The following is a 72,089-nucleotide window of genomic DNA, read 5'->3' as shown; positions in this document are numbered from 1 at the left end:
TGTTTCTGTCCGTCAAGATTCACAGACTCACAGCCGCAGCTTGTTTTCGCCCAAAATAATAATGAAAAAGAATGATGAAAAAGTTTGTCTTTTCTTATCAACACAACTAATTTTTATTGACCTATTAATTGTACAGTTGCAGCTAATTATTATTTATACTTTTCTTGATTAATTAATACAATTTAATAGTCAATTAACTGTGTGTATTTGGTATATTTTTTATTTGGTCTTTAAAATGTCAGAATTTCAACAAATGTTGATTGTCACATAAATTACAATGTTGAAAATTCAGTTTACTGTCAAAACAGGAACAAAGATAGAGGGAAATATTCACAATCAAACAAACAAACAAAAAACAACTACTGATCAATCAAACTGATTGTTGTCTCCAAGTAATAAAATGACAGCTCTCTCAAATGTCTTGCTTTGTCCACGAAACAAAGATATTCAGTTTACTGTCAGAGTCTGAGAGGAGCCAAGAAACCAGAAAATATTCACATTTAAGAAGCTGGCATCAAACAACTTTTCATTTGAATTAAAACTATCGATTTAGTTGTGAAAAAAGTTGGCAGTTAATTTCGTAGTCATTTGCTAAACTATTAAGTGTGGTCATTTGATTTAGGAGTAATCTGGTTTGTAAAATGCCAGAAAATTGTGGCAAATTGTCACTTAAATGACAATGTTCTAGAAATGTCTTTTGTCCAGGAATTAAAAATATATTCAGTTTACTGCCAGAACAGGAACAAAGACGGAGGGAAATATTCACAATCATTCTTTTTTACTGAAAAATACGATCGATCAACTGTCCCGAGAGAGGGAAAGTGGAGTAGAGGACAACTCCAATATATTTGACTAAAGTAATAGAGCAGAGTTTCTCCTCTTAACACATTATATATGTTATAAAACTGTGGCATTCATTTAAAATTCCTTAAAGTGGACCTGGAACGGAAGTTCCAATTAACGCTGTTTTTTAGTGTTTATCTGCGTCCTTACCTAGTTCAAGAAGCCCTGGTGGGTTCTAAACAAACATTTCAGCCATTGCTCAGAACGCTGTGTTTTATTGTAATCTCGGGCTCAAAAAAAAAAAAACCCGGTCCGGTTACGTAAACACCAGTTCTCCGGAGCAGCAGATCGTCCTGGTCTGGGCACTGGTCCGGGCACATCCGGTTGCGAACATTTAACCGCAGAAGAAGAATGTGGAGGTGTTTCACGAGCGACAGTGCCTTCTGACTCTGGGTCTGACTCTGAGTCTGACTCTGAGTCAAAGTCATAAAAGGGACTGCGGTGGGGAGTCCTGAACGAAGCTATTTTTAAACATTGTTAAACAATGTTTAGATAATGAGTAGCAGTGCATCCACCGTTCCGGAGGGGAGAGCTGTGCTTCTGAGAGCGGGTGTGCTGAATATACTGGCCAATCACAAGACTGTCTTCTGGGTGAGAGATTTGAGTCTCAAGTCTTGCGGCTGGGAAACACCGTCAGAAAAGAGGATTTCTATCGGCTTGTTTACAGCAACTAGGAGGTTTTTGACCATAAAAACAAGTTAATGTATGTAAGTAGACCTCCATAACTAACATATATGTGCAACAGGACCACTCTATGTGAGCTTTAAGATGAGGAAATGGAGTAGAGAAGTGAAACAGAAAGACGATCTCTGCACTGCAGAAACAGCCCTATTTGTAAAACTAGCCTGTAAATCTGCAGCCACTTTCAGACTGTAATGTGTATAAAAACAAGGAAAAACAGACCAGAAACGAGACAGAAAGTTGAACTTATCACAAGCAAATTTGTAATTGTGTCATGTTAGAAATGTCTAAGTAAACTTGTTTCTTTACGCCATAAGCATTTTAAGAAATGTGTCCCTGAGTTTTCATATAGTTGCTATTTGTGATAGTGAATGTTACTTCTTTAATAAAAACTACTTTAATCACAGGTTTAAATAATATTAAAAAACGATCTTGCCTCCTTTGGTGCTTCAATGCTACAGTACATAATGAACCATTCATCAGAACAAAAGAAACTAACATTGACACAACATGAAAAATCTATTTAACTTGATGAAGGCATTAATAAATGTGAGCTCGAGGTGGGGAGTGGGACTTTGTTCCATGTCGCAACACAAGTTTGGTTAATTACCTGTTCCACTGTGATTGAAATGGGAATGAAATATTCTTATAATTAATTGACGGGTATTTAAACCCTGGTCAGAGGAAATGTCAATCAAATTAATGGAGACACACACGTACACAAAGACACAAAACTATAATCATCAGCATTATCCCTGATTTGCGTGGTTATGATGCAGATCTCCTCTTTGGCAGCAAATGTGTTGATTCAATCCAAGTCAAATTATTTTATATTTAAATCCTCTGAGCTTTGTTTAACCCTTAAATGTCTCTTGGCAGATGCTAAAAACCACTGCGACACCAATCTCCCTCCGTCATTCAGGTTTCCGATACAGCAGATTGGTATGTGAAATACGTTTAACCCTGAACCTCAGACTTTTTAATCATCGCAGCAGGAATCCTCTGAAGTGCATTGATTGGACAGTCTGCAATTCATCTCCATGGTAACTGGAGCAAATTGTTTAGTATAATGCCGGTGAGGACCAATGGTTGGCAGAGTGTACCTTCTATGAAGAGAACATTTGGATTCATGCAATCAGTTTAAGGCTACAAGATCCTGCTCCATGACATGTTGAACGAGACTCTTCCTATTTATGCCTATTATAATAAAATCTAGATTATCTTGAATGTACGCTGTTTTAACAAAATCTGAAGTCTCTGTCACTTTGTCAACTACTAATTTCCCTGGAATAGAGAGCATTCATAAAGCAGCAGTTTAACTTAACACAGAATGAAGGAGTTCCACTGCTGCCTCCTTGAGTAAGTTTAACTGTTCATTTGTCAGTTTTCTGCCTCAATGGCTTTGTTTGGAGTAACACTCATTTACTGATGGAACCAACCAAACCTTCAGTTCCATGAGCTAAAATTGTAGTAAGTGGAGTCTTGTTTAGGGGATGAATGGCAAACAAAGCAACATTTCCTGTCAGAAAAAGCTGCACATCTATTTCCTTCCACTTTGTCATCACTGTCTTTTCCTTCAGCTGCCAACAGTTTCTCTGCTCCTTTTTTGTCGGCTCTGCCATGATGATTTGTCTAAAATAATGCTATCGCTGCCTTGATCTTGATGAGAATCCTTTGATATCGGACCATTGTCTGATCTCATTCGAGGTTGTACTTACTAATGTTACTGATCCTAAACAGCAGCATTATTACAGTCGCTGTTTATCCGACAGTTCAGTTGAAAAATTCACTGAACAGCTCTCGTCTGCCCTCCAGCCATGTTTTATCACAGAGGATGACTATAGAAACATCACTCCCACGGAACTTAATGGAATAGTGGATAACACAAATTTAACCTTGCAAACAGTTCTAAACACTGTTGCTCCTCTTAAGAGAAAGGTTATCACCCGGGACAAGTCTGCCCCATGGTACACAGCCCAAACTCGAGCGTTAAAGCTCAGTACACGGAAGTTAGAAAGAACGTGGCGTTCCACACATAATGACAGTCACTATGTCTTGTGGAAGAACAGTTTTGATATATATAAAAAAGCTCTTAGACATGCAAGAACTTCTTATTACTCAGAGTTAATAGAGAAAAATAAGAGCAACCCCAGGTTCCTTTTCAGCACTGTAGCCAGGCTGATGGAGAGCCATGATACAACGAATCCATCGATCCCTCGATCGCTGAGTAGTAATGACTTTATAACATTTTTTAACGATAAGATAGAAACGATCAGAGATAGAATTACCAACCAGTTTAGTACAGCGAGCCTAGACTTAATTGCGGCTCCAGCTTTACATGTATTGAATCATTTTATTCCTATAAGCCTCCGGGAGCTGACCTCACTGGTCTCCTCCTCTAAACTAACTACATGTCAGTTGGACCCTATACCAGCTAGACTCCTTAGAGAGGCTCTACCACAAGTTGGAAATACTTTACTAGATCAAATAAATATGTCTTTACTGAGCGGCTGTGTCCCAAAGGCCTTTAAGATGGCAGTAATTAAGCCATTACTTAAAAAGCCTTCTCTCGACAGTAGCATTCTGAGTAACTATAGACCGATCTCAAACCTTCCTTTTATTTCAAAGATTTTAGAAAAAGCTGCAGCCACACAGTTGTGTAATCACCTGTGTAGCAATAATGTATTTGAAAAGTTCCAGTCTGGGTTTAGAACCCACCACAGTACAGAGACTGCACTACTTAGAGTAAAAGATGATATTCTTATGGCCTCTGAAAAAGGACTGGCTTCTATACTGGTTCTGTTGGATCTCAGTGCAGCATTTGATACTATAGATCATGAGATCCTGCTACATAGACTAGAACAAGACGTTGGGATTAGAGGATCGGCACTTGTCTGGTTCAAGTCCTATTTATCGGACAGATTTCAGTTTGTTAGTGTAAACGAGGAATCCTCCATACTCACTAAGGTCAACTACGGAGTTCCTCAGGGTTCTGTGCTTGGACCTATTCTTTTTACCCTGTACATGCTGCCATTAGGCAACATTATCAGGAAACACAACATAGATTTTCATTGTTATGCAGATGACACTCAGCTATATGTATCTGCACGACCGGACGACCCAAACCCATCTATTAAACTCCAGGATTGTCTCATAGACATACAGACGTGGATGACTCGTAATTTTCTGATGCTTAACACAGAAAAAACTGAGGTCATGGTCCTTGTGCCAAAAGATATAAGAGCAGCACTTGGAGCTCTAAACCTAGGCAGTAACACTCCAGTCCCTTGCACTACAGTAAGGAACCTAGGAGTCCTGTTTGACCAGGATTTATCGCTGGATGAACATATTAAGCATATATGTAGAACAGCCTTCTTCCACCTTCGCAACATCAAGACAATTAGAAATATTATATCAAGACAAGACTCTGAGAAACTTATCCACGCCTTTATAACCTCTAGGCTGGATTACTGTAACTCCTTACTGTCTGGATGTCCTAGTAAGTCCCTGAGAAGCCTTCAACTGGTCCAGAACGCAGCAGCACGGATACTGACTCGAACCAGACGACGTGACCATGTAACTCCTGTCCTGGCTTCTCTTCACTGGCTCCCAGTGAAAAGTAGAATCGATTTTAAAATACTTCTACTTACATACAAGGCCCTGAACAATCAGGCACCTTCTTACATTTGTGACTTAATCACTTTATATCAGCCGAATAGACCGATGCGCTCCTTGAACTCAGGTCTACTGGTTATTCCTAAAATAACTAGAAGTAGAATCGGTGGTAGAACATTTAGCTACCAGGCTCCTCTCCTGTGGAACCAACTTCCGCTTTCAGTCAGACAGTCTGACTCGGTCTCTGCCTTTAAGGTGAGACTGAAAACCTACCTTTTTAACATAGCCTATAGTCGAAGCTAGATCAGGTATGTCCTGATTAGAATAGTCTATCTTATGCTGCCATAGGCTTAGACTGCTGGGGGAATTTCCCATCATGCACTTAGAATGAGCACACAGACTTTGCACGAGCCGCACTTTCTCTACCCCGTCCTCGATTTTTCATCCCTCACCACTTACCCGATGTACCCCCATGAGATGTAGCACATAAATCTACATATAGCACATCTCTAACTGATTTTAATCTCTTACAGGTCTGCTGACACCAGTGAACGACATGAGGTCAGGACAGGAAAGAAGACTCCGTCATCCTCAAGTCTCTGACCACAACAGTCTTCACTACAGGCTGTGATAAACCCAGTGATCCAGATGATCCTGGCATTTAAAGACTTTTTTTTTTTTTCACTTTTTATTCTTGTCATTGTGTATTGTATGTTTTGGATAACATCTACTGCACGTCTGTCCGTCCAGGGAGTGGATCCCTCACCTGTGGTTCTCCCTAAGGTTTCTACCCTTTTTCCCTTTTACAAGGGTTTTTTTTTTCCCTGGTAGTTTTTCCTTACCCTGGTTGAAGGTCTAAGGACAGAGGATGTTACCAACCCTGTGAAGTCCCGTGAGACAAACTATGTTTTGTAAACTGTGGGCTATATAAATAAAGATTGATTGATTGATTGATCTGGTACCTGGCTAAGACTTCGACAACCGTGATCGTGTAAGGCTGGTTTTCCCGAAGTGGAGACAGCCACCAATCTCCCCACAACAAGACATTTAACCATCACAATGACTCTAAAGCTGTTAAAGTTTGGGGCTTTTGTTAAGTGGCTAACATTTGTTTCCTGTTGTCCCCGCATATACGATCATGTTTTTACTGAGCTTGCAGCTGACCCTTCCAGGAGGGAGTAGTGTGCGGTCTGTAACAAGCTGACTATTTTTTAAGTAACCCCTTAACCCCCCCAAAAAGTAAAGTAAAGTAGTCCAACAGCAGTTAGCATTTAGAAAAGCCATAATTTTCCGACTCTAGCCGGCACATTGCCGTCATATATAAAATTAATCCACAGGACACGTAAATCCTCTGAGGCTGGAAGTTTGTGTAGAACTCTGTGCTGCACTGTGCTGCCAAGAATAGAACACTTCACGGACTTCCGCTCTTCAGGATACTATTGCCCTCGCCTGCACTCTTGCGTTTTTTAGGGACAAAATGGAGCTCCGTGAGACAACAATTCCAGGAATGTCTCATTGTGACGTAGCAATGAGCATACAAATCACCATTGCGTGTTTTAGGGCCTCCAGAGTCCCAAATATTTATTAAGTATTATAATGATTAAAAAGTTGATTTTTCATAATATGTCCCATTTAAATATTAACTTGTTAAATTAACGAGATTTACTTTTGCCAATTTTTAAATGTCCTCAGTGCTTGTATTAAATGTACATATGGCTGCAGTATTTTATTAATGCTGAGCTACTACTGCTGGTGTGGAACAAGACAATTGCCACATTTTATCTATCACTGTCCCTATTGTCACTGTGATTAAGTGAACAATGGGGTAATAAAGTGAGAAGTGAGAAATTGCATGAACTGTTTTTTTTGCTCAGATATTTACCAGGACATGTGCTCCAGGAGATAAGACATAATTTTCTTTCAGGGTTAAAGAACAAACTGAGACATAGATGACAACTCATTTTTTTTCCCCTTCACCACTGGGAGGAAAACAAATAACGTCCACATTTCCGGGAGAAAAAGGCTATGATATCATTGAGTTATATATTTTTTTATGGGTCGTGACCAAGAGAGATATGTAGGAGATCACCATAGACGTTGGAGAGTGTGGTCTACAGAGCCAGGTCACCACACAACAATTGTTCCAAACCTTGTTAGTCTTGAGTTGGACTACTTTAATTGTTAGTTTAATGAAAAAACAATTCCCAGTCTTAAAATTCTACTTTACGCAACTATCTATAGACCGCCAGATATTTCTGGTCTTGACCCTGGAGGTTAAACCAAATGAATTCAGTTAACAGTCACAATTACTTTGAATTATCTCTGTTGTGGGACCATGCATTCATTCACTCATTCATCCAGGAATGCTGTGTTCTCAGTCTGTTTCCTGAAAAACCAAAGAACAACTTGTTGCAACGCGGCGTTGAAATCTCATACAACTGCAGTATCGTTTCTCTTCACCCGCTGAGAAACCTGGACCCTCCGGCGATCCTGCAGGCTATTGAGCTATTGACTACAAGGGTCATGACCCAGACTTCACGACCAAGGCTCACTCTATCACACTCTCTCTGAATGTGTGTATACACAAATGTAAGAGAGTCAAAATGGGTCTTGACCTCGCTTGACCCCCATTACATTCAACACTCGTTGCTGACCACAGTCCTGGACAGAGAAGGATTTCGATTGACAAAGGGGGGGGTAAAAGTCTGTGTGATGTAGAAGTCAATAATGTGAGCTTGTGCACAGACGTCATCCTCACTGCATTTAAATTTAAAGGTGTACTCAGAGAATCAGTTCGAAGTATACATTTTACAGCATTCATTTGTGGTAATTCAGCTGGACTTCAAACACTCTTTCTCAAAGGTTTCATTTGTGTCTGTGTAACGCCTAAATATTTCAATACGTGTACATTATGTAAGAAATAAACAGCAATAAGTCAGAAATTGACATTAAAATATCACCAGAGACTAAGGAAATGTGTTAAATTGAAATACTGACTATACTGCCAACTGGAACAGCCACTTAATTTACAATTTAAAATTTCAAGTGCAGCCTGCAGACTTCACGTACGAGTTTGTGCCTTGACCTGTTGTGCCACCCCAGCAACCCACATCGTGCACTTTGACTCCATGAGTTAGTCAGACACAGCGAGCTGTAGATATGGGTCTGAAATCCAGAATGTTACCAAATATTAAAAAGGACTTAAGCTGCTCTTAAAAACATCTTTTTAACAGGAGAAAAAAAGCAAGGGTCTGCAAATGGCTGAAAGTGGAGTGTAGACCTGGATATACAGTAAGTGTGATTCCATCTCTCTGTCTTACAGAAACAGCCTTGAGTCTGAAGACGAGGGATCGACATTCATTCATTTCCTACTGCTTTTTCCTCCACATGAGGGTCATGGGGGCAGCTGGAGCGAATCCCAGCTGACGTAGGGCGAAAGGCAGGGTCACACCCTGGACAGATCGCCAGTCCATCACAGGGTCAACATACATAGACAAGCATTCACACACAACTACAGTCAATGATGTGACATGACGTCAGGTTTACGCGCAGTGACACAGGAGTCCAGGCTCCGTTTACTAGTTAGCTCTGTTAGCTGCATCAGCTCCTTTTAGCGCCGGTTAGCGCAGCTACTGTCGAACTGGAGCGGTCTGTTTATTAAACGAAAAGAGCAGCGCTACAAATAACCAGTGTACCTGTGTACTGCGTATGTGTGCCTCTGTTTTTAAAGTGTAGCGTTACTTTAGAGACCCATTTTAGCAATCCGGAGTCACGTAAACATGACGTCACGCATGTCTTTTTCCGGTCAGTCGTCATGGAAACGCGTTGTGTGTTAACGTTGACACCAGCACTAATTTAAAATGTCCAATTAGCATAATCTGTAAATTTAAGAGGTAGTCATCTGTACTATAGTTTTCTACAATGCAACGACAACTATTCTATATTAATGTGTTTCCCTCTAAGACAGAATGTAGCATAACAAACTGACATGAATGAAATGACGGCCATTAAATAATGCAGGGACATTTCACAAAGGGTTAAAAAATAGGTCATTAACATCAGAAAAGTACCTCGCTCTGTATTTTGAAGGCATAAATAAGGCATAAACAAATGAGACGGGCTGATGTTTAATGTCGCTACACTGGGACTTTTTCCTGTGATAAATGGGGTCTGAATAATGCATGCAGGTACAACGGAAGGGCTACAACCTTCAGGTTTACCATCTGCTGTCCTGATACTGAGTGAGGAAACACGAGAGAAGAAATCACTGCCGAATATGTCAGATAGTAAAAGTATGAGAATGAACTATGTGCAATGCAGGATGAATGAAAGAGCCAAGGGAAGCAGGCGCGGGGAGTTGACTTTTTTAGTCCGACTCTGAAGGAGTGCAAAAAAGAAACTCAAAAGGAAGATCCTGTTCCAAACTGATATTAATGAATAATATACCCTGAATATCAATCATAAGTGGACAGCTCTGTGTTTAGGTGTGAATTAGATACAATCACTACAAACTCTTTTGGAGATTCTCTTGACGTCTTCTGACTTGTGCTTGTTTCAAATGAAATCGAAAAGTACTTTCCAGCTCCTTACCTTCTGGTTAGTTGTCGCTCGGTGGAAATTTGGACTTTGTAAGGTAAGGTTAGTGATTAAAACCTAATATCAATCGAAAAAATTATATTGTCTTTTAGCAGTTAGCCCATAGCAAGAATTCAACATTACAATGAAAAAAGGTTTTCACATTGCATTGTTCTATCCCTCTGTGTACAGCTTCTGCTAAATTCTATAATTCGACAATAAGATTTGACACACTTCATATCAGAAGACGTCATTAAGACAGTGGAGACTGACTGGCTTATATTATTTTAACTGGAGTTATAAGTGACGCTCTGTGACTACAGTAAATTGTCAGTGTTTGATTATTCACACACTAGGAACTGATTGAACAAGTAGTATCAAGCTGTTGACATAATTTTGCATGCTGGTATGATTACCCCTGACATAATTTAATGCTTAAAAAAATTACATTATCTGAGAGATATGTCAAGCACTGTTGAGGACCTGAGTCGCCTCTTATAGTTCACAAATGTGATGGACAAAAATGCGCTCGATTCTTGAAATGATTCAAATATGATTGGATCACTCTGAGTTTTGAGGTCGAGTTATCAACCTGCTTGTGATTTAAGTTAATTAGCAGTCTGACCCTCATAATGGCAATTTGGACATGAATGAGGGTAATATGGAAATAGCCAAAGAATAATTCTGGTGGATAATGGTGGTCTGTAGTGTAAAAAGGAAAAAAATCCATAAACAAAATCCCGCATTTTAGGTTTTTATGAGTATTCTGTCAGATACCTTGAGGGATCATTGTATGATTGTCTTGCAATACACCCCTACTAATCCATGTTGTCATATAATATGAGCCAATAACATGGGATCTACTCTAAACCAACAGCTGTAGAAAAAAAAGGAAAGACAACTTACAGATGATTGTCATCTTGTCCATCACCACATCAGTGACCCTTCAACCTCCCTCCTCAGCTATAGAAAATGGACAGGATGTATCCAATAAAAATCCAGGTATGAGCTCTCTATCTTACACCATAGACAGGGAACCATCTACTCCAACAACACCCCCAACCTGACATTTCTAATCTCTGAGGTTGCACTAGGACAATGAAAGACCCATTTTGGATGTGCACATGTTCAGTAAAGATCATTGAGTGCCTGCTTTTCCTTTTCGCACAAAGCCCAAAACATGTTTCTGTGTGTGCATGAAAAAACCTGCACAGGTTCTCAACCCATCAGCTCCACGTGGCACTGATGGTGAGGTAATGGCAGGACCTCTTTTTTTTGCTCTCAAAATACAGAGGAAAATGGCTTTGCACAAAAAGGGGTCAAGCCTCCGCCGACAGATATATAAATGCTTTATGGTGGCTCAACAGTGTTGTCTGCCTTGTTCTAAACAAGGTTGTATAAAGCACTTTCCATACCTCGATACATGCATGGATCGCATTGCACAACATGCTATTGAAAGCAGAGTAGGGGAAAATAATGGGACAGGAAACCAGAGGAGAGGAAAAAAAGGTGAGATGTGAGCCTATAATCAAAGAAGGAAAGGTGAGGATAAAAGCGGGGGATGATTAAAGGGAAAGGAAAAAAAAGAAGAGATCTGAGTACAGGACAGGAAGGATAAAGGCTATAATAGGACCATAAAAAGCCAGAAAAATTGTGTTGTGCGCAGATTCTGATCAGAGGATAGCAGAGAGGAACAGAAGAGTATGATAAGGAGAGCTTGTGAGTGGAGTTTCCATGTTGCTAAGAAAAGGTTCTCTCTTAAAAAAAAGCACTGTTACATACCTTGTTCTCACTTTTACAGACATGTTGTTGCCATCCATTCTCTAAATTGCACCAAGCACATCTGATTAACTAGCTTTATTTTATTTTATTTTTTGAAATGTCATTAATGCATGACCCATTTCTAATGGAATCATGGTGAATAGAGGTATGGTTAGAGGCTGCAGATGATTCCATCTTACTGAGTGAACGAGGATTAGGGCGAGAAACGATGGGATTTTCAATGTCGAAAAAAACCACAACTGAGAAGCGACGCAGCATGAGACCATGAAGCATGGCGGGGGAGAGGAGGCGCGGGCTGGGTTTCAACGTCTCAAACAGACAATGTGATGTCTCCTACGCCAAAGAGCAGTATTGATTGGTGGAGATTATGGACCTCAGAACATTGTTTGGATCTCCCTCGCCAAATAATACACCTGGTTAATCAACAGTTTTATGTCCACATTTTCTTTGAGATGCCATCATTTGCAGAGGTTGTTTTACTTCCTCTGCTGTCATTCCTTAACAAATACAAAGACTGTCAGGTCATCCTTGCGTCCATAGAATGTTTGTGTCAGATGTGATCACATTTTGTCCTTGACCTATATGTTTGAGAGCAGGTGAATGAGCTTGCAACATTTTAGCACATATCCTCAGAATGTTCCTAAAACACTAGATTCATACAGATAATTTACATCTTCATAAGACAACAATGACCTTGGCTTTAAACATCCAACCACCAACATGAATTCAGTTCATACACTCTTAGAAATAAAAGTGCCAAGTAGAACCATATAAGGTTCTTAGGCTTGTCCTCATCGGAGAACCCTTTTTGGCTCCAGGTAGAACCTTTTTACAAAGCTTCCACCAAGAACCCTTTTAAAACCCTTTATTCAGGAAAGGAATTTTAAAGGGTTCTCAGGATCAAAATGGTTCTTACTGGAACCATTAGTGTTACAGAGAACCCCTCAGAAGCAGATCGTTCCAGGTATAACCTCAGCCCTTGTAGAAGGACCCTTTTGCAGTGTATTTGAGTCCACGTGCATCTTAACTCATTACCAAAACAAACTAACCAAGTGTTCTTGAGATATTTAGTTCACAAAAACGGGAGGTAAATCCCATAAAATTTGCATTTGAACACGGTGAATACAGAAAGAATCAATGTCCAGCAATAATTATGAAATACAAGTACGGCAAAAACGTTTCCATCGTCATGATTGATTGTCCCCTCAGACATATGACGTGCACAGAAACCTACGCACAAACTCACAACCTGCTGTGTTCACACACAAGGTGAGGTGTTGATGCTGGGGTTGAGTGGTTTACATAATATAACTGTGGTTAGTTCTGCTTCACTCCGTGCGCTTCCTGCCATTAATGTAATGTAATGAGAGGCTGCTGCAGATGGTGGAGCTGTGTGCTATTATAAGTCACTCAGCTGATAAGGCCGCACACCATCACCATCGTTGCCTAACCGTTCCCTTTTGTGGCTGCTGTTGTCACTGCAAAGAAAAGCTTAAATAATACAGTTGCTAAAAATAACAAATCCCTACGATTGATGATTTTCAACTTTTATCCTTATTGTTAGTTCTCTTTGCCAATGTTCACCAACAAAACAGGGCCCCACACAATAAGAGCATAAATAATCTACTGTAACTTCAAACCCCAATGGCGTGCTATAAAGACTCTGATGTGTCTTAATATGATTGAATTATTCTTCAAGACTGTGTTGATGGGGAACGGCAGGGGAACCCGCTATCACAAAGCCATGCATGAAATCTACAAGGAATGGAAAGCCTGTTTTTGGCCTTATTACAAGCAACAGCATGGTTATTGATTTACTTTGAATTGGTTTCAGTGGCGATATGCGTGTTTTATCCAAGTAATGCACTGCTTAAATCATCTACTGTAAATGAAAACATGGATGATGGATGAATGAATTGGTGAATAAGGGAATTTGTGTCATAAAATAAAAGACATTTATGGAGAATGGGGTTTTTTAAAAGTTTGAATAATTGACGTAATCTGCACAAGCCCCTGGGTCTTTGTTTGCTTTTATGTTTATGTGTCAGATCTGCTCTGCAAGCATATGGTGCTCGCCTGGCTTGCCCATTAGCAACTCATGCATTAGTTTTAGAAGATGCACATGTGTTTACATATGGAACAAATGCAATTATGTCTTTTTTTTTTCCTTCACGTGTACCTTATCAGTTTAAGATGGATAATGTGCAGGACATGTACTGAAATGCTATAATAGTGTTTTTATTTACATTGCATATGTACAGACCAGGCAAATAACACACACCACCCAGCTAGTCTCAAGACTTCCCTCACAAAATCCTTTCAGACAGTTCCTCCAATCATCATGTCTGAAGCCCAACGTCCAGTTCCATACACTACTCCATTGACGCCAGAGAAGCTGAGCTTCCATGGAAGTCACGTTTTTGTCGCATGTGTGCAGTCACTGTCGAGCTGACGGCAGCGGAAAAAAACCTTTGAGTTGTTGCCATGTGTTTGGCTGATTAGTTATTTGCACATAGAAGCAGCTGAACAGGTGGTGTACCTAATAAAGTGGGCGGTGAATCTTAAACATACCTGTACAGTTGAAGAAAGTTTCATTATCTGTTATCATCTGTAAATGTCATGTAAATGTTTCAGTCTGGGAATTTGTAATAGGTAAATATCCAACAGAAAATGCTGTAGTTCCTTGTGAAAAAAGAAATCTACAACTTACTGAGCTGCCTGGTGGTGTTCCTCAGCTAATAATGTGAGTATTAGACACTGAGCCTGGCGGCCTCAAGTGTATGATGAGTAAAGAGTGGTCCAGAGGAGCCAAAACCTGCAGCAAATCCTCTGTCTAATTCACTGCCCAGCATAAATCCTATTCCCTCCAGCTTTCCTCTGGCCCTCTGGGAGGATCTGGATCAGCATCTAATGAACCGCCTTCAATTAGCCCTTCCTCCACTATTTGCCCTCTATAGCTAACTGGAGCACACCATCAAGTGCCTCTGCCTTTCGATTTTTCTGCAGACCCATTGGACGATTTCACTGAGGTAACCGTGAGCACGCAAAGCCCAGCAACAATTCTCCAAATAAAGACTAGATTATGAATCCCCTTCTCTCCTCAGACTTTACGCTTAGAAATAATGTCTAGTGTGAAAAAACTCTGACAAGAGCATGACTTCTAAAAATGTTAATCATAATACTTAAAGCACAAAGAGTAAGAAATTGCAATTTTTCTCCCATGGAAGGATTAGGTCAAGGAGACGTGAGCAGCAACAAGCGTCAGTTTGACATTGAAAAAGCTCCAGTCATCAGTTTACTATTAATGTCATAAAGTTTGGTTTGTGGATTTAGCTTTAGATTTACTTTAATTCCAGACCTCTGTAACCATAAGGATTAAGAATTTTGTGGGGGGAAATTAAAAGATTATGAGGTTGATGAAAATATATATACCGTATGTATTATTAATGATTTTATAAAGACTAATACAACACCATGAAACATTCTCAATTGCATTTCTGAAACAAACCTGGGTTACAGTTATAGGCATGGATATTATCAACAGGAGAGCTTGTATCCAGGTTATCTGGTTAGATTTAGAAACAATAGGCAACTGTTTATGACTCAGGAACAGATCATGGATTTTCATCAGCCTCCAATATCCAGACAGTGGCTTTTCTTTTTTTTTTTTTCTTTTTTTTTTAAACATCCACAACGAGGACAATGTTTGGTATCAACTGGGTCTTGAACTGTAAGTCTGTTGCTTTGCCGGAAATCTTGCCGTGACTCATATGTCACCACTGCCTCTTCCGCCTCCAGAGTAAGAATTATAGCAGTCTGCTATGTAGCAGTGTGCTGTGTGGGAACACACTTTTTGTCAGACAAGGTTTGTTAAATACAGGAATCGTAGCCCTTTTGTGCTGCTTTTATATATTTATATATACATATATATATGGTCTATTCCTTTTCCCAAGTGTGTCAGGGAACTACGGTGGCCTCCACTTATCAAAAAGAGCTGCCAGTCTAATTTGTAAGTGCAAGCTTCTGCTTCAAGACACACTGAACCTTCAAGGTATTTCCATTTGTCAATTAATGAATGAACTTATTTATTGTTTGTTTAGTATTGCTGACAATTATTGCTGACTTTTTTCTCCTTCACATGCTGACAGACTCTGAGTCTCGTCCTTCCTCAGATCCATTTTGTTCTCATGGAATGAAATTATGGCTGCAGCTCCCAAATCAATTCTCCTTACCTTAGAGTTAGATATGTCACACTCTGACTACAATTACATGCCACCACAAAAATGCTTGCTAATTTTAGTGTAGCTGCTAACTTAATAACTTGTTATTAAATAAATTCAAATTGCAGATGTTTTGGTTTTTTTGAAGACAAACACATATTTTTATGGTAGCTTAATCATATTTTGAATGTTTTTTTTTTTTTAACAAATTGGATCTATTTTGCTCTTTTTGAAATGTTTTATTTAACACCTCTTTCAGAGAGTACACCACTGTCACAATGTCAGATTTACACTTTGCAACTAAACCCAGAAATTGAATTCCCAGACAAATCATGTCTATGAATATTTGACTATTAATACACATATTTAGCTTTGCTCTACGACTGCAGTTCATCTCTCCAGCCTCCAACCAATATAAGTTTTAATTATTTTTTTTCAATTGTCAGAGCCAGGGGAAATTAAACATCTCATTTTTGTTGGAGGGTTAATTAATGGAATTAATGTTTGAGGAATATCTGGTTATTAAAGTGCTAATTTAATCCCGTTAGTTATGTGGGCTTTTTCTGTGAGTGACTGTACTCTCAGGGAGAGACAGAGAGAGGGGTATCAGAGTGGTAAATGCAGTGTCAGCCTTGCGTTCGTCGTTCAGTCAGTGGATCTGAGCTCCTGCATGCCGAACAGATAGCCTGACAATAAACTAATTATGATACAGTCAGATGTGTCAACAGCTGCGCGCTTCACACCTGTGTGCTTGACATTCCATGATGTCATCTTTCACAAGACAGATCCAAGGAGGCAGACGGCTCTGATAGGGCTTTGATTCATGGTAACGCATTCTTTCATTCCAGTCTATAATGCATTATGACACATCTAGGGTGCTGTGCAATCAACCTTAAAAGCATTCATAGCCATTTGTACTGCTTTATGTAAAAATCAAGTCATTATGATGATGATTTGTATTAACCCCACCTATGGTTTGGAATGGTAAACCCTGATTTGTTGCACTTTAATCTCGGGGTGCCTCAATGGGATGGGGATAGCTGCATCAGCCTGCCAATAAATTGAATAAATTAGATGAAGACAGTAAAAAAAGGGGGGCAACAATGCAGGACATAGAGCTACACTAAGGCCTGGACCATACTTTCAGCAGTGTGTGGGGACTTTTTTTTTTACAGACAAACACGAGGACCTTCACATTTTTCAGGAGATGGTTTGGCTTAGGAAGGGACAACAAAGAAAATGCATGGTACCCAGGGATGCTTGCTTGAAATGATTAAAGTGCAGAAACATCTGCAACTCAGTGGTCAAATAGTACAAGGACATACATATTGAGGTGAAGATTTGCCGTTATTGGTATGGAATGGGAAGCATGCTTCACTGACTATGACATGTCTCTTATGGCCCATGACACGTAAAAGTATGACCTGGCCCTGATGGCTTTGAATCCTCTCTGTGTTGTAACGTGTGATTCATTAAAAAATTTCCTCCTGTCACATGATGACGACAATTCCCTGTTGACCAAAAAAACAAACTGCAGATTGTGTACCGCTCAACCGCTGTGTGAGGTACCTCAACAGAGGGGTAGCCCTAAAAGTGGTACAATTGGCTATTGTGGTACCACTAACAACTTCTGAAACACAACCAATTGTGTGACATGGAACCAAACTCTATCAGTTGGTGAAAACTGTTGTTTTTTATGTGTGTTGTGTATGAAGAACACGTTTGCCTGTGCTCATCAGGAAGGAAGCGACTCGCGATAAAGAGTCGCCTAGAGCTTTAACGCCATGCAGCACTCCACTGATAAACAGCTTAACACTCTTTTTATTGATCATAATCTAACCACATATTGACAGCAAGCAGTTTTGATCATGTGGACTGAAGAGCTGTTGCGGTGATATACAGCATGAAAATCAGCAGGTCAATAGATTAGTGGGTTTTGGTTGATGTCCTTCTACGGTACGGTCGGTGTGATTAGTGGTTAAGGCTCAGATCTCTCCAAGCAAATTCACTGTAATTAGAGAAGGTTGTAGAGAGCGTAGACAAGATTAATGGAACCTCTGCCACAGCAATATGTGCATGCCTCTCCCTCTTTTATTATCCCACCATGCTGTATCCATCTTTCACCGCTGCATTCATAGACGCTGTCTTTAAGTAACCTTCGTTTTAACCTTTGCAAAAACGTGAACCCCTTTTACACAGAGGAGCATTGAGATGACCCTGTGTTATACTATACTCAACATAAAAGCAGGAGAGGCTTTCTGAAACTGGGGCATATTCTGGTAACATCTACGCGTCTCATCATTCAGGCTCATCCCTTTATTACAGACCTCAGTAAGCTTTACAGACGACGTCTGCTTTCAACATGGAGGTGGGACAACAAGGATGAATAAAGTTGAATAAAGTCTAAAGACTGTCACCTTGAAAAGGCTGTTTAAAGGAAAAGGTATTGCTTTGACTCATTAAAGTTACAGTTGTTGAGATGTTTTGGAGTGGGGTTGTATGAGATATTGGCAGTATTAAAAACACTGTACCCCTCTGAGAGCGGGAAAATCTCTCTTACACAAAACAGTCCGATTGTCTAATTTGCGTGAAGTTTAACCTACAGTTAAACCCTGAGCAGAGCAATACAAACATCAACAATGTTAGCAAACAAACGTAGCTTCAAATGACTGCTGTCCGCTGCTACGAGTCATAAACAGCTAACACGTATGAAATCGTGAACTCAGTGGCACTGGTCAAACTACGTGTACTTATCCGTTCAGGCTGGGACCGATTAAACGAGCCTATCCTCCGTGTATTTTTTTAAAACGGTGAGCTTCGCTTCGCTGAGAACGCCGCAAGCAGAGACGAACAACTTATCGAGAGACGTGAAGTGAAGTGAAGAGAAGTTATCCCCTCCTCTCTTTGCTCAATTTACATATGACGTAAGCACGTTAGTGCATGCACATAAATCCTCATTAAAAATGCATTGGAGGGTATGTTTTTCGAAAAAAAAGTTTTTAACATGAGAGTCAATCGGAGAATTTTTGGGCGATTCTTCACGTCAGTCAAATCACCCCAGAAGAGGCGGAACCATAAAACGTGACTTGAATCTGACGATTCTGATTGGACAATGACAGACAATATGTCTGGAACACTGATAATAACTACATTTGCTGGCAGAGACGGCTGAAAGGAATATTAGTACTAAAGATCTTTGGAATTGCTGAGGAAAAAAAATTATCTTTCTCCTCCTAGTTGGGAGGGCGTCGCCCAAATCGTCCCTATACACCGGCCGCCCCTGCATAAAATGCTGATTTTCTTTGGTGTGAGTGAGTGAGCAGTTTCCAACCAAAAAGAGCAGTCAAATCGCAGGAAAAAAATGTTTTTTTAGGTGGAGAAACTTGTTGCTGCAGCTGGAATCTCACTATGCCTGGAAGACTTCTCGTCACCACTGAGCTTGTCTGAATCCTGTGGATCCCTATATAACAGCAATAAGGCACCTCTCTGCAGTGGCCGGGATCCTATGTAAGCTGAACTGTTTTCCCCACAGGGCCGCTCAGCAGAGCTCATTTAGCAGCTTGATGTTTTGTAATTAAGAATAGAGCTGTATAGTATCACCGGTGCCCGGTTTAGTTTCTTCATTCCCCTTTTTTCGACTGGAGAATGAGCTAATGAGTCTATTAGTCTCCTGTGAGGGATGGGGGGTGCATTGGGGGTGCATTGGGGATGGGGAGTAAAGACTTAGCAGATGTTTGTTGAGCTGCAGTGAAGAGGGTGTTAACATGCATGTGTGTCACAGGATACAGTTTTGAGCGTCTTATGATGCTTTGAATCAGAAAATGAACTCTGGTAGCGTCTAAAGAGGACCTGACATTATTTTTCATTTTTTTAGCATTTTGTGAAAAATGTAAAGCTTTTTTTTTTTATATCTGACATGATGAATATCAAAGCTGGGTTAAGCACCATACAGTATATAATACTAATCATATAAGCATAATCTAAATCAGGTGATCTAGGAGAGGCTTTGACAAATCCTGGTGCAGTTTAGAGAGTCTCCTATACTGGCAGGAAAAGGTCACTATTTCAGTCTTGGTAACTACTGCCTGTGCTGCAGAGCAACCTAAAAAAGAAAATACAACTATGCATCAGTCTGGATGGAGAATGATTTTTACTGTAAAGACAACATTTTTGAGCAACTCACTCTCCTGCTCCATAGAGCATATGGAGAATCACTGATTTGTAGCTTGCAGGAAGACAAGAGCCAGTCTCTCTACTGCTGCCTGATTTGGTATGATAGTGTCACTGCAGACAATTAGACTGAAGGGTTTCAAACATTGAGTAGCATTACTGCCTCACGGTAAGAAGGTCATCAGTTCGGATCCCAGTTGGACAAACAGCCCAATTGCACCACTTGCAAAAGTGAAACACACTTTAGCAAACCTGAACTGAATAATTTTAAAGAGGCTAAATCTCTCAGACTGAAGAGAACTTTAGAGCTGGATGATGGTTATAGACACCTTGGTTCCTCAGTATGAGTGACACCTACACACCACAATTAAATAAGTGATTTGTTTTGTTTAGTGATGACCAGAAAACCTGAATCCAGATAACAACCAGCGTTTTTCTCAGTCACCAAACTTGAGGCGGCTCATTCCTCCGTTATTTAGCCTCGAGCTGAACGAACACAATATCATTCCATTCCACGTGACTGCATTCATCTCCCAATCTCATTTCACACTTGCATATCAACGCAGATGCGGAGAATAATCCTAAAATCTATTCACCCTGTGATTTTTCCCAATTAATGTCTACGTTCATAACATCCAGGCATAAACCGGCAAACCTCCAGCTGCTATTGTGAAACAAAGCACTGGAAAAGGCATTTATAGCATTATGGGATGTATCCTGCATTGTGAAAGCACGCTGTCAGCCCATTGTTGGGATGTGCATTGATTGAAGTGAAAAGCCAGAGCCATTATTCAAAGCCATCCAGCACTCAATTAACACTCCATTTGCATTATGGCAGAGCTGCGCGGCCGCCGCTTGATTAATATGTCTCCTTCTCCCTTGCCAGTCAATCATGAATCATCCTTTCTGCCACAGTGCAACGCTACACTTCCCTGCCCACGAGAGAGGGGGGGACAGGAGGAAGGAAAGGATAAGGGAATAGAAAGCAAAGGTGTAGGGAGGATGGTAGGAAGACTGTGAAGAGAAGAGAATGGACAAAAAGGAGGAAGAAAAGGTGACAAGGATGACAGGAAAAAGAGGAAATGATGGAAAAAAAGACAGGATATGGAGGCTGAGGGAGTCTTATATGAGTGTGAGGTGGGGAAGGGAAAATGAATGGAGTCCATGAAGGATGGACGCCAGAGAATTGAAGAGAACAGGCTAAAGGGAGATGGATGGGGAGGACGGCTGATGCGAAGATGTGGTTATAGATTGGGTTAACGGATAATAATAAAACAAAGGAACAACACAGTGAGGAAAGGAGAGCGAAGAGAAGGAGGTGGGGTCATATACACACTGATCAAACACTGATAAATACTGATCTTTGCAAGAACAATTAAAGAAAACATCAGGTAAAATCGGGGCTGGGTGCATTTGTGTCGAAGAAAGATTGAGGATCTAATGCATGGATGAGGATGGGAGTGAGCAGCAGAGGCTGAGGATGTGTGCATTTTCTGCAGTGTCAGCAGTAAAGCAGGGGTGTAACGAGACTGGTGAGGGAGCTGAGTCTGAATGGAAAGTTCTTGAATCGTTAGTCAATCTATATCACAGGCCTCCTGTTTTAGAGGGAAGTAGTGAAGTAGACTTTTGCATACTTTGCAACTGTAGATTATTCAGGTATGATATTTATTTCACTGTTGAAATTTTAGTTTTATTGCCTAAATATCTGTACTATCTGCCCCTTACATTCTCAAAACTAGTTTCTTTAATATTGAGTAGAGATTTTGACCAATCACAGGGAGAGTTCAAAGATAAATCAGTTATATAAACACGTCCCAAATGCCTATGCTGCAAAGCAACCTAAAAAAAGTATTTCTAATAAATGCAAATTTTAAGAGGTGATTGGTTGGTTTACACTGAACCATATGTTTTCTGAGGTTGTTTTTCTTCATTTCCCAGTTGCACTGGCACATTCGTGTGTGTTTCACTCTCATGGTCTTAGAGCTGCAAGCAACTAACACTTGAGATACACAAAAACGCTTGATATTTTTAGAAGGCGCCATTTGTTGGATACTGAGGGATAATAACTAGCACTTGAACATCATAAGCACGAGACACAAGCTCAGACACTCAAGCCTCTTCATTTTTGAAAAAGGAGCCAGTTGGATTGATTCAGTCTATTATGGCGCCATGTGTCTTCTGTGGTGTGTTCTTCAGAAGGGACCAGAACATGCTGTAAGGATTAAACAGCCAGTCTGGCCTAGAAATGAGGCCGACAAGGCTGAAGAAAATGATATCTGCGAGAGTGCCACCACTGTGAGCCAGATGAGATGAGCGGCAAGAAATGGAGAGATGGATGGTGTAATGACCAGGTCATTAGAACCTGACATGAGCTTATGCTTTTTTCTTTATATATATAGTGTTATGTATAGTGTTAACCTAGTGGGGACTCAAACCAGCAACCCTGGTGCTCCAGTGTCTGTGAACACTCAACCATGTGAATATTGACCTGTGTTCATCTGCAGGAGTGTGGGGGGTGTTGGAAAAAGAAGACAGGGAAGATGCTGATGTCATCTGGCTGAGATAAAAGACAGAAGAGTGAACGATGACGGACAAAGATGAATGGTTTTGGAGGAGGAGTAAATCAGGTGTAGCGCAGGAGGTACATCTCTAATACAACAGATGAGTGACAAGCGAGGAAGAAGAATCAAGAAATGTTGCCTTTTATCACCAATTTATTACTACTATTATTATTATTATCATTCAAAGGAATAAATCCAACCAGAACATGCTGGTGATGAGCAGTTTATATCAGCAACCTTGCCCGATTTGCTAGTTCAAAACCATTTTAAAACTCCTGTGAAGTACACATTCAGAAAAAAAAAAAAAAAAAAATCATTCTGGTGCTTCAATTATGCTGCGCAGAGGTGTACAAGCATACAAATGAGCGGAGGTGAATCTTGCCCATTAATGAGCACAGAGACAGACATAGGAAAAGCACTCAAAATCCCTGAAACCAAATTATGTTTGCAATTAAAGTCAGTGATCTAGCTTTTACTTTTTCCCCAGTGTTGGGTTGCTGGGGTAACCGTGTTCCTTATCGGTTATTTTCCACTGAATTAGGCTGGTATTTATATACATTAACATGGATCTGGAGGACTCACAATATAGCAAAAGAGGGGTCAACTACATTACCTTCAAATTACCAATAGAATAGCCACATATTCTGATGAGGTTATAAGAAAATATAATTCAGACAGTCATTCTTGTCTGGGTTAGAAAAGGAGATTTTCAGTCCAAGTGAAAGGTCATCGAGTAGATTTAGATCAGTCTTCCCATTACTTACTTTTTGTTTATTCCCTCATGATAATGATGATTTGAGTCTTACATTTTGCACAGCCAGGTAGATGGATTTATAATATTATTTGCTTTTCTTCATGCAAAAATTCAGAGCCATTCTGAAAAACGATAAATTGAGACAAAGCGCAGTTTAAAGACACTAGTAAAAAAGTAAAAAAGCTTTTTCCCCCATCTTGCTTTACATAAAACAGCTTCAAATGCAGTCGTAGAAACATCCGAACCACACTATAAAAAAACTGTATAATAAAACGTGAGCAGTCATCTGGCTGCTCCTGTTCATATTTTTGTAAGCTGATTGGTTCGTTTCTTCTCTGTTTTAGTGGTAAATGGACTGATATAAATGTGTTATTATTGGTTTATTTGTTTAAAAGGCTGAAAGACTGATGGAAGTGGTATGAGTGGCACATGGAGCCATTTCTGTACACAGTGAAGAGTGCTTCAAACAGCATGGAAGAATATTCCATTTTATAGATCAACAAAATACAAGCCCTGTGTTGTTTATAAGTGACAAAACAATCAAACCCTTTGTTCAGACGCATATCTCGCTCGATTAAACTTGCAGTTGATACAGTGTGATAGAAACAGGGGAAATTACTTCATGTTTAAATGAAATATGCAAGCGCATTTTTTGTTGTTGTTGTGCTTGCCAGATTATTTCCAGCATACATAAAAAGAATCACACACTAAGTGAGCTGCCATTTCAGCTCCACGACAATAATAAGATTACATGCTAATGTAAGGTTTTAGCAAGTGTTAGACTAATCCACATCACATTTCATATTTTCACGCCGGTTCGGTGCCCACATCGAGTCTATTTCTTCATCTTGTCAAGCCTCGCTGTTCTGAGCTGAGTAATTCATGTGAAATGTCAGAAGAAAAAAGAAAACAACCCTACACATCAAGGTCGGCAGTCGGGAAGAGGATCTACCTGACAACAAATTAATGAAGATTCCAGTGACTCACACCTGATTTGCTGAGCACATTAACACAGCAGCTACGATGCTTTTATTCTTCTGCTTAAGCGTCCTTCAGTCATGACGTCTATAGTAACCTCTCCTCATCTTTATGGTCTCCTTCCTCTAATCTCCTGCATACATGTTTGAGTTCCCGGTTTGAACCTCAGGAGCTTGTTTGATTAGAGAGAAGCACGGGGGCCTGTGTGAGGCCTTGAATGATCTTTTACTTTATCTTGACATAACAGAGCCATGGCCCTGTGAAAACAGGAACGGCAGGTTAATAGGAGCCGTGACAGCCAAAGCCATTCTATCAGCGGTGGTGGTCCAATGGAAAAGGTCAAACTCCAAGTCCAAGCTGGCAACTCAACAGAAAAAGCAAGGTTGGAGAGTTGGGAAAGTAATGAAAGGAAAGTATATATATATATATATACACATACACATATATATACACATACACATATATATACACACACATATATATATATATATATATATGAAAAATAACAATAAAATAAACGGATAGCTCTGTATGCAAACAACGTCCTCAAACCTTCTATTTAGAGTGAAAATGTCACTCAAATTGCTGTGGATTCATGCTCGAGGCAACACAAGCAACAGAAACTTGGACATACATTAAGTTCTGCTGTATGTCCAATCAAAGTTGCACAAATGACCTAAACAACACATTCCCAGTGGGACCTTTCCATCCAGATAGTACCTGACAGGAGCTGACAGTATCCCAAAGGTTGGACCTGCCTTGGACAAAATGTTAATATTTCCAGAGTTCAGTTTGGCCATGCAGGTTGTGTGTGATAACCGATGGGGTTTCTGTAATTATTTACTATCTATAATTAATGTAACGGTTAATAGTTGCTATATTTAGGGCATTACAAAAATCAGGTGATGTTAGCCTGGCTGCACACGGCAGATGACGTAAATAATTACTAATTCAGGAACAAAAGTAATTGTGAGAATCAAAAGCATAACAATAGCATAAACACTACAACTAATATGTCACATAACTGAGATTTGAGGCCTACCACGACAATGGTGTGTCTGCTTACCTCACGGGTAAATTTAGGGTAAAAATTTGTTATTCATGCAACACAAGTCCTAATAAATCACGCAAATACACATTTAATATCACCATCACCATAGTAAATTCTCTCATCACCGGAAACCAAAATAAAACATAGCCACAATAAAAAGTTACATCAACTCGAAACACTAATTTAGACCATTTCGCCACTACCGGTGTGCAAACTGTGCAACCCAAGACTATTTATTTCCTGTTTGCTCACACAAGAAATTAGCATGTTTTGTATATTTCGTACAGAGCTCACTACTGGTGTACGTTTTAAAAACACCACCACAACTATGCAAATAATACGGTTTATTTGAATACAAACACATAATAAGTTAAAAGTAAAAGGTGCGATGTGGGACTATGCCATTCTGAACATGCTGGTGTGTGCACTCACCACGCATATTAACAATGGCCTTGAACGCTTATATGACGATGATACAGCGGTGAACCCTGAGGTTAGCACATGCAGACATCAGTCCATCGGTCACTTAATTATTAAAACAGTGCATACTCTGAGTACTAGTCAAGGTGCCGGAATCTGGGTCACTAACACCGTAGCGTATCATGCGATCCACATTGCGTGATGTTGAGATGCCAAGTCGCGGCATCACAGGTCTGTATTTACTGTACATAGTGCTTTTCCGACCACTCAGAACTGCTTTGCTTCTCCAGTTTTTGCAAACCCGCCATTCATACAACGCATCTATGTATAGCACATTTTTTAGCACACATATTTCATACCCATTCATGCATACAACGAAGTTCTAGCTGAAGCACAAACAAGTGAATGCCTGACAGGTCTGTGTTTTTCTTGGGCTTAGTTAGACACTTAGTCAGGGTTCCAAGTATATGATGATGAAGATAGAAAAAAATTATAAGAGGAGGTCTTGCATGTTCTTGACAATCTGGACCTCAAGCTGATCTGGCCTTTCACAAATCTTATAGTCTTTAAACTTCCTGTATACAGAGTCTGAAAGAGCCCAAATTATTATTTTTTTCCACCTAACCTGAAAATCAAGACATTCACTTTGTAAATACTGTACATAGCTGCTTGTAGCCTGGTTCCGAGGCAGTAAAATCCCTGTGTTGTTTTTGGGTGAATTACAGAAAGACCAATTAAGAAGATTCATTTGAAAGGAGACCAAATGGTTATTATCCAGGATTTATTTTAAAATAGCACTGCATTTTGTGTGCTCGGTTGCACGTTCCAACATAGAGCTAAAAAACAAAACGTATGAAAAAAACAGAATAATGAATGACAAAAAGAAAACCGGCATGTTTTTCAAGTTAATGAAGCTATAGTAATTCATGTACCAAGCACACACACTGCATTGTGGGTTTAAGTGTGGTTAAAGGCCTTTCCTGTTGCTCGTACTGAATTTCAACAGATATATATAGACATTGCATCATAGTGAAATTGATGAGTTCACTGGACTGTGGAGAGGTAGCCAACTGGGAATGCATGGAAGGTTCAAAACATTCTCATTTTCTCAAAGAAAATAAATGCTTTAATTGGGTCTTTCCTTATTCTGTGTAAATTATTTTCACCTCCTCGCTTTCATGTACTGAAAGTGCAACTACCTATTGGTACCTTGCACGGTGCAATTGAACTAATAAAGCTAAAATGTCTACTCTGCCAATCTAAATGCATTGAGACGGCCTGTTGAATTTCAAAATGAGCATCAGGATGTAGAAGAAAGGTGATTTTTCCGACTTTAACCCTGGCATGGCTTTTGGTGCCAGATGAGCTTCACCTATAAGAATCTCTAAGATTTACAGAATGGTCAGACTGGTTCAAAATGATAGACAGTAATGCAACTGAATAACCACTTGTTACAAAGGTATGCAGAAGAACATTTCTGAACATACACACAAGTCAAGCAGATGAAGCTACATCTGCACACCTGGGGCCACTCTGCTTTCATGAAGTGTCCTCTGTATGGGGGGGGGTCCAAATGCCCAAAGACCAGCTTTGTGAGAACATTTGAAATGATGAAAATGACAGTGAAGCAGTGAGCCATATGCAGTCTGAAACTGGCTTACCACAGTTAAACTCAGCTGAAATCTGTTAATTTAAGCTTAAACATTGCAGTCATAATCACAATAATGCTGGTGTTATATGCCTTTTTTTTTTTTTTTTTTTTTTTTTTTTAAATGGTAAGGTGACTTAAGCTGTCCAAACTGCCCTACAACCCTACCGGCCTAACTGGTAGCCAGAGCTAATTGGCTACTTTTTCAGTACAGGCATCTGTAGATATATAGATATATAGATTTAATCAGAGTTCAAGAAGCGGGAGAGACTGTGTTCTGATTCTGTGAATTACTTTAAGCTCTGGGACACACCGTTCTCTCAATGGAAATTTCCAATTTATACCATTTTATTTTATTTATTTTTTCCTTTCATTGCCACAGATATCTTTGTGGAGCAGCAAGCCATTTTGTTTGACACACAGCAGCTAAATTGCAAACATTAATCATTTCAGAGTCATTATCGGCATTTTAAAAGGTTAAAAAAAGTCCAAACAAACACTTTTTCATTTGGCTCTGGCGCAATAGGATTATTTATTTGTAATTTGCAGTCGTCAAGCATTTAACACAAACAATTATCAGTAAATTTGTAACTCTATCCGTTTCTACATCTACATAACATTAAATCTTTAAAGAATCACCTCAAATCAAAGAGATGCTCAACAAAAGCAACAGGCTTGATGATAAATAGGATATCAGATTGGCGAGTGAAATGACAGTGAACTGTCAAACACTTGACAGACTTCAAACGTGGTAGGTAACTTACTAAGGACACCAGCGTGAGCAGTGCTGACTTTGAGGTCGTTTGGATAGGAAATGGGGAACGGGTACCAATACTGTACTTAATAACTTAATAACTGTACCGTAATAATTTCATGTTAGGTGCCTGGAATATTTCCAGGATTACCGACAGCTATATTATCTTCCATTTGATTGTTTGGTTGGTGTTAATGGCAATTGTTGTCCTTTTCCTCCAAAGAAACACCAAAGGAGAAGAATGTGTCTTTCATGTCATGACCCTATGATCTCTAGGGCAAGACCAAATGCTTTTCTATAGATGTCTTCCAAGCACAGATGAGCGAATGGTTCAGGCCTCAGTTAGAAAAACTTTGATCCTTTGTTTGAGTAAGGGAAAAGGACACTTAACAAGTATACTGCAACATTATTGCCTCTTTCTCGTCCCGTTTCATCTCTTTTACGGGGTGTTGAAAGTACAGATGAAAATTATTTTTCGCCTTGAACGCCAAGCGCAACAAGTGAGAAAAGGGTAAGAGACTCATCAGTCTGGACACACACTGGTCATGAGCAGCAACAAAATTACTTTTGACTTTCCTGGCCCTGGTATTGAAACTAGGCCTTTAGCTTCTTCATTAGGGTCATGGAACCATACAACCTCCCCAATGGGGAGACCTATGACTGAAGTTGTGCAGGCTAGAGCTGTAACCCTTGGTTACAGGTCCTCCCTGACCTATGGATCATCTGTTGACCTTCTAGGCCAGTCCAGAAGCCGTTTCCCTTCAATAGAATCAAATAGTGAGGACATGCCGGAGGAGATCATAATGCTGGAAAAGAAAGTGAAAGACCTGATAGAAGAAAGCTGTATGGCAAAGAGTACAGGAGACTTACAACTGGCTCTTGAAAAAGCCAAAGAGTCAGGGAGGAACGAGAGAGTGCTGGCAAATCTAAGAGAAGAGTCAGGCAGTTGGAACAATAATGTAGTCCTTACCTGCTCAGTTTTGCTCAATCTTGCCAACCAGTACGAGAACAATGAAATGTACACAGAGGCTCTAAACACCTACCAGCTCATTGTGAAGGACAAGAGGTTTATTAATGGGGGCATTCTTAGAGTCAACATGGCAAATATCTACTTCAAGAAGAAAAACTACACAAAAGCAATTAAGTTCTACCAAATGGCACTGGATACAATTTCCAATGATCACAAGATTATGAGGATGAAGATCATGCAGAATATTGCTATGGTCTTTGTTCACATAGGCCAATACTCAAATGCCATAACATCACTTGAACACATCATGACTGAGAGCCCCAATATCAGGACAGGCTTCAACCTCGTCCTATGCTTCTACGCCATTGGTGATTCGGAAAGGATGAAGAAGGCCTTCCAGAACCTCATTTCGGTTCCTCTTGGTATCAACAACAAAGATAAATTCATTCCATCTGATGACGACAACACTGCAAATACAGCCATTGAGGGAACTAAGAAAGACAAGCTTCACCAGATAGAGAGAAATCTCAATGCCCTGGCTCATAAGTATATCATAACTACAGCTAAGCTCATCGCTCCAGTTATTGAGACAACTTTAGCAACTGGATTAGATTGGTGTATGGACATGGTGAAGAGTTCTCACTACTCTGAGGCAGCCAATGATCTGGAGATCACAAAAATCATTAACTCTCTTAGAAAGAAGGACTTTAACCTAAATGAGGTCGTCGAAACCCTGAAAACATTAGTGAGGAAGGACGGCAGTGTGAAGATCGCAGCTGCCACCAACCTCTCTTCCCTTTATTTCCTGAAGACAGACTATGAACAAGCTAAGCAATATTCTGATTCTGCCATGAATGCCGATGGCACTAACCCAACAGTGCTTGTCAACAAGGGCAACACAGAGTTTGTCAAGCAGGAGTATAAAAAGGCCACAGAATTCTACAAAGAAGCATTGAGAAGTGATTCCTCTAGTACTGAGGCCCTCTATAATCTGGGTCTATCCAATAAGAAACTGAATTGTTTGGAGGAGTCTCTGGACTGCTTTCTGAAGCTTCATGCCATTCTGAGGAACAACGCCCAAGTCATGTACCAGCTGGCCCACCTTTATGAACTTCTTAAGGATCCAAAAGAGGCAATCAAGTGGTTGATGCAGGTCATCAGTCTAACTCCCACTGACCCCAAAGTGCTGGCCAAACTGGGAGAGCTGTATGATCATGAGGGTGACATGGCCCAGGCTCTACAATATTATTATGAGTCTTTCAGGTGTTTCCCTTCCAACATTGATGTGATCAAGTGGCTTGGGACCTACTACTACAAGAATCAGTTCTTTGAAAAAGCTATTCAGCACTTCCAAAGAGCTTCCCTCATAGAACCAACGCACGTGCAGTGGCAGCTTTTGGTAGCAAGCTGCTACAGAAAAAGTGGAAACTACCAAAAAGCGCTGGACAAATATAGAGACATCCACCACAGGTTTCCACAGAATGTACAATGTCTGCATTTCCTGGTGAGGCTGTGTGCAGACATGAAATTAAAGGAAGGCAGAGAATACACCACCACGCTGAAAAAGGTGGTGAAGATGAAGGAGACCAGAGAGTTGCTAAAGGGCACTACTGAGAACGGCCTGATGGGGAGACCAAAGATGGGAGCCAAGAAGCGTGCAGAAGATGTCACCTTCACGGATTTAGAGCTGAGAGATGACCTTCTGCCAGAGTAGCTGTTGCAACCTTCTGCCTCACCAACCGCTTCACCTGATCCACGATGGATGTGGACATGCAGTGCATGATATATGCTAAGTCTCATGCACATGAGACTGTGGAGCTGCTGCTAGGTTTTCCATAGGGTTTACCTATGCTTTACCACATGTTCACACCGTCAACCAAATGCCACTCTTGTTTATGTCTGTTTAATGTTTAATTACACCGAGTAAAGGACAGTATGTGTAACCATACTTGGCCAATTCTGACTGATGAAAGTCATTATGAGAGAAGCAGTGGTTGCCCATCACCCGTTGACTTTGCCTCACTGCAGTTTTTAAAGCACCAGTTGTGCAAGAAAACGCAGTCACTGTGATGCCAAAACATGGAGGACACAGTCGACTTCCTTCTGCGTCTACGCACTGTGACCGTTCACCAAACGGTGCAGTGCTGAGCAGAAGAGATATGACGCGCGTGCATGCGAGCGTTCATGTGTGTAACATGGAAGGGAACTAAATAGATTGCATTCGACCACACAAAGCCTGTGCAACAAAACTGACGAAGAAAATGTACGAAGGAAATGTCTTCAACCAAATTCTTTTGTACGTTCTCCTGGTTGTGTGGAAAAGAGCATTGTCAGCGAAGGAGTATACATGGACGACTCCTAATAGGAAGGAATTGGTTACAGAAAGAGACTGAGAAAGCTGCAGACCTGACACACACACACAAACACACACACTATGTGTGCGCGCGTTCCCACACAAAACTGCAAAAGCATCTTGTGAAAGTGCTTCGTTTTGTGTGTGTGTGTGTGTGTCTGCAGAGACACAGAACTAAATTTTAGAGGCACTAGGGAGGAATCTTATTTCTTCCATTTTTTATGATTTCATTGATCTCATGAGCCACTCAAGGCAACCCCCCCCCCCCCCCCCCCAGAAGAATCTTAGTTTCAAAATCCTGACCGTCCTTTTTTCAGAAATGCTACAAAAGAATAATGAAAAATAATGATTTGTTTTGTTGTCTTTATTCAAACACTTTCCTATCTACTATCTAGGATAAGAAGACTACTTTGTTCCACTGTGACCCTGTTGTACTGCTGAAATATTTCTAGTATACTTTAAAATTAGGAAAATGGGCACATATCTAAATTAGCATATGATGCCTTGTGTCGGAAAAGGTTTCAAACAAAGAGTCAGGGCAGGCCTTTCTTGAAGCCATTTAAAGTGAGTGTTGGTAAATGACTACTCATGGTTAAAACTGACCCCCTGCAAGTTGATTGAACACAAATTGCTCTACCACTTGCTGAGAGACAAGCCTTATCATTATTGTTGTATTTGCACAAAGGCTAACTGGTTGTCACGTCTTGCAGTGGCAGCATTTGCCTTGACAGACAGTCATCATCCCCTGTATTTACATGTGTGTGACCATGTGCTTAGAGCAGCAGCAGCAGCAGATGAGGACTACAGTGACAGGTGGAGAAGTTGCCATATAGTTCATTTGCGTGGTAAATGTCACAGCTAATGGAGACAAGGCATCGATAGAGGATTAATTAAAGGCAGTACTTGAGAGATACTTGAATGGCTAACATGCAATCCTGTGTCCCCTGGGGCAATTAGACTCTCAGAGACCTGAGATGACTTTCAAGGTGGGTGTGGATCCATCCACCTACAGCAAGTTCACTGGGTCCTGCCAGTTTGACTACGCCTCATGGAGATCACATAATGTGTCCAATACGGCTGCTCTCTGTGGACTCATACAACTGTTATATTTTTCATCAACCCTGAACCCACTTCATGCCAACTATTTGGAATTGCTGTATATTTTAAGGTAAGGCCAGTCCAGGTAAACCACGCGCAAGAGTTGGGATTAACGCAATGATGACTGAGAAGGGACGTCTACCAGCTTTTGTTTACGTCGAACATAGAGTAACCAAAAGAGCAGGAAGAGCCAAACACCAATTTGGCTGTTGCTTCCATTTTAAGCAACTTGCTCCACTGAGCTTCTCCAGGATAAAAGTCGTAAGATGCCAAAACTAAATAGCAATTGATTCAAGAAAATTACAACAAGCACATTTATCGTCTCTATCGATACGTCGTCCGGATCATTTGACTGTTTGGTTGAAGGTCTGTCCAAATGCGTATAGAGGCTGTTAATTTCTTTGTTACTCATGATTCTTGAAAGTGGGAGGTGAATACACCATTTCCACACTCATTCTCAAACTCAAATGAGATTATGATGAAGTCTAGCAGTAAAATACAGCATGGATTTCTGGATGACTTGCTTCCAAATGTCACACCACGTTTTTTTTTTTCCTTTTTTGGCTCTTCATCTTCATCGTACGTAAATCGCACGTACAATTCAATCGTAGGCCGTCTCTTCTTTCTTCTGAACCTTGTCATTCCTGCTGCTTTCCTCCTGTGTCCTCTGTGTTGACCAGTGTGTTGTATCTACCAGTCGTACTTAGTGCCCTGAACCGGTGAACAAACATTTTATATGTTAAAGAACAATAAATATGTCAGTCGTGGTCCCACTTATTCTCTCCATCGTGTGGTACACCAGTTTGTATGCAAGTGTATAAGAACATTAGCCTATTCTATACTTGATTTCCGAAGTCAGTAAAGAGTTAATGGTCACAATCACTAATTGAAGGTCTTCTTCTGATGTCCATTTTGTGAATTACAGTCCCAGTTAGAGTCGAGCACACAATAAAGCATGGCATGTGCCACGGTTTGGACACCATGACTCTTCCAAATACGATTTAATGAAACAAGATGGAACAGGCGAAATACTAATTGGTTTCCATACAAGTGTATATAACCTTATGTGCACTACATAAGATCTGACAGCAGAGTTCAGTCGGTCCACATGCAATGCCGCTTCACAACCTCACTATCTATCCTCATACGTCAATGGCAAAATATCTGACTCCCTCCCACAGATTACATCTAGACTTAATGAGCTACTCAGTGAACATCCTCCCTCCCTCCCTCACTATATATCTCACTACCTCCCCGCAATCCCTCTCCACCACCCACATCTCTCTCTCAACTCTATATCTCATAAACTCACTATCGAGTTGTATTTGAAGTGGTGCTGATCCCGCTTTGAAAAGACACATAAGTGTTTCCTTTCCAGAAACACCATGATTAGTCATCATATCAGTGGGAGGACAGTCTGCCAATTACCAGAAACGACTGTTCCTGCACGGTGCTGAGGAGAGAACGCCCTGCTGATTTTTTTTTTAAGACTGCTAAATGATTCCTCTCACTGCTGCTCTTATCAGACGAGGGTCTGCTCAGCTCAAAAGCAGGATTTTTATAAAAGAAATCAGCCTGTTGTATCAACTGAACAAGCAGTAGAGATGCATTTTAACCCCTTTGAACCCAAGTGTTTATTTTAGAATTGAAAGTTTCTCGGTTTCCAATTATCTCTTGTTGTGTTATTAAAGTTTCCGGTTGCACAGGCACAAAAAGTGGACCCACAAAATAGTCTGTCACAATTGTTTTTCTCTCTCTCCATTTTCTGTTTCTTGTTGGACCAGTCACATTAGAGCACATGGAAAGCACAATTGATACACAGCGCTCAAAATCAACTATCACCTTTTCGATTGATCAACTTTCACATGTCGAGTTATAGATAGCTGATAGAGATTGGCCGAAAAGTTTCTGTTAAAAAATATACATGTTCATCGATTTTCTAAATTCATTCTCACATCTCATGTTGCTAGTTGGACTTTAGTCAATGAAAGACAAGCTCTTATCTAGGATATTTGCGGCCTGCATCTTAAGCCCCAAATTATTGACAGTTCCTCTGAGGCAAATTCACTGTCAGAAGATAGCTGATGAAATTTAAAAAAAATAAGACCACTCAGTCCATTGCATACAACATACAGGATGAAACCCTCCATTTGTTTAAGGCTACGTTCACATTATTAGGTGTATTAAGTGGTATTAAGTGACTAATATCTGATGTTTTAACTAAAAAAAAAAAAATTTGATTTCCAATTTCAATTTAGTGTAGATCAGTGTCATTTCCATATGTGGTTCTAGATTTGATATAAATATTGTACCTGCCCATGTTACAGTATATTAATGAGAACGGCCATGTCCAGTTTATCTGTGGGGTCTTAAAAAGTCTGAAATACAATAATCTGAATACAGTTTTGCCAGGTCTTGAATACAAAAGAGAAAGATGAACGTATATAATATCATTAGTAGTAATATTATAGTGGAACAAACATGGAACCAATAGCTACAAATGTTAACTGCAGCCCAGTCAGAATTGATCAGCGCACACCCAACACAAGCCAGTCTGGCAACATGAGGATTAGGATTAGTGTGATACAAAAAGGGGAAGTGGCGATTCAACAATGCTTGGCTAGAACATAGTGATTTTCCTTAATGGTTGAAGCCGACTATACACCTCAAGTAAGAGGACGCTACAGCTTTGGGAAGTTAAGAATAAAAGCATAACAGATGCACACAAAGTCAGAACAGACACAGGTGGACGTAAAAAGTAAACAGAAAATACTCGACCACAGCCGTTTTTGCTCCACATCGGGAGTGGGAGTATTGAAATCCGGCCCTGGTCATTTTCGAACTTTTCTTAATATGCTTCATACACATTTGATGACATTTGACTTGTTAAAACCAGAAGATACACAGATATCAAATAACTTCATGTAGGCCACTGTGACGACCAACATCCTTCCTGTATCATCATGTCTTGTGAAGTGTTTAAAAAGATATGCGAGTAAATTAGGTTTAAATTAAAATATGTCTTACTGCATGACTACCTCCTTTCTCTTTCTCCCCTCCCACAGTCAACTCTCCAATCAAATAAAGGCTTAACAAATCCCAGAAAGGGTTTTAAAACAAAGAAAGTTAACAGATGATGTCACTGTGTGAGGATCATTGTCCACATAAAATAATGAATACCTGTTCCAGACCTAATTTCTGCCTTTAAGGAAGGCTAAAAGTAACTTGTAAAATCAGGTGCGATTCACATCTATTAACCTGCTCAAGAGCTAGTGAAAGTTACATGGCAACAACAAGCAATGACACATGTAAACGATCTAGGTTTCAAACAACTAAAAACACTGCAAATGTGTCAGAGACCTGTCCTGCACTTTGAAAGAAATTAAATCCAAAGGTCATTAGGTGACAGAGTCAGGTAACAAAGGTGACAACAGTTAATCAAAGTGAGGAGGAGGTATGGGATTGTGTGATCTGTAGATGACACCTGTACTGTATACACAGTTCAGGCTGGAGAATGTGTCGAATGTGTTTTATCCTATTTAGTTGCAAAAAAACACACATTTTTCATATGTACTCCACTGTTTCCAAGCATCTAAAACCTAAAATTAATTATTATTATTATTATTATTCTCTTAATGCGACTGAGTACACTTTTAGAAAGCTTAGCTTTTAAAATCGTGTCATCTTTTAGTGTGAAATGACCACAGACGCCTACCTTTCTGATTTATGCAGTCACGATGCTTCCCTGAGTCGTCACACTCTTGTCATTCAAATACGGTGGCCCTGAGGGTAAAAGCACACACACACACACACACAAGACATAAATTCAGAGGGTGACATTACAGAAAACACTTAAGGCAATCGTTTGGTTAGCAGCTGCTGTGTGGTTAAATTATTCATTTTACAATGCTGTAGCAAATGTACAGTGCTGTGGATGGTCAGGAAGTACGTATGTGAATGACAACGTGATTCATATAGAGAAGATTTTTTTCCCCACAACGGAGAAAAAGGGCACCTTTTATGATGTCATTGATTTGTAGCATTATAACCATAGATGTACTTGACCTTGAGATTTGAGTTTTTTCCCTTTATTAAACTCGAGGAGTTTAGCCAAATAAGTATATTCAGAATATCTTGTTTATCTGGAACGATTAAGTAAGATGACAGGATTAACTAAATAGAGGCTTCGCCCTAATGCATATAAAATAAAGCATTCAGCTTTCCCTTTATTTTCTGTCTGGACCAATAGGTGAAGATAAAAAGCGATAAAATCAAGGATTAATATGAAGAACAACAGAAAACACAGGTGTGGAAAAATCGTTTTTCTGTGACACTCTATTAAAGGAAATGTAATCTTACAAGTGAATCACCAGAGGTTCCTCCCTATTCACCATATGATGTAGGCATTGTTTAATAGCTGCTTTCATACTCTAGTGAAGATAAGGCCTGTGTGCTGAATCCACAACTCAACTCCATTCATTCCCGCTTAACTCCATTTATTAACCCGCGCAGATAACCCCCAGTTTGTGGGAAACGCAGAGTCAGCGGGCCAACGCGCTCTCTGCGATACACCAAATCAGAGTATCCACTTTCCATACACTATTTGGGTTCGGTCATGGTCGGTGCTTTTTATGTTTTCCTGCAGCAGATGAGTCTGCGCTCTACCCGAACACACTCAAGAGAAATGTTCCCAACCAGTGAGTCAAATTATAATAATTTTCATCGCACTTCTGTGTGATAAAATGTAATATTTGCCACTTTCCATCACAAAAACCCACAGGAAGTGAGAGCTTTTACAGTTTATTTGTGCTCCAATAATGTCTCAGGGACAGAACTCCTCTGTGGGCAGAAACAATCTCAAAGAGATGATGTCGAAACTCCAGTGGAACAAGTGGATTCAATTCCAATGAACTCTACATAATAAACATGTAACATGAACAGTTCAAGTCCTCCCTCTTTAAATTTGATTATGTGATAGTTGCTCATCTCGGGCTACATCGCATGTACTCTCTATAGTATATTGATAAAGATCAAGTAAAGGCCACAGTCAACCTGAAGAATAATCAGATGTAACTTTGATGTACATGGAATGGTGGATAGCCGACTCAAGCCTGACCAACAAAACAATGGGTTCCAGATGAGTCAGACCAGGTTCAGTAATGCAGGCTGGTCTAGCCTCCTTGACAGATTGCTTTAATAAATAAAACTGATGGATCTTCTGTAAATGGCCTTGTTCAGAGTCCCAGTTCTATAACATTTACAAGATGCATAAGCAAACCACGAACAGAGTTTGGTCATGTTCAGACACAAATGTGATTTGATAACTTACACATTAGTGCACATATATACAAGCCCATGTGTGCTACATCCTTGTCAGTGGGAAGGCTTGTGAACACAGAAACTACTTGTTCCATTTTGAGTAAAACCAATTCCGGTAAAACTACACTGACAAAGTATAGAGGCAATAACTGTTACTATTAGCCAGAAGTGATTAAAATCTATTTGCAAACAGGAGTTCCAAACTTTTTTAGACCCCACCTTTGCCATGTGAAACATTTCCATAGTGTTTTCCATATATTTAAACATTACATGTGTGAGATGCCGATGTCATTTTGCTGAACTTGCATTTAAAACTAGTTGGACAATTTGATGATGTGATGTCATTGCCACCATCAACCCACAGGGGATAGCTTGGATACAATGTAAATCTTTTTATCAGTCTAAATAAACATCAGGTTTATATTGATGTCACGTGACTACCACCGCCATAGGCCAACAGCAAACTGCACCACACTGAATTTAGCAGTGAAAACTATAAAAAGTTGTCCACAAACCCCTGAAATAACCCCAATGACTGCGGATGAGCAGTGAAAGTGTTTTTGCTTGTTGTTTTTCCCTTTTCGCCCACTTTTCTATTTGTTACTTCCTTGTTTTATGGCCCAGGAAGAGACTGGGCTTCTTAAGCCTAATTGACTGTTGTTTTATGAGAAAGCACAGCTTGTGTTGTCCTGAAAAAAGACTTTATTTTATTTCCTGGGTAAGAGATACTTGCTGCGGTTATTAGGCAAAGGTTAGTGTGGAAAAGAGAAAAGACGTTAAAACTAACATTAGGGAATTAGATGAGGTAATTTTAGGTTCCAATATTTTTGGCTATTTACAGGTTCATCACTTTTATGAAGCTATGGAAACAACAGTTTGATGAAGGTGGAGTTTATTCATGAGAGCGGGACACTCTCTCCCTCACTTCTGAGGATTCTGGTTATTGTTAGGCAATAACGCTTTGTTAAGGCTTTGCTCAGTCAAGTCTGTGTCTTTAGAGGAATAGCTGCACAAATCTCTGTGTAGGTGTGTGTGTTTGTCCTACGAACTGCTGCCCAAGTCCTTCATCTTGGCCATGGCTCTTATTGACTGAATTGGAAGCCATAAATCATTGTGTGTGTGATTTAGAACAGCCACGGAGAGACTATTGGACACGTTGTACCAAACTCACTGTGGGCTTCACACCTTCACACAGCAATGTTTGTGCTTTACACGCCAGCGCACACCTGAGTCACAAAGACACGAACTTGTGAACACACACTGAACACAAACAAGTACAGATACACCGAGATGTGATCAAGCTGGCTGCGTCGATACAGCAATGGGTGTTCTTCTACTACTTTTTTTGCCTCATCTGACCATACTTTGTAAATCTCCCCCTCTCCCTATCACTCGCTCACTCTTTTTTTTTTTTTTTAAATCCATCCAAACACTTGGGTGATGGTGTGTTGAATACAGATGGAGGTGAATCTCATTTGACGTTAACTGCCCTCCATTAACATTTCCCAGAGTGCTACTAGAGGGAGCAATCAAATGGAGCAGCCAAGCAGATGCACTGTGGGTAGTCATCATACATGTCCACACAAACACACACACGCACACACAGGAGGAGACACGGTCGTAGACAAAGCATACGACACAACTGGGAAACAACAATGTCTGTTGACATTCAGACTCTCAAAGTGCATTGTGTTGATGTCAGAGCATTAACAAGTCTACAAATTATATGATTTATCAGCTTTTACTGGGTTATAGACAGTGTTGAGTGTTTTTGTGAAGGTGTTTTGAATGGGTAGTTTAAAAAAAATACCACACAAAGAGCAACAATATTGGACATGGGCAACATTTAAGAGGATTGAGTGGAAGAAACTGAAAGTAAATTCCACCATCCAAAGAAACCCGATACATAAACCAAGAAAGGCAAACATTGGCAGAGTGGAAAAGTGGAATGAGATGTGAAGAAGTTAATTTATTTTTATATTTTGGGATAAGCCAATCTAACTAATCGTTGAAAAAGAAAGAAAATTATCCGAAAATAGACATGAGCTGTGCTTGAATTTTGTGAGAGAAGAGTGAGATGAGGGATATTCAGCTGCAATGCGCAACTTCACCATTAAATGATGTTCATTTGTACACACATATACGTATGTGTGTAAAAATATACATAACACATTCATATCAGTCTTTCAGCTGCTCCCTCCACGGGGTCGCCACAGCGGATCACCCACACATTTTGTTTGACAGAGATTTTTTATGCCGGATGCCCTTCCTGACGCAACCGACCCATATACAGTTAGGCCCATAAATATTTAGACATCGACACGGTTCTCTTTATTTTGGCTCTATACACCACTACAATGGATTTGAAATGAAACGAACAAGATGTGCTTCAACTGCACAGTTTCAGCTTTAATTTGAGGGCATTTACATCCAAATCAAGTGAACGGTGTAGGAATTACAACACTTTCTATATGTGCCTCCCACTTTTTAGGGGACCAAAAGTAATTGGACAATTGACTGAAAAGCTATATCATGGACAGATGTGGGCTATTCCCTCATTATTTCATCTTCAATTACACAGGTAAAAGTTCTGGAGTTGATTCCAGGAGTGACATGTGCATTTTGAATCTGTTGCTGTTAACTTTATATATGAGATCCAAAGAGCTGTCACTGTCAGTGAAGCAAGCCATCATTAGGCTGAAAAATAAAAACAAACCCATCAGAGAAATAGCAAAAACATTAGGTGTGGCCAAATCATCGTTTCATTTCAAATCCATTGTAGTGGTGTATAGAGCCAAAATAAAGAGAACTGTGTCGATGTCCAAATATTTATGGGCCTAACTGTATCCGGGAACGGAAAGGCAAGTAGCATTAAGGGCCTTGCCTAGGGGCCCACACTGGGTAATAGCTGACCTTGCCCTGACCAGGATTTGTATCTCAGCTTGCCACACCAAGACTATACCACTGAGCTATCCCAGCTGCATAACACATTCATATCATGAATTATTCTTAATAAATGCAATTCAGATATGAAGAGCATGAGCCTGAGGTTTCATCTTTGATCTAGAGTGTGATGAAATAAAGATGAAACACATTTCCAGGTGCTGCCTTCCTCTCGCAGCTTGGCTCCATCGCCACACGGCGGTGAGAAGGTGAGAGCGGTGATTTTGCTGAGCAGCAAAGAGAAGGAAGTGATATGAAATGAAATCAATGGATGACGGAATCACGGAAGTACATGAGACAAGGTCCATCCAAAAAAAAGAGATGTGGAGGATGCTTCCTTGTGCTTTCAGTCACTTACTAACCTGTTGGAGATGAATGAGCCAGAGGTTATGTTATACTGGCTATGTGCAGAATTTGAAGTCGGAGCAGATGACGCTTTACTTCCGCTTCCCTAGTAAACAAACAGTATACATTTTTTGTTTATTTGTATTTTTTTTGTGGACAACAAACTATATGTATCTGCTCATTGCTCTCCATTAACCTTCTCATTTTCCTCCTCTTTTGTGTCTGGGACTTTCTGACTTGAACCTTCATCATCCAGGTGAAGCACCTGAACCAGTTGGATGCACCCAGAGACAAGGAAAGTTAACAAAAATAATAAGTTATACACGCATCAAGCAGATAAGCTGCTGTGGGGAATATGTGAAGCTGATAAAGAGGTATCAGTATTTCAAGCAGAAATAGTATTCAAATATTCAACGGGATCATTGGTCAAATGTTACCTTGAATTGCTCAACAGGTTGCGCTGTTCTGTAGTTATAAAAAAGTATAAGTAGTAGAGAGAAGAGCTAGTTATTCATGAATTACTCAACCACAGTGAACGCCCTGAGTGCTTGAAACGGGATCATCCGTCAAAAGTTCAAATACTCTAAAGTCCAGCACAAGTGAAAATAATGCAGGGCTCACAGTGTGTTAAGCTAAGACTAACAGCAAACAAGATGCATTCAAAAAAGCTCATAAATGTCATCACTTCTGCAACAGACATGCAGTCCACAGACTACATGCTTGATGCTGTTGCCACCTCCTTTTGTATGGGTTTCTTTCCTTAATAAGCATTGAGTGACTGTAACATTTGCTTTTGTATAACAGTTACACACTACAGCTTGTTACCGTCTTTGATATAGATCATGTTTTTGTCTTTTTCTTACGGTTTCAATAACAACAGCGGGACATTCTCTTTTCTATAAGCCCCAGTTGACAGCAGCCTGCTGGGTGAATCTCTGTTGTTTTTTTTTAGACTCAAGTGAAACAAGAAAATGCATCGCTTTCGCACTAGTGTCTAATGTGCTGAAATGAGAAAGAGAGGGATTGTGGACAAACGGTTTTATTTATTATGGTGAAAATTAATTTTGTCCGAGCATCTGATCTGAAGTGGCCTCTCTCAAAGCCTGGGAAGTGCGAGAGAGGCAGAGAGACAGAGAGCTGAAAGAAGTAGGGAGATGAATAGTCAGCAGCATATTTTATTAGTATCCTCTGCTTCTCTCCCCCTCTTTCTTTCTCGCCTCCCTTGAGACGAAGGCTTTTGTATCCCCTCTCACAATACTTCACTTACCGCTCCCCCTCTGAAAATAGAACAGACAAAGGCTGAGAGAGACAGTGCACCAGTGAATCCTCAATGTCCACCACATGGACAAAGTGCGTCAATATCCAAGTGTGCGCACACATGCACCAAGTCTTTCAATTACCGCTCAGATACTTCAGCCAAAATTAAAGTAAATGGGATTCATCCTCTGGGGTTTCGACTCATTTGCACACAATTTCAAGGCAATTCATCCATTAGCAATCGAGTTATGAACAAAGAGATGGAAAGAATGACCAACCAAAAGAGAAATCTCTCAGGCAAGGGTGCTAGCATGGCTATCTCTTCTTTTTTTCAAACTGTGCTTTTGTCAAGCTTCAAAAATAGCAAAAATAGCAACTGCAGAGAGACAAAAGTGGATCTTTATTCATTATAAATGTGCATGGGCTTTCCTTGTATTGCTCAACAGGTTGCCCTGTATCGTTGCTGCTCCACTGCATTAAGACTGATACAGGTTATAAAAAGGAATGGTGGAGAGAATAGCTGGTTATTTATTAATTACTCAAGCGCAGGGAACGCCCTGAGTGCTTGAAAAATAGGGTGCATTCAGAAACAGAGAGGCTTGTGGAGACAGGAGGTAGAAATCGAAAGAAAATGTAAGGTGAGACACAAAGAAAAAGAATAATCTGTCACATAAGTGGATTCCTTGTTCTTTCAAAAGCTGATTTCATCCACAACTATTTTTGGTGATATTGAATGAGGAGGGGAAAAGCACAATAAAAGCAACCCTGTTGTGGAGCTATACATACTGTATGTGAACTGTGTTTTCCTCCTTGGAAAAATCTTGCTTAAAATCCTCTTCATACCCTGACTGTATCCACTTAAATAATGCTTTGTCGCAAATGTCATTCACCTGTGGAATGGACAGGCCTGTAAAAACATGAAATAATTAGATTGTGATGCATCAATCAAACTGTCATCTGCCATGGTGGCTCTGTTTCTACTGGACAGGTAGGTTAACTTTATGTCTTTGTGATTTTTTGAGAGTATTTGTTGTTTTTCGGGCATCATGTTGTCACTTAAGTTAGCGATGCTGCGCAGTGCTCGTGAATTGGTGTGAAACCAACCCTCTTGAACAAGCATTGAGCATTCCTGTGCTTTGGTAGCGTAGCTTCTGAGGGAAGCCTGAAAGAAAAAAGGGCTTTTGAAATTCAAAATGTAGCTGTAGTTTTTCCAGTATCTCTAACCCTACCTTTAACACTCGCCAGTACAACGTTTGTATGTTGAAGTAATGGTAGAAGGCCATTGCGAAAAATTCATTAAATCTGTTGTAATTATGCAAAAAAGAAGAAAGACTGAGGGTGGTGTGGACGGATGGATGGGTGAATGGGTGAATGGATGGATAGGTGAAAAAGAACAATAGCAGCCTGCTTTCAAGTTGAAGATGAAAAGAGGGGCCAAATTAAACGGTTTATCTCCAGTTTTCTCCCTTTTCGATTTTTTTTTCTCCTTCTGTAGCGACAGGCTTGATTATTAATTTTACTCTTAAGCACCGACATGACTGCCACTGTAATTACTTTATTTCAAAGCTGCTACATTTCAACCTCTGAATGTGCCAGGCAGCACACTGAAGGTGTGAAATTAATATTTCCCTTTTCATTCAAAAGTCTACGCGATTGACTGCGATTAGAGGGTGAGACTGAGGGTTAAATGAGCTCACATGTACGACCAGGAATGACAACTTGTTGAAGATGCTTCACCTCTCATCTAGGAGACATCTTCACTGCTGACATAATGGTGGGAAAACCCAGGTATTTAACAACTGTGGGGTCATCAATTCATTTCACCTGGTTCCCTCTTTGGTTTATACTGTACATTACATTACCTTTAGTCATTTGGCAGAAGTGATCATCATATTAATGTTACTACGTGCACTAGAGACATTATTAGAGTTACGGTTAAATGAGAGACCATCAGGACTATTGAACTAATCGTTCAGGAGTAGAGAGTGCTCAAGACAAGTTAGGGTGAGTAAATTAGTAGTGTTAAAGAGAGAGTTTTGATAGCAACTACTTCAACCATCAGGGAACAAGTAATTAGAACAACCTAGACTGAGATTGTCTTAAATGCAAGAAGGGTATGAGACAACAATCACTGGAGGATCACAGTGGACAAGGAGGAGCACGTTTGCATCAAAGGTGCATGCTCCAGGTAGTACAAATCTTTGTTTTGGAACAGAATAAAATGTGTGATCGGGAACACAAGATGCAGACTATGATTTTCATATCATTGTATCTGTGGGCAGTAGGGATGTAACGGTGCGTGACGATTCGCACCGGTTGACAGAAAAAAATTCATAGCGAATGCGACAGAAGTAGGATGTGTTCTTTTTTTTTTTTGGAAATAGGTTTACATTATCTTAAAAAAAGTCACTGGTTGGTGACTTACGTCACTACGTAGGTACGGGGACAGAACGAGGGAAGACATGGCGACGGTAGGAAACAACTTTGAGATAGAGGATGCACCGAGCTGTTTAAAATCAGCTGTGTGGCGGCATTTTAGATTCCCTATATACACAAATACAACCGGTGAGAAATGGACAGACAAAACCAAAACGGCATGTAAATATTGCAAGAGACTGCTAACATAGCGGCAACACGAGCAACATGCAGCAGCATATTAGCCGCCACCACAGTGAGAAGCAAAGTAACGTTACGCCAACTCGTGAGCTGCCAAACTATAATACGTCGTAACTCAACACTCACAGCACATGTTTAGACTCTAAATGGCCAATTTCTCGCCTCAATTTATCTTAAATTCCGTGACACAGTAAAGTGAGAAATGGCCACGGTTTCAATGTTATTCCGCTTCCACAGTCAAGGCCACATTATACTTCTCCGACTGCGTAATGCGTTATCCGTCTGCGTCACCACGTAGACCACTCGAGCCTATATACTTCTGCGTCGTGATGACGGATAGGCGCTGCAATTTCCCGCCCGATCAGTAGGGGTCGCTGCGCAAGGTTGCTGTGCTTTTGGCTACAGCGAGCAATGGCGTCCGAGGGAGAAAGACTGTTGTTGTTGAAACAGTGGCCGTTTGTCACTTTTCTGTGTCCCGAAACGCAGTTTTAAGATAATTTGAGGCGAGAAATTGTCCATTTAGAGTTTAAACATGCTGTGTGTGTTAAGATATGACGTATTTATAGTTCGGCAGCGGCGTTATCGGCGGGGATCAGCTCCGCCCTCTGTGGACGTTCGGTGCTCACTGTGAGCCGGCACATAGCAGCTTCGCTCGGCCTGTCCTGAGGACCAATCGCAGTTCTTGCCGTCTCCGTTGTCCCTTGACGGAGTGACTGACACTTAAAAAATATTCCGTGCAGCCGGAGACGACGCAGAGACTCTACAACAGGTTCTGCGTCGACGCAGAGGACTCCGCATAGCCTACGCAGAGCACTTTACGCAGGAGTATAAATTGGGCTTCATTCTCTCTCGTACGCCATTGCTCACTGTAGCCAAAAGCACAACAACCTTGTGTAGCGACCCCTACTGGTCAGGCGGGAAATTGCAGTGCGTATCTGTCACCACGACAGAGAAGTATGAAGGCTGGGGGGGTCTCCGCGATTACGCAGTCGGATAACGCATTACGCAGTCGGAGAAGTATAATGTGGCCTTTACTTGTGAGAGTGTTTAAGATGACCATGTAAGTTGCACTTTTTATAAGAGGACAAATTGTTTTACAGAGTTTCTGTAATGAAAGCACCTCTAAGATTTTTTTCCTACGAAAAAGATAATTGTATTTGGTCATAATTTGTCTGTAGCTCATTTTGATAAGAAAAAGAAATTGTGAGAAAATCGTATTGTGAACCAAATCGAGTCGTGAGTTGAGTGTATCGTTAGATCCCTAGTGGGCAGGTATGTAAGACACAACTCTCAATAAGTAGTTATTCCTTTGTCAAACAAGAACAAACCTCAGACAAGCTCTGCTTTTATCTTGGTGATGCATTGACAGTAGAGCTGCAACTAACAATTATTTTCGTAATCGATTAATCTGTCAATTATTTTCTCGATTAATCAGTTGGTCCATAACATGTCATAAAATGTTAAAAAACGTTGATCAATGTTCTTCAAACCTCGAAATGACGATGTTCTTGAACGTCTTGTTTTGTCCACAAACCAAAATGATTCAGTTTTAATGATTTCTTTGTTTATGTGGAGCAAAGAAACTAAGAAAATATTCACTTTTAAGAAGCTAAAAACAGTCAGAAATATTGTTTTAATCATGAAAAAAGCTTCAAACCAATTATTGATTATCAAAATAGTTGCAGATTAATCTAGTAATCGATTAATAATCGATTCATCGATTAATCGTTTCAGCTCTAATTGACAGTGTTTGTCCAGTAAGTCTTGATTCTGATCTCGACTTTCCCCTACCTTAGTACTACAGCACGGTCAAAAATAAACAACAAACTAATTATGCTGCGGACACTTAAAAAATATTTTGTGCAGTCGGAGACAACGCAGAGGCTCTGCGACAGGCTCTCAGTCGACACAGAGGGCTCTGCGTGACCTACGCAGTGCACTTTACGCAGGAGTATAAATTGGGCTTTAGTGTGAATGAAGTGAAGAGAGTCAGCAGGGGGTTGTGACTCACTGGAAATGTGCAGCTGCTCTCATTAATTTCAACAGCATGAAGTTCCTTCAAACAATGCTGTTTTCATTCTTCATCTCATTAAAGCCCAGATGTACCTGAAGTTAGTGATTTGCTTCGGTTGCCCAGCCAGCAATGGAGCGACTATAAACAACCGGAGATCTTCTACCAAGAGGGTGAGATGTTTATCAATGATTTTGTCTGCAATGTGTGATAACTAATTTTCCACAAAATATCAAAGGTCAAGGAATATATTTTACTTTCGATGAGTATTCATTCCACTGATTCCCACTCTTCATCGCCTGCAATAAATATAAGTTGATTATTTTCTCTATTAATCCAATAATGGTTTGGTCCATAAAATGTCATACAATGTAAAAATAAAAATGTTGATCAGTGTTTGTCAAACCTGGAAATGAAGATGTTCTGGAATGTCTTGTATAATAATCGATTAGTCGATTCATTGTTTCAGCTCCAACCATCTCTCATTCCAATTAAAAGCCATGTGTCTTTTGTATTTTGCATGATATGATGGAGAATTTCCAAGGAACTGACACAAAGTTTCTCTTGAGGAGACTGACTTACTGATGTCTGTAGGGAAAGTTCCCCTTAAAAAGGTGACCCTTTGTTACTAGAGCTTAATTCTGTTCACAAATGTCTTGACATACACTGAGAAACTACCGCACAAGTTCGTTTTACCACTACTTCAGGTAATTTCCACTGAAATCATAACTGTCTGAGCAATTTTGTCAAAAGGACAATGAGTTGATCAGTCCGTTAATGGCCGAGATCAGATATTGTCTCAGGCAGACAAGCTTTAACAGCACTGCACTCTATCATCAAATTGCTAAGTACATTCACTTTGAGAATAAGAGGCTTAATAATCTGCTTAAAAAATGTTCAAACAAAGACAGTTTTCAGTTTTCATCCACTCACCGATGACTCCATCACAGCCAGCTGCTCTACAGGAATTGCTCATATTGAGAAGTTCTTTAGCATTTTGCTCCTGATTTCTTAGAGTACACCAACCTGCAGTGCCTATTTGCCACTAACTGCGGAAAAATTGTCGGGGTAATGAATAAGAAAGTTACCTGTTAACAAGATGTGACATTTAATTCAGACTCAAAGCCACAACATCTGAGAATTGAAGACGTTCCCCGTCCTCTCCATTTGAGGCCATTAATTAATGACGAGCCAGTTTGTGTTTCAATGGAAAATTCACAGTTTATCCAAGCCTGAAGGTTTAAGGAGGAAATCATGGTTTATAGCAACCTTATTTAAGTAGATTTGCCCATCATTCACGTCACTTTTTATCACGCTGCACTGATCAAAGTAATTTCCCGAGAACACAACAATATCAGTTCAGACAGGACAACAATCACAATGGATCAGACACTGAGACAGGCTGTAAACACAACGACAATTGTGTCAATTTACTGGAAAAATAAAACTAAAAAGGCAGTGTGGCTTCGATGTAGCAAATAATCCAGCACAGTCAAAATAAATTGCATAATGATTAGGGCTGTTATTAATTGAGGATTAAATTAATTTCAACTATTTTGATAATTGATTAATTAATTTTTTATTATTATTATTGTTGTTATTATTATTATTATTATTATTATTATTATTATTATTATTATTATTAATAATAATAATAATAATAATAATAAATACTGCCCACACTGAGGAGGTAATATGAATTAATCGAAAACAACGTTCCTAATTCGAGTAGCACTAGAACGGTATAATGCAAAAGTGCCATAAATCTTACTATTAATATGCATTTGTATTTATGTCCACCTCTTCAGTGTAAGTTTGATATTCACTCTAGTAATTAGCTCTCTTTCAGTTGAACCCTGGGGGAAATATGTGGCTCATTTGCTGCTAAATGCACCAAAAGCATCTATGACACTGACGAGAGGTGAGGCTGAAATAAAACAGAAAATGTGTGGACCTGGAATCCAACGGCATAAATCGAAAGACACTCGAATATTTCAAATCATAGGGAAAACTAAGTGGCTGGCTGGGTGATAAATCTTGATCGAGGTTCATTCAGGCAGAAAACAAGTTAGTAGAATGTATACAAAAAAGTACAAAAGCTAGCAACATTAAATTGTCCTTAAACAACTTAATTCCACATGGTTTTAGTTCATCTTCGGTTCTCTAATATTCAAGTCACTTAGTAATGGGAAGCAGGGAGGAAGGACAAGGGGTAGATTTTTTTTTCCTTAATCAGAGGAAATTGCTATCAAGTCTTTGTGGTGCTAACTGGTTTCATGGCATTTGTGGTCAGCCATGGCAAAACCAGTCACAAGTCTACTGAGGGACGTTTGGAGTTATTAACAGATTCTGAAAGTGTGATTTCTAAGCTTTCCAGCAATGTCTAACACATCGGTTAACATTTGAAGAAGATCTGGTCATTTGAATGTAGGCACTCCTCAAACTGCTTCAGGTAGAAATTCAGTCTGAAAGATTTACACCTTCTGGGAGCCAAGAGACAGAATCATCACATTTACATAGAACAACCCCCTCCTGGTCTAAGCTGTCAGTGAAACCACACCTCTCTGTATGAGCACAGATACTATTGTTGTGAGCTACACAGAACAATACATATACAATACATAAAAAAAACTGGATATAATAACTTTTGAAATAAAATAACTTAACGCAGCGACAAAAGCGTCATAAAACCATATCTAACTTGAATAAACACAGACATGCTGCATACCCACAGAAAGGTCAGAAACTCAGCTAAAAGCTGATATAAATCATTCTTATGTTCACGAAACACAGTTAAAACACCGATTGATCAAACAGTAGGAGCGGGAAAAAACTGTCACAGCGCACACAATGAAAAGCGGCACCGGAGCGCCAGCGTGATTATGTAAACAAAAAAATCACGTGTCGGCTGGACAGCGGAGAATCTACAGATTCCAGCGGTACCCTTTTTATCACTCTACGACCAAGGATCCCGGATCCAGCCGCAAATGAAGAGCAAAACAACTGACTTTCAAGAAATACAACCATAAATAGTCTTACCTTTGCTGTTTATCAAAACAAATTATTTCCACCAGAACAAAACCACTTCTAATGAAGAACTACACTTCCCAGCATGCTTTGGGAACAAATTCCGGTCTAATTGATCATTACAGAGCGACATTAGATCGTTCTGATTAGAGAAGGGCGAATGTCCGCCCAAATGCGTCATATGCATTTATGTCCTTTTGACTCGCTAATGAAGTGATTCACACGCATTTGGAGACCGGGGTCTGATTCTACCGGTTCAGAGGTTTTAAACGAGCTGTCAATCACCCTAATTAACCAAGGTAAGCCAGAGCTATGGCGCTGCGTAACTGAAGGTGCTGCAGAGCCACAGAGCTGTTATCACGCACCGCACAGGGAGCATCGATTTACAGCGAGTTTTCAAACTTTTTTTTTCTTTCCCAAAACAAGTTCTTTTTAGACCAATATTGACATATAGATAAAGTTAAATTGGTTTTTAATCATTTGGTACCTAAGAAATCTCAAATGGCACAGATGATGCCAAGCCGTGCCAAAAGTGAGAACGCCCAGACATCTCTTTACTAAAACCTCTGTAATTTCATTCTGCTTTATTTCAGCAGCATCAGACTTTGCACAGCTCATGTCCACATGTTGTTACATGACCTCCATGTGTTTTTAAGCTCCTACTGCATATTTTAAAGGTGATATTTGCTTTAAAATGCAATATTTTTTTATGTGAGAGAAAAAAAATCCTTCAGTTATGCTGTGTTCCATGTACATTTACTCTGACACAGTGGCATCTACAATGAAACTTATACCTCTGGAGACTGCTTGTAACTGCAGAGGTTTACTCTTGTCATTTTCGAGCAGGGACTCCAAAAAGAGGGTCAGGGAAGAAGAGGTTAAACAAATATATATGGGGGGTGGGGGGGTGGCTTATTCTGTTATCATTTCTTACACTCGTGTAGTCATATTTCCATCATCAGTTTTTGTTGTTTCACAAAAATGAAAAACAAAATATACTGTATATACTATAAGAGAGAAGGATCGAACATAAACACATATTTCTAATATCAAATCAAAATAGTGAGAATGCCTTGCCACCAACAAGCACTAATGAAACAAACACATTGAAGTGGCTCTGTGGTGTAGTGTGGATGGATCAGTCTGTTACTGGATGAGCCGATGATGCATTAACTCTCAGCTAGTTGTTAAAGTCACTAGCATCACAGTCAATACTTCATACACAGTGCTGTTTCATTCACACATGATTCGAGCACATCAGCACATTGTTGTGAGCTACACTGCTACACAGAACAATACATATACAATACATTAAAAACTGGATATAATAACCTCTTTAGTTTTGAAATAAAATGACTTAAAAATATGTGGGGGGGGCTTATTCTGTTATAATTTCTTGTCCTTACACTCATGTAGTCATATTTCTATCATCTGTTTTTGTTGTTTCACAAAACTGAAAAACAAAATATACTATAAGATAAGATAGTCCTTTATTTGTCCCGCAGTGGGGAAATTTACAGTGTTACAGCAGCAAGACAGTAAAGATAAGGATAATGAATAATAAACATGTATTAACAAGATAAGTACAATATAAAAATATGTTAACACTAAGACCATATAAGAAGTTAAATAGAGTAGAATGTATATTGTACGTAATAGACAATTTCCGGAATATATACATTATGGACTAGATATTTACATTATAGACAGTATATTGCATTTGTGTAAAATAGCAATATATAGCACATGGGATGAGGAGCCTGATTACGTGTGGTCGACTGAGAGCAGTGCTTGTTGTACAGTCTAACAGCTGCAGGGAGGAACGACCTGCGATAACGCTCTTTCAGACATTTAGGATGTTTCAGTCTGTTACTGAAGGAGCTGCCCAGTGCTGTGATGGTGTCCTGCAGGGGGACACCTCCACTCGGTCAAGGGAACATTCAAGGACAGAGCTGGCTCTTTTAATCACTCTGTCCAGCCTGTTATTGTACGCAGCTATTGTCACACATGATTCGAGCACATCAGCACGTTTGTGCCGGCCCTGGAGCCGGTCCACTAACAAGTCCACTAGCATAGCAGAAGTGAGATCTGTGTATGTCTCTGTCTTTGTTAAGAAGTACAGCCACAGCTAGGGCTGGGCGGTATACCTGTTCATAACGAATACCGTTTTTTTTTTCTGTCACGATATGAATTTTTAATATACCACAATACCGGTATATTTGATTACACAACATCCACGCAGCCGCTGCGCTGCTGTCTGCTTTGCGAGTGAGCGCTCTGCATGTAAACGTTTCATTAATGTTTATATATTTGTTTCAATCACTGAATGAAGCCTGTCATATTTGGGACAAGAGTCAGGACCTTAAATCACTTGCACAAAACGTTTGATCGGCACTCGGCATTTGTTTGTTTGTCATTTAAACTTGTGTGCTCAGAGAGAGAGAGGGGCGGGCGAGAGAGAGAGAGAGCGAGCGAGTGCGAGTCTGCGCTCTTGGTCATTAGTTAATTACCAATTTGTGTGTTGGTAATATGTTGTGAAATGTTTAAACTTAAAGGGTTACTTCACCGATTTCACCGGGAGGGAAGCACATTTTCTAAAAAATACTACTGCTATTCCAGCAATACAAAGCCACATTCAAATCGGTGAAGTATCCCTTTAAATAAACTACATCTACAGGTAGTTATGTCTCGTTGTATTAGTTTGTCCTGTTATTGACGTCACACTGTCATCACCTGACAGTCTGGCTGATTGAAAGCCCCCAGATGCAGCGGATGCAACACTGCGCGATGCAAATACTATGAGAATATATTTGAATATCTGTGTTTTTTTAGAGGGAATATTCGAATATAATTTTTGAGCAATTTTGACAGCCCTAGTAAGCATGTCTTGGAATATCAAGAATGCACCCTTCACATGAGCAGGTAACACGGGGATTTTTATAAAAGATATTCTGTTCTCTACCAGTAGAAAATGCTGTGAACACCTGATTATGCATGAAAAAAAAAAATACCGTCAGATACCGTGAAACCGTTTGAATTTTGAAAAATTCCGTGATATATATAATTTTGATCATACCGCCCAGCCCTAGCCACAGCCACATGGTTTATCTTTGTCCATCTTCATTCAACGGTGAACGCACGCGCACACACACGTACACACACACTGCTGAGGCACATGGGACCGGGAAAATCTGACCCAAACCCAGTTCTGATAAGTCAGTTTAAGATCATTCATTGGCATTAAATGTTATTAATGCATGGACATTTTAATGTATAGCCAGACAGGATCAGATTAGAAAAGTACCCATACCAGTGCCTATCAATTAGGACTGCAAAGAGGTTTGAGAGTAAAGACTAACATTTTTCAACATTTTATGGACCAAACAACTTATTGATTAATTGAGAAAATGATCAATAGTTCAATGATGAAAATAATCCTGACTTAAAGCTCAGGTATTATGAACTTAAGTTCTGGGGCATGTTTGTTAGCGGTGGCACCTAAACAAGAATGCATCTATGTAAGAAATTAAAGCACTTCAAAATGCTAAACTTTTCTTTCTATAGTGAGACTATAATGAGGCTTACTATCCTCTGTGAAACAAGGTTTTCAAAACCATAACCCTCTTACTTTAAGATGCAATATGAATGTAAATTCAGCATTACAACCTCATTGTCTCGTTTACCCAACATAAATAACTTCTGAGCTTCCCCTTGTTAATCAAACTGAGAAAAGACTCACATACACACACACACAAACCATCCTCCAATAAAATTGCTTCTCACACTTCTGCAAAGTCAGACTAAAATATTTTGTCAATAAATGCCTGGGCTCCTGAAGCACTTTGCATGTCATATAAAAATTCATATGGGGCCTAAAATCAGTGTAACAGAGGCTATAAAAAAAGGCCTCATTCAATCTCAAAGGAACACTGGGTGCCACAATAGCTCACGTGGATGAATTCTGGATGAATAAATAACACAGGAAGCATTTTTATATGTACAGAAAGTTCTGTCAAGGAAACTCTGTTTGCGTAAGTTTTAGAAAAAAGCAAAGGCCAACACGTTCACAAAAAACCCTCATTTACCATCTCGTTCATCTCATTTATGGTAGTAACATTTTTCAAAGCATGCATGAGAATGACAAACGGTACCGTCAGACACATGCACTAGAGGCAGAATAACTATGAATTTCTTTCAAAAGAGTTTTGGGTTTACATTTTTTGTGTGAATAGGAGTTTTACGCTCTCTTGAATTGAATGAGGAAGATCATGACCTCCTAAAAGCTGCATTAAAGGGAAGTCAAACTAGAAGACTCCATTGCATTAAACAAGGTGTACTTTATGAGATGGAGAAGAGATGGAGGTCTATGTCCCCTCCATCTCTTCTCTACTAATATCTTCCTCAGGTCTCCTCTCCATGTCCTCCTCTCAGTGAGCAGTGTGGTGACCTGAAATGTGCCGCAGTGATTGCCTCTGCAGTTCAATGCGAAGGTCTCATTTCCCAAGCCTCACGTTTACTTCTGCAGGTGCAGCTCCACTGTGATTGATACCTTATAAAACCCTTTTACAGTTGTGACATTTCAGGGAAAACAAGCATGGTCTGAACTTTCCATCTGCCGGGTCCGCACGCCTGTACCTTCCTCTCCAGTCATCGCAATCTTTTCCTCTCTTAACTTTTAGTTTGTTCCTCACCTCTAAACTTTTCCCTTCTTTAAGTGCTGCTCTCAATCCTCAATTTGTTTTTGTTTTCTTGCCGAGTAGCTAATAGCTACGCATCCTGCTCTCTCTGTTTCTAGCTGTGAGCGCAGTTTGTCTTTATTCTCTGCAACATTTGATGCACTGACCATTGACGTCACAGTCCAATCAGAGTTAATGTGGCACCATTTTGTCATTTCATATTAACATGTTTGCCTTGAGTTGTCAATAAATGTCCGAATTGACATCTTCTTGTATTCTAGCTAGCTTCCTGTCCTGCTGCTGTTAGCATCGCCCCATCTCCTCATCTGAGTAGAGAGAACTTTTTCTGGTTGTCCTAATTTACTTAGGTCATAAGTAAAAGAGTCATAATTATTTATTGTAATGAAAATATTAGCAAATTGTTATATACTTGATATAAATGTTAGCTGTAGGTAGCTAACAACACATACTCCTCTGGTGTGGCACTGCATGGATGCGTCCTTTTTTCGTGGTTGTTATACAGTTGAAATGACAAATGTTCTGACAAATAGAGTGTAGTTCAGATTAGTCGTGTTTTACAGGCTGATATGCAGAGATTTTTAGAGTTAAGATGGTCTGTATGCTCCTGACATGTTGTGCCTCCATAAATACAAGCACTTAGACTCAGGCTTCCGAGTCAGAACATTGACAATGCTTCTTTCTGGCTTTATCTTGCACAGGTCGACAATGACCACGCAAATGCCACGTAATGGACATTTCACAAGGCTCAGGGTATTGTGATTGGAACCAACATTTCAACTGAGAGGAGCTCACTATGCAGCAAGTAAGGGCTTTGGCTTCATCTTGCACTCCATTCAATGGTTTAGGTTATGTATTAAATCCAGGTTAAACAAAAATGGTTGTATAATATGTTTTTTTAAAGCACTTTTGTACATTATTTTAATAACTCTACAGTAAATTATCGATTTATGCTGCACTATATTATATTCTATGCTTCATTTTAGTCAAACTTGTTGTTTTCGTTCTCTCTTTTTATTATTCTGTACTCAATATACAATTGGGTTTTGTTCAAATTGTACATTTTATTGTTTCCAACTTTTAAAAAAGTTATTTTGTTTTCATGGAGAGCAGAGTTGCCCTTGGGATATGAAATGAACTACACAAATAAAGCAGCTTTGTCTAGCGGTGAGTGAGACCTCTGATTGTTACAATCTGCAATCTCACCAATAGATGTCCCTCATTACATAGTGTACAGTACATTATGTAGAGTAAAGGAGGTTTTAGCCCAACAGTGGTTCAGGTTTTTTTCTTCTTCTTTGAGATTGAGAGCGTGTTGTCTGTGTCTGAAAGGACAACATTGTAAAAGCTCACCTTGCACCAGTCGCTGTGTGTATCGGACATATTGTCTTTCACAGGAACATTTTGTTATTGCAGGTCCATTTTATAATGCAAACAGTCTTGGGAACTGAGAGGTCAATGTGTTTAATGCATGCACTAGATTATATTGTTGTACGCAGTCGGAAAAACACATTGCTGCAGTGACCCACCCATGATCACAGGTGGGTGTGGCTGTGTGATTACACTCATACACCCACTTGACCCAGCTCCCACCCATCCCCCATCAAACAGCATTCAGTGGTTCTACTTGCGATGTTTCCAATGGGACTTGTGTGTTGGCAGAGCATGTGTGAGTGTGTGTGTGTACATGAGTGGGTGTATGAACATATGTCACTGCCATGCTGCCAGTTCTAGGTAGTAAATTCTCCATCATGACTATCGGTATGATTAAATAGAGGTACCTGGGTACATCCATCATGACACATAATCACAGAGAAGGTCACACAGGTCATGGACGAAGCTAATGGAGTAGGTACGTTCAGTGTTGAGTGCATTACAGTGTAACAACATGTTGTGTAAATTAAATAAAAGCTGATATGTTACTAGGTTCAAGCAGCCTGGAAACAGACACTGGATTCAGAAAGGGGGAGCAACCCAGCCATTAACTATAATAGCTACACATTATTGTACACCTTTGATGTACAGACTTGCTACACAGCTTCACATGCACAGGTTTAACACAACAATGTGGAAGCACGTTTCTTGGTTTAGGACTCTATGCGCATGTGTTCCAAGTTTTAAAATCACTACACTAAATTAATACTATGAAAGTGTTAATTTAAAAAAGGCCACATTTGTGATCTTACTACACTCTAACGTTAAAAAAAGAGTAACACTGGTTTGGACTAAATAATATATCTATAATATAACTAATAGGTGGTGAGCCCCATTAAAGCTTGGGCTGGTCAAAGCTCATTAGATAAACACAATTAGGTATATGTGTGCAGGATCAGACACTATGATTAAACGAAGCTTCTGCCGGATCTGATGTAGAATACAAATTTGGCGTCAATTTAATATGGGAAGTCCCATTTAACTGCTCATGTAAGATGCTAATAGCTATAAGCAGGTCAAGTTCTAAACAGATCCAGTGGATCAAAATGTAGTGTTCCTCCCAAGTGTTTAAGCCCTGGCTGATGTCTGCACTCTCTGAGTGCTCTTGTCGTTGCTGTTATTATTCTGCAATGCAACATTTGTATGTCCTTCATGTGAAAACTCTGTCAAGGCTCTGTCAATGAATACCCTCAGACCTGACCGAGGGAGCGATTGTGTGTATACAGTGGCAGAAGACTATCTCGTCAAACTGGTGATTGGTGATTTAGCAGTAGAATTCACTTGTTCACAGCCTCATTTTATGCACTAATTCAAACATGCTAACGGATAGCATATATAATTTTGGCAAAAACTCAAAAATTGGATCTTTGAGGCTAAAAAAGTACAGCAGCAGTATACCACAGAAGCAAACATCTACCTGTGGTAATACATACCAATGTAGGAATGGCAACTGTTAAGGTCAGTACACTGATATAAAAAAACACACCCCAAAGGTGCAATAAATGTGAACAGGGGTGGTGAAAGTCTCCTTAGGATTGTGAGCCATTGTTGTGTACACAATAAAAAAAAGGTTACTGCAGCCATTTCTTCGCAACAAAATGGTTGATTCATTGAAAAAATAAAACAAGTGCAAATAAGTGCAATAGTTAACCGAAAACAGAGTTGTATTTCAACTCAAACTTGTCTTTTTTAGTATGTCATTTGGTTTGAATGCACAATGACTTTGGTAAACAGGTTAATGCAAACGTTGGTCATGTAGCACTCGCAAGAGTTTAAGTTTTAAAGGAGGGTCTTTTAGTTTTAAATGAGACTCAAACTGTGATTGGTTTCTGAATTTATGATAAAACTTATTCTAATCACCAGAAGGAAAAAAAATACTTTTGCTGTAATATTTATTTATTCCATCCCTTTCCCTTTAAAGCATGACTTTGCAAGTCTGGTCGCCTTTTCTCAATAGAGCTCCCCCTACAGTACATATTTTTATGACAACACCATAAACATCCATCCACTGTCTACAGCTTTATTCTCACCATCGTAAAAACTCACCGCTGACACTCCCCCCTTCTGGCTATAGGCACTTCTTATCAACAGAGAAGGCAAACAAGCCGTGGAGCCATGTCCATGGTGGTTGGCATCAGTTTCACATACTTCTGTGTTTGTTATTGTTGCCATTTGAAAAAAAGCCAGTCCTAATGTTTACTCTTGTGTCATTTCCTGTTCCTCACTTCCTCTGACAACAGTTTTCTTTACTACTTTTTCGCGTGCTCTGCCATGATGAACATCTAAAATAACACAATCGCTGCCTTGATCTTACAGCCTGTACCTGGCTAAGGGGTGTGTGTATGTAGTGCTGTGAAGCAATTTGTGTTTCTCAGGAAACCTGAGACTTTGCGAGACCCCCTGATTCTGAGGAATCTGGGTCAGCCACCCTGATGTAGCAAGGCTGGTTTACTGCTAACAGACAGTAGGGGGAGTGGAGATAGCACCCCAATCTCTCTACAACAAGCCATTTAAACCAAAACAATGACCTGTTAGGGCAAAAATACTACATACTGTAGTTCTGCTTTAAATGGGTGTTGAAAAAGAAGCAGTCTTATTGATGTAATTAATAGGCTTGTACATGTGCCCCATCTGGACTATGAAATTCCACATTGAGATCAACATTGTGAATTCATGCATACTGTAACTACTGGAAAAGGACACGACTGTCTTGTGACCTGCTCATCATGTAAAGTCTCCGTCCATGTTCTCTTCCAAGTGTATATGATTATGTATTCTCCTCAGGGGAGTGAGTCTGTGGTGGAGGTGCACAATGTACTCATCATGCCCTTTACACATGAACACACTTAAACAGGACCTGACCTGATTACCAAAACCAGAGCGTTCAATCAGAAATAACTCCTGAATCCTCTAGCCACTGAATTATGCAGCACACGTCAGATTCTTGATGTGATAAATGTATTCTAGGCATTATCAACAGATAAATCAAACTATTTCACATACAATAAATGGTGCGATTCATAGGAGGCGATGATAATGTCTGAGGCTGTTTTAGCTTTTAGTGTACAATGGAGCTTCTGCATAGATGCACTGTGGTGATGAAAGTCAAAAGTTTTATATTATTTTGCTGTAAAAGTTGCTTTAAAGTTTCGCTGTCAAGTTGCCAAATGCAATCATTTTAGATGAGATTGTGAAGCCTTTATAGCATGTTGGGTTACAGCTCCTACCATAAAGAGATTTTTTTTTTTGCAATAATTCAGTTTTTTTCTCCCCTAAAAAGGAATTGCTTTAATGTCTTAACTTTCCTGTAGGAGACCAGATCCCAGCATCTTTGGTACTTGACATTTGGAAAATGGCCAAACCGTTGTCACAGGTCTCATAATTATGTGCATGAGCTCTTAATAGTTTAACCCAAACTGTCATATTTCTAAGTACTTCCATCCATCAGATTGGGACACAACCAGGGATGGGAATTTCTAGCTTCTAACTTTCTAATGTGGATATTGTAAACTCTAGTGCATGACAGCTAGTGATAGTAATGCAGGTTTCACAGTGTGTTGAGCTTATGCAAGCAACTTTAAAACCCCTTCAGGAAATCTGTTAAATTGAATCACTTGCTGCCACTGCCACCTTGAGAGAATATATGGAAACAATATAAGTTATTGTTGGAGTAGTAAGATTTGTATTTATAAATAATCAGTGATTAAACATTTGTTTTATAGTACTATATACACCTCACTAGGGCTACCACTAACAACTATTTTCGATTAATCGGTCTAATATTTGCTCATTGAATCGAGTACTTGTTGGTCCGTTGATTGGTGTTTACCAAGCCTGGAAATGATGATGTTTTCTAATGCCTTGTTCTAAACCAATATCACTCACCTTAATTATTTATTTGTTACATGGAGCAAAGAAAACTAGGAAATATTTATTTTTAAGACGCTGAAAAATATGTTTTAATTATTGAATGAACACTCAAACGGATAAATCAATTACCAAAATAGTTTCATTTAGTGATCTATTCAAATTTGATTAATTGAATAATCATTGCAGCCCACAGCGGGAGCAGCTTCAGTTCTCTTTACAATGGATGCATTCATCAACAGTGCTGCTGTGTACTTTGGTGTGGCACCAAAACCAATTCACAATCCATTGAATTAATGCAATTAAGTTAAAGAAAGAAATAAAAAAGGACAACGGTATCCTTCAGGATATTATGTTTAAAAAAAGCTCTATTCATAGTCACAGAAGGTGAAACCTGCTTATTTGAACAAATAATGACATATTAAAAATAAATTAAAATGTACTGTTCTCTTTATTCCATGTGTGTTCTATTGCATGTTTACTCTATTTTAGCAGCACTAGGGGCACCATGTATGGTATTGAAATGTGTTATAATATGGCTGAAACTTGTGCATAGGGCGACACATTCAAGTCAAAAAAGAAAACTCCTCATCATTTAACTATAGATGAAATTCTTCATCATGTGTTGTTGCCATGGTGTTACAAACTTTGTGTTTGTGGGGAATTGTTAGAGCAATTCATCCATTGTTCATTAATCACACAACCCTGAATTTAATTACTGGCCACAGTGTCCTTCATTATATTGTTTGTTTTTCCTATGAAGAGAGATAATTATGCATCACTCTGCAAAGCCTATCAATGCTTATTATTATTCCAAAATGGATTGTTTTATTTTGTTGGCAAAGGGTTTTTGATATTATTGAGAGTGAAGACGACATTCTCTGTTGGAGAAAAGCTCAATAATTTCTGCTTTTGCAGTAACCTTCAACATTGTGTTCTCGCAAAAAAAAAAACATGTTCTAGTTTTCACAGCTTTTCAAAATCACAGTGACTTAAAAAACAAACGCATAGAAATATTAAAATTAATTCATTCACCTCAAAAGAAGCACAGAATTCACTTTATCCAGGCCTTAAGCTTAACCCTGTAAGACCCACGGTTGTAAAATTACAACGTTAACTTTAGCCATCCCTAAAAACAATCTGTTATATTTTATCTGGTTTTTACCACATGTACATAGTCATTGGGTCTTATTGTTCAGTCTAACAATGTTAGTGGATGTTACATTTGTTTATAAGTCCCACATTATGGCCATGAACGCACACAACTTTTCAAGATTTCCTCCGAACAAAATCTCTTTGTTTCATTGGACTGGATTAATCAGATTAAAGTAAGTAAAATGTCTTTTATATTTTTTTTGGTTGTTATTATAATGTGTAGAACATGTACATATTTAGTTATTGTGGAAAAGATGCATCAAATTTCATTTAGAGCATGTTACATAATTGTTGTAATTTTACAACACTGGGTCTTGGTGGTAGCAAAAATATCAGGCTTGTTACAGTGGACACAGACAGGTTGTATTCCCTCCACAACACCACTGCCTGAAACAGAGTATTTTCTTTATACATGAACAGGATACATTACATACAATATACCCTTGTGTTGTGTTCTGGTCAAATTTGACTGATTTAAAAGTTTTATCTCTAAAAAATGTATTGTTAATTTGATCACACTGAGCTAAAAACCCATGTCTTTGTCCACAAAGAGGATATCAACAGACAATTCAGTTCTGGGAAAGGTGTAAATGTTCCTGAATGTGTGGTGTGGATGTAAGTGGGGGTTTGCATGTTTTTCTTTTAGTATGATAAGTAGAGACCATAGGCTCAGACAATTACATTTACATTTAGGGCATTTAGCAGATGCTTTAGTCCAAAGTGACTTACAATCAGCAGACAGTATTGTCTGCCTTGAAAACATTTCTACCCAGAGGACTTGGTCCACCACCCTATTTATTCCTTCAGATTATGTACTACTATATAAAAAGCATATTTATACATGTTAATTCATTGTTTTTTTTTTCCCAGAATACCACCAGCAAGGGGAGAGCCATGATACAGTGTGCAATATGTGATTGATATCATCCAAACTGGAGAGAGAGAAGTTGAGATGGAACTCAATGACACTGATGAGAGTGATGAAGACTCAGATGAAGATGTCTGTCAACAAGTGGACAAAGAAAACCAACCACCCATGGACTGTCCAGCTGATAATTACGTGGACATCAAGCCAAAAACACACAAACACACCATGCACCGTGACAGGTGTCGCTGGCTAATAATATTTCATCAGACCCAACACTGATTTTTCTCATCTGGATTTCATCTTCAGGCAAAGAGAGCCCAGCAACACAGACAGTGACATCATGAAGACTCTGAATGCTCAGAAGAGAACATCCAAGAGATGTGCACTCCTGCCATTGGATGTACGCAAGAACATGAAGACAGGGAGAGGATGCTGCAATAAAGGATAGACCAACACACAAATGCAGCAAGTGTGATGGTCGCCTTTGCTTTTCAGAGGACAAGAACTGTTTTTAAGACTTTCACTAACAATGAAAGTTTGTCATGAAAAGAAAAAAGGAATGAAGAAGTTGCTAGAAAAAGCTAGAATTTTATCCCTTTTATTTAATTAATTATTTATTTTTAATAAATTATTTCATAAAAATATGACTAATGTGTGAATATTTTTAAATGTTATATACATTTATGGAGCTAAGTAAGCAATCAAACTTGCAAATTAACCTTTAGTTATTGTGAATTGCTGTTCAGACAAAGTGAGTAAAAACACAGAAATTCTGCTACCACCAAAGCCCAACATTGTAAAATTACGTTTCTCTAAAAACGTACATAAACATTTTTTTTCCAAAAACTCTTTGATTTCTGCATCTAAGGCCTCCTACAACAACATCTGAAAGGTCAAATATTTTTTTTTTTAGGTTTTTCTTAATTTGGGTCTTACAGGGTTAAGGAAGGGAACAATAGCTCCCTAAAATTAAATTACAGTGATAGTCAGACTATGATCATGACTGGACTGCATCCTGCATCGCAATTTAAGTAATGTTTTGGTTTAAGTCAGATTGAATTCATCGGTGCTTTATGTCCTCTCTTCTGACATGTTGCCCTTCAGTCATTTTGTGTATTTTATTTTGGCGAGAACAGAGCGGAAAAAGATGGGAGGCAAAAGAAGGAGAGAAAGAGGCAGTTTGAAGAAAGAGACCATCTCTCTCTGTCCTCTGTATTATTAACTCCCTGGTGAATGAGTGAATGAAATTTAGATTAGCCATAATGCTTGACCTGTTCACGCCCAATGACATGGAAACATATTTTAGCTGTGAGATAAGATGGGGGAGGCAGGTAGAGAGGGGGAGGGAAAAGAGAGAGATGGAGATAATAAAGGATGGAGATAAAGAAGTGTTGGGTAGAGCGACTGCGGAAATTAGAGGGGAAAAAAAGTGAGTCAGAGAAGAAGATGAAGAGATAGTGAGAGTGAGGGAGAGAGATAATCAGGCGGTAAAGGAGATGAGGAGAAAAGATGATGGGAGTGTTGATGGGATTAAATATGTGGATGAGGTGGAGGGGACACAGATGCCAGGAGCTAAAACACACCCACACCCACACACACTTGGTCTCTCCTGGGAGGGCTGTGCTCTCCATGTGCAGACACACACACGGTGACATCCAACATGAAGGACACACATTTCCACTTGTTTTCTGTCCAGATAACATAACACAGCAACACTTTGTAATTGTGTGCAAACATTCTCTCACAAACAAAGCACATGAATTGGTGTATCCATTGCTTTAAACAGAAAATGTTACAAATCTTAAAAAATAAGATAAGAATTTACATACATCACAATGACCGCTCACCCTTGTGGAATTTCACAATAAATCATGGGGATGCTATAGCTCTTCCCACTAAAAATGATGATGCCGTTTTAGGCTGGGCTCATTTTGACTCTACTTCATCGTTTTTGCTGCTTTTCCATTAGTGATAGTGCCTGGTTCTGGGTGCTTCTTTTGGTAACTGTTCTGCCGAGGTTCCAAGCGAGCTGAGCCAAAACTGAAATGAGTGTTGTCACTGGAAGAGTCATGAGCACGCCATAGGACACAAGAATCAAATCAAACAATGTCAAACTGTAGATCAGTTAAAAAGACTTAAAAATCCAGAAACTGTGTTAATCCCCAACATTTCTAAAGTATTTAGCGACAGCACTGCAGAAAGGCGGCGATCGTGAGCCGAATCAGTGACGGGCGGAGTCTGCGCTCCACTCAAGCAGGAAGTACTGAATAGTTGAATTGTGATTAAGAGAACACAGAGTTTTATGCCAAAGATTCTTACAACTGCACCAGTAACAGAGCAAGGTCGGCATGTTTTAAAGGCCCAAAAAAGTCACATAAAGCAAAAAAGTCACATAAGCTTTATGAGAGCAAGAATCAAAATATGACAACAAGCATCACAAGTGAGTATTGATATTAAAATAAAACCCAATGTTATATCAGCACAACCTCTAACAGTTTGTGATGAGATCAACATCTCGACAACTTATCCAGGAACAATCTGTACTAATTGACTTGACAAGGTGTCAATTGTTGAACAATTAGATGTGTTAAATGGCCATGTAATGATTGCAGAGCATGGTGGCCATATGGATGAGTCCCGCTGAGATCTAACAGTTGGCAAAGGGCCCAACACTTGTATCAGAGAGGGAGGGAGAGAGGAGGGAAACTTGCCTCCACCTGCAGCAACAGGAAAACAGTATGTGATTGATGTGAATTATGTTACACTGACATTGTAAGTTTAATTATTGGAAATGTGTAGTGTTGCTGCTCTCCTCTCGTTCCCTCCCTCCCTCCAGGTGCCTGTAATCCCTAATGATGCAGAGGGTGACTGAATTGAAGCTGGCGACTAAGAGCTTCATCTAATGCTGGGCTTACACTGGACGCATGTGCAGCATGAAGATCTTCCCTTTCATTCAGATATATATACAGCAGACTCAGCAGCCACACTGCCTGCATGCAAACTGTTGCGTCTCACACAAGCTCTTTTTTTAGGAATAGAAGTACTGCCATTTTTCTTTTCCCACTAACTGCCTGCATTAAACATTAAAGATTATCTTCCACCACAGTTTCACTTAATATCTGTCAGGAACACAGCACAGCATCAGTTTAAAAGTAAAGGCACTGAAGCATTTCCCTGAAATACAGTAATTGTCTTGGCATTTAGTTTATTACAGAGGAGTATTTAAAAGTATACTTATATCGTTTTATAAAGTAAAGCCAATGCCTAATGCTCACATAACTGAAAGACATTTACATAACGAAAAAACTGTGAAACACTTTTACTTTTCGTAAATTTGTTTTGTGAAATTTTTTTTTTTATGTGCGTTTCTTCTGGATGTACATTTGTCTCAAGGGTTGTTTTGCACTTACTAGAGCTGAAACAATTAATCAATTAATCGGATGAAGCTTTTTTCATTATTAAAACAAGATTTCTGATTGTTTCAGCTTCTTAAATGTGAATATGTTCATTGCTCCACATAAAGAAATCATTAAAACTGAATCATTTTGGTTAGTGGACAAAACAAGACATTTGAGAACATGAGTCATTTCCAGGTTTGACAAACACTGATCAACGTTTTGTGTCTATTCCAGCTTTAACAACTGATATTAAACGGTATATTGGGAACACATTTATTGAATTTTGTATCTATGCGTGTCTGCATGCGTGTGGTCATTCATTAGCAGTTGCATTTAACAAACCGGAGAGAAGATTTCACTAAAGCAGCTCTCTCCCTACAGACTTCCTGACATCTGTGATATTGCTTCAAAGCAGTTTCACTTTCACTTTAATCTTTAATGAAATAATAGCACCGAAGAGGAAGTGATGGGCATTTTAATATATTACCATTATTATTATTATTATTATTATTATTATTATTATTATTATAATAATATATTACTAAAAAGGTAACAGGATCTGATTCTGGAATGAAACAGAGTTTCTCAGCAGGAAATCACACCTTGGTAACATTGGACAAAAAGCACAGCGTGAAGTAAATTGGATTCAATTTCATTTTTTTGCTTCTGACCAACAGTTTTCATTTTTGTTTTAAGCCCACTTTATAAAGCAGTTTTAGAAACATTTTCACAGGAAGTCAAAATGTATAATCTAAGAAAGATGAACTAGTATAAAATAAGTAAACATATGAATAAAATTAGGAGTTTAAATTCATAAAACGAGTTATACAATCAGATTTTTTTAGAAAAGCATTTCTGAGCAAAAACATTTTGGTCTAGGTTGCAACATCATTTTTGTCTTTTGCTTGACTGTTTGGGAACACTGACAATATTAACACAATTATTTATTTCTCATTGGTTTACGAAATAAATATAATTATTCCTCAAACCAATACAAACTCTTATTTTAACTTGACATTTCCACTTGATTCGCCGTGTTATTTTGGTTGACGTCTACTCCCTGTTATTGATATTTGTATCTACAGAAAACCACCACAACACCAATTATAATAATTCCACTTTGCTACCAGAGCTGTGAATTGATTGCCAACAACAAATCCATCCCATTACCTTGTGATGCCGTACTCTCAGCCCAGTGACAGCTAATTAAAATCAACATGTTAATAAAGTGTTAGGGATTGAACAGGCTTCCTCGGTGTCCAGTGTGATTCTGCCCTGTCACGTGGCTGCAGAGCTGCTATAGCACATGTAATGCTCATTTTAACATTAGCGTCAGTGTTTCTGATAATGCAGAGGAAAAACAAAGAAAGTTATGATTGTATAATGTCATGTAAAAAAGACCAAAAACAAAACTGTATTTATACATTACATTTGCTATAAACTAATAAACCAGTGCAATGGCTTTAGTTAAAAAACTTAAAATGTCAAAGTTTTTCTTTTCCCACACACTATTGGCAGCTGCTTACTTTGCTTCTCCCTCAGGCCGACTGTGATAAAAAAATATATTTATTAGAGATATTCAAAGTAACTAATCAACTATTTATAATAATGTTTGAATAACTGAATACTTCTGCCCATGTACATATTTTCAACTACACGTATACTATCTTTAGTACATAGCTTCAGAGTTTTGTGTGTATGCATGCAAAGGAATGGACATTTCAATTATAATTGTAAGTTGACATTTGCTGGGTATTATCTGAGAATTATTCATCGACCCCTGCCCATCTGCCCTCCACACACACACACACACACGCACGAAAATTGATAATCTCACGCCCCTGCTGTGAGCACTGCACGGTTCTCCTGTTAAAAGATTAAGGGGACGCTGCAACAATGTCACACGATCATTTATTTAAATGGTCTCAGTGTTTCCTCTACCATTCATTATCACTTGTTCTATTTCAGATCAGTGTGTGTGTGTGTTTGTCGTGTGTTTCGCTGTCCTTTTTCTCCTTTCTTGCTGCTCCGCTGCATGAAAGGACACACACATGCACACAGAGTGGAGGAGGTGGAGTGAAAGTTACTCTGGTAAATGGTGTGTTAAATGTTCCTAAAAACTAAAGATGGACTAACCTTGACACAAAAACCAGACTGAAATATCACTATTTGTAAACAGCCTGCCACCCATCATGAAGCTGCTAAAACCACTGTTGTGAGGACGTCCTGCTGCGTTTGACTACAGCAACACAACACAGATATAAAAGCAAATACAAATGCAAAACCACGATGACATCCTGACGCACACAGTCCTAAATAGTGTAGGTATCAATGCAGGAGAAAAGGGTTTGGGCCATTTAACAACGAAAGTAATAGTTATAATGCTAAATTCTGAAATATATCAAGGCACTTTCCAAAGTAAAGAGGTGAATATCTTTAATACAAAACATCAAAACTTCTTTGCACATAAATAACACAGCAAGGACCAAAACAGCACAAGTATCCCAGACTCTTTAGGAATAAAGAATTGGCCAAGCGAAAGGGCGTTCACAATCCCTGGGGCTTCCGCATCGCTTCGCCTGCAGCGTCTCTTCAAGGCACGCGAAAGAAATCAGCATTGTCACCTATTTATACAGCCATGAGGCCTTAAATGGCACTATGGAACAGGTACAGGTGTTTCGGGAAGATAAGACCCTCATCTGCCTACCAGCACCCACCCCCCTAACCTGACACTTTTAAAGGCCTTTAGCTGGTAGGAAAAACAGGGTGATGGCTATTTCCAGGTGCCAACCCATCACTCATTCTCCACTTCATATACAGATGTGAGCTCAAAAATGATGGAGGAGGAGGAGGAGGGATGACCTGTCATCTCAGAGTCGAGAGAGGATTATGGTAAACATGAAAAGTAAAAAAAAGATAGCATGAAGCAAAGAAAGAATAATATGCGCCCTATATTTATGGATACTTAAATGTCCAGTGTTTAAGAATAAATGACATCTATTGGTGGATTTACATATCCTTGCCTCAAGTACATCAAGAATAGGCTTATTCTATGGCCACAAAAACACAGTTTTAAAGTAAATATACATGGAAACAAATATTCTAGGGCTGCAACAACTATAGTCACTGATTCAATAAAACAATCCAATAGATAATCTATTTTGATCGTGTTTTTTTTGTATTTAAACAAGCTCTATGACTTTTTATAGCTTCTTAATTGTAAATATTTTTCAGGTTTTTTTCTCCATGTAACAAAGAAATAATTAAAACGAAATCATTTTAGTTTATGGACAAAACAAGAAATCTGAGATCATTATTATTACAGGTTTTGGGAAACACTGATCAGATTCAGATTAAAAGATTATCAAAATAATCATGAGTTGCAGCCCTAGAATATTCATTCATATTATTAATATTATTATATATTGTTAGTTATATATTTCTTCCCCAAAAGTGACTTTAGCTAATCATTAAAGGTCAATGCCAACATTCTGGAAGCCTCTAACAAACAGTACAGTTTGAGATGGGTCAATAATTAATTTATAATTGCAATATAATTTTATTGGAAAACAGTTAATATTAAAGTTCATGTAGATGAATAGTTTCTAATGCTCTTGCAACATGTGCTTAACATATGATGCCAAAGTGACATTGTCCATCAGTTTGGAGGACACACAGATTTCTCCTTCTGTCTTTACTTGCCTCTTTACAACTTGTGACCCAACCACCTGCACAGACAGTCTATGAACCAGGTAGAAGCTCAGGATGTGTCCCTCATATAGTCTCACCTCTCAAAGGACACAGACATTGTTAAATCCAGACAGGAAATGAGTTCTGTGCTATAATGTATGACACCGAGCAGTCAACAGGGCCTCCCTGATCACCCTGCCCTTCAAACCTGATGGATACTAATGTGTCACCACATGAAAATGTGTCATGAAACACCAAAATACAGAGGGATGGAGAGGAAATGGAGCAAAAATGACCCACAAATGGATCAGAGGTGGGGAAGTAGAAAAATGGGATTTCTATAAATGGCCACATTCTTCTGGTGCCTTGTAACTGTCCATTGAAAATGTCCTCTAAGAGAGTGTTACTTCTTTGTTGAGGGCCATGTTTTTTGGCACATGCTAAGAGACGAAAGAAAAACAGTGCTCCCATTTTTCTTGTCCATTTCCATCCTTCCTGGTTTTTTTTCCAAGACACCTTTCTCTTGAAAGCAGCCTTTTGAGGGGGGGGGGGGGGGGGGGAGGACTCTCCCATTTCTGCATCGCAAGACATGTGCATGGTCTGGGCTTGAGTGCATTGTTCAGTGGAGCAAGGCACTTTCTACTCTACACTGAAGATCAAATCCATTGCCCAGGTTGAATTATTAACAGCACACATGCCAAAGAACCCCAGTGTCCACTGGAGAAGCAAGGAGATGGAAAGAAAATAGAGAAAATCAAGGTTAATGGAGAAAAAAATGTGGTGGGGCGGCGGTGCTCACTGAGGTTCTGGTGAAGGCTCATATATGCTGCCTTCATGTTATGCAAAGAGATGCATCTGTTTCTAACAATGTACTTGCCACTGCTCCACATACTATATTCCAATGCCTCCTTGATTTACTGTAAGTTTATACTTAATGCAGTAAAATAAAAGCAGTTTTCAAGTCAAAAAGCAAAGTCAATGTACATGTTATCATGTCAAATGTATTTGAATATTTAAACGTGTGCATTAAAACCGCATGGCGCTTTATCACAATATCCAACACATCCATATTTTTGCTGACGTCCTGATGTTATTTCAGGAAACAAGGACAAACATATGGGAGAGAACGTATAAAAGATGTGGATTCAAAGTGTAGCGAGTGCAGTGAACTCCATATTTTTGTGTTTGATTACAACAAATTCTCACCTCAGTCCTCAGAGAGGGGGTGGGTGACATTTTTTTCTCCAATGTCCTCTCCTTTCACAATGTCACATTGCACTTGTTTTGTTTTGTTTTCAGGGTAATGCTGGACGGTATAACCAAACATTTATATCACAGTATTTTGTATTTATATCAAGTTTCAACTTCCCCTTGACCCCAAACTTTCCCCAGGAAAAAGTACTATCTATCGGCTAGGGACTTTTCAGGTTACCAGGAACTCTAGAGGGGCAGGGCTTTGCACTGAAGGACACTGATTGGTGGAACGCATTTTGCAGACGTTTCAGTGTTGCCAATTTAGTGACTCTGCTGCTCTATTTAGGTTGCATTCAGACCCTTTTAGAGACTCCTGTCTGTTCTGGTTGCAGACAGATCGTGAGAGAGAACCGCTTTTTTTCTTCTTATAATCATATGAAATTTACATCATACTTTTTTCTCCCTGGGACCTTTTCATGGAACCCCTGAGGTCTCGAGACCTGCTATTGATAACCATTGTTCAAACTACTATAGTAGTTTCTGTCCTGTGGGCTAACAGATATCAGATGTCACGGACAGCTAGACCAGGAGGTGGTTGGACTAAGGGGGTTGGACATTGTTGGAAAGCTTAGAAATCACACTTTCACGATCTGTAAATAACTCTAAATGCCCCCTCTGGAGACTTGTTCCTGGTTTTTTCCATGGCTGGGCACAAATGCTCTAAAGTGATTTCTTCTGTAAATGGGTGGTTGGCCCATCTTCTTGGCATGTCTTTCCCATGCCATAAACACACTCCCTACCACGAATTGTTTCAGGAATAAGCTCAACAACAGGAGTGGCACTAAAGAACACTTAAGGCGGCCACTTTTCCAGACAGCACAGTGGGGAGATAACAAAAGGTGGCTGCAAGAGTCAATAAAAAAACCAGGAATAGCAAAAGGATATAGCTGAGAGAGGTAAACAACCCTGAAGAGAAATATTTTTTTCTTCTTTTCTTCTGAGTATATGAGTGAGTTACACTGCTTTTCTAGGCATTTTGTCGACGGCACATTGTGACACTCTTGTCCCTGAAATAACCTGAAGCATTGGCCATGGGGTACGTTTTTACAATGTCATGTCGATTTCTATAATAATAATGAAGTTTGGTCAATTTTATAATGTATCGTGGATTTATTTGTGTTGTTATTTCCAGTGGCAAATGGTAGGAGCTGTGCTGTTTAATTTAATATGGGAGTGACAAGTACAATTATAAAATCCATGTTTTGTTATGTTTAATTTTATTTCACCAATGTGTTCTATTGTCTGTGAAAAGGACAGGCTGTTTTTGGTTCTGATTATATGGCTTGTACCCACCATCATAAATGAACCATCCATCGTCTAATTTAGGTAGCTGATGATTCAGGATGAGCTTGTTTCAGCCATACACAGAGAAATGCCATTTTAGAGACTGCGACTGTAGCATGAGTGTTGTTGGTGCCAGACAGTGTGTCTGAAACAGGCTGATCTCCTGGGATTTTCACTCACAACAATCAATAGACGTTCCTCTCAGAGTGGAGCCACAAGAAAAGCCTTGTTGATGAGAGAGAGTTTAGAGGACGGCCAGCGTTTTCAAGCTGAGCTGCCCTGAGATGAAGAAAGAGAGGATTCCACTGCTGAAATCTGAGACTGCAGTGGACACAGACTCACCAACACTTGGTGGGTCCATATAGTAACAAGTGGTTAATTGAGGTGCTGTTGCCTTATTATCACCTCAAAAATCTAGTCTATTCATCTATTCTCCTGAGGCATCAACAAGACT

The 72,089-nt window shown here is 39.4% G+C and overlaps 1 protein-coding gene across 1 annotated transcript; it reads left to right on the top strand.

Moving 5' to 3' along the window:
- Positions 1-28,597: 28,597 nt before the first annotated feature.
- Positions 28,598-30,736, top strand: LOC310926153 (intraflagellar transport protein 88 homolog; the record flags this gene model as incomplete). Its single annotated transcript, XM_083888254.1, has 1 exon — positions 28,598-30,736. One exon carries the CDS (start codon positions 28,598-28,600, stop codon positions 30,734-30,736), a length of 2,139 nt encoding a protein of 712 aa, XP_083744380.1.
- Positions 30,737-72,089: the final 41,353 nt, after the last annotated feature.

The sequence above is a fragment of the Microchirus variegatus genome, assembly GCF_963457635.1.
Source record: "Microchirus variegatus genome assembly, chromosome: 4".
Lineage (NCBI taxonomy): Eukaryota > Metazoa > Chordata > Actinopteri > Pleuronectiformes > Soleidae > Microchirus > Microchirus variegatus.
The sequence above is the reverse complement of the archived record's forward strand: the minus strand, read 5'-3'. Positions and strand labels throughout refer to the sequence as shown.